At 33.5% G+C, this 60,948-nt stretch overlaps 8 protein-coding genes across 9 annotated transcripts; 4 read left to right on the top strand and 4 right to left on the bottom strand.

The window, feature by feature from the left end:
• Positions 1-435: 435 nt before the first annotated feature.
• On the bottom strand, positions 436-4,412 carry LOC25494199 (UBP1-associated proteins 1C). The gene is made up of 6 exons (XM_013602986.3): positions 4,153-4,412; positions 3,995-4,069; positions 2,648-2,778; positions 1,240-1,657; positions 906-1,016; positions 436-801 (listed from the first exon to the last, which is right to left on the bottom strand). The coding sequence occupies exons 1-6, from the start codon at positions 4,237-4,239 to the stop codon at positions 739-741; spliced, it is 885 nt and encodes a 294-aa protein (XP_013458440.1). The 5' UTR covers positions 4,240-4,412; the 3' UTR covers positions 436-738.
• A 902-nt stretch (positions 4,413-5,314) lies between these two features.
• On the top strand, positions 5,315-8,215 carry LOC25494198 (WD repeat-containing protein VIP3). Its single transcript, XM_013602984.3, has 2 exons — positions 5,315-5,762; positions 7,417-8,215. The coding sequence occupies exons 1-2, from the start codon at positions 5,424-5,426 to the stop codon at positions 8,041-8,043; spliced, it is 966 nt and encodes a 321-aa protein (XP_013458438.1). The 5' UTR covers positions 5,315-5,423; the 3' UTR covers positions 8,044-8,215.
• Positions 8,216-9,729: 1,514 nt separating this feature from the next.
• LOC25494197 (threonine synthase, chloroplastic) lies at positions 9,730-11,676 on the bottom strand. The gene has a single exon (XM_013602983.3). It carries the CDS (start codon positions 11,544-11,546, stop codon positions 10,020-10,022), a length of 1,527 nt encoding a protein of 508 aa, XP_013458437.1. The 5' UTR covers positions 11,547-11,676; the 3' UTR covers positions 9,730-10,019.
• A 6,303-nt stretch (positions 11,677-17,979) lies between these two features.
• On the top strand, positions 17,980-32,860 carry LOC25494196 (myosin-17). The gene is made up of 39 exons (XM_013602982.3): positions 17,980-18,214; positions 20,511-20,639; positions 20,933-21,076; positions 21,189-21,334; positions 21,421-21,577; positions 21,764-21,822; positions 22,102-22,261; positions 22,364-22,513; positions 22,592-22,728; positions 22,812-22,958; positions 23,164-23,265; positions 23,346-23,403; positions 23,494-23,595; positions 23,785-23,822; positions 24,029-24,155; positions 24,296-24,466; positions 24,587-24,718; positions 24,838-24,947; positions 25,136-25,196; positions 25,836-26,013; positions 26,252-26,457; positions 26,558-26,677; positions 26,774-26,872; positions 26,980-27,201; positions 27,901-28,040; positions 29,036-29,153; positions 29,239-29,289; positions 29,392-29,472; positions 29,602-29,772; positions 29,888-30,043; positions 30,146-30,352; positions 30,896-31,033; positions 31,107-31,177; positions 31,263-31,362; positions 31,437-31,493; positions 31,583-31,639; positions 31,728-31,808; positions 31,975-32,057; positions 32,151-32,860. Exons 1-39 carry the CDS (start codon positions 18,212-18,214, stop codon positions 32,272-32,274), a joined length of 4,593 nt encoding a protein of 1,530 aa, XP_013458436.1. The 5' UTR covers positions 17,980-18,211; the 3' UTR covers positions 32,275-32,860.
• Positions 32,861-32,964: 104 nt separating this feature from the next.
• Positions 32,965-35,378, bottom strand: LOC25494195 (glycerophosphocholine acyltransferase 1). Its single transcript, XM_013602981.3, has 6 exons — positions 35,236-35,378; positions 35,069-35,126; positions 34,883-34,983; positions 34,595-34,784; positions 33,885-34,122; positions 32,965-33,798 (listed from the first exon to the last, which is right to left on the bottom strand). The coding sequence occupies exons 1-6, from the start codon at positions 35,374-35,376 to the stop codon at positions 33,528-33,530; spliced, it is 999 nt and encodes a 332-aa protein (XP_013458435.2). The 5' UTR covers positions 35,377-35,378; the 3' UTR covers positions 32,965-33,527.
• A 5,084-nt stretch (positions 35,379-40,462) lies between these two features.
• On the top strand, positions 40,463-44,442 carry LOC25494194 (protein PLASTID MOVEMENT IMPAIRED 1-RELATED 1). The gene is made up of 3 exons (XM_013602980.3): positions 40,463-40,694; positions 40,828-42,905; positions 43,006-44,442. The coding sequence occupies exons 2-3, from the start codon at positions 40,831-40,833 to the stop codon at positions 44,162-44,164; spliced, it is 3,234 nt and encodes a 1,077-aa protein (XP_013458434.1). The 5' UTR covers positions 40,463-40,694; positions 40,828-40,830; the 3' UTR covers positions 44,165-44,442.
• A 529-nt stretch (positions 44,443-44,971) lies between these two features.
• On the bottom strand, positions 44,972-49,654 carry LOC25494193 (alpha/beta hydrolase domain-containing protein WAV2). Of its 2 annotated transcripts, none has more exons than XM_013602978.3 (8): positions 49,199-49,654; positions 48,525-48,560; positions 48,325-48,403; positions 48,158-48,212; positions 47,951-48,067; positions 46,083-46,247; positions 45,646-45,862; positions 44,972-45,330 (listed from the first exon to the last, which is right to left on the bottom strand). In XM_013602978.3, exons 1-8 carry the CDS (start codon positions 49,434-49,436, stop codon positions 45,314-45,316), a joined length of 924 nt encoding a protein of 307 aa, XP_013458432.1. In that variant the 5' UTR covers positions 49,437-49,654; the 3' UTR covers positions 44,972-45,313. The 2 variants fall into 2 exon arrangements, with proteins under 2 accessions (XP_013458432.1, XP_013458433.1); XM_013602979.3 differs by having other exon boundaries at positions 44,972-45,256.
• A 5,680-nt stretch (positions 49,655-55,334) lies between these two features.
• LOC25494190 (protein BIG GRAIN 1-like B) lies at positions 55,335-56,907 on the top strand. Its single transcript, XM_013602975.3, has one exon. It carries the CDS (start codon positions 55,704-55,706, stop codon positions 56,742-56,744), a length of 1,041 nt encoding a protein of 346 aa, XP_013458429.1. The 5' UTR covers positions 55,335-55,703; the 3' UTR covers positions 56,745-56,907.
• The last annotated feature ends 4,041 nt before the right edge of the window (positions 56,908-60,948 follow it).

Raw genomic sequence — 60,948 nt, 5'->3', positions numbered from 1 at the left:
TTTCCATATCTAATAAAGTATTACAAAATGGTTATAGATTATTATATTATTTTGCTTTTTGTTATCAGAAATATTGAATTGTAATAAAGGATTCAAATGTTAATTGTAATACTAGATTGTAATATTGTAGAGTTTAAATATTAGAGTTAATTGCCAATTGTTTGTCTTAAATATCTTTTGAGTCAAGGATAAGAAAAATTATATATATAAATTTTCAAATTCATAGGGCATTTTGCACATAAGTGGGGGCATTTGCAAAACGTAAATTTGACAGAGGGGATAAATTGATTAACGTCGTACAATTTCATGAATAATTGCCTATTTACTCAATAATTGATATAAGAATGTTCATCAGGTTCTACTTTTATTGTAAGATATGAATAACTGCACCTATAAAAGGACAAAATTAAACTAAGTAAATAGAATAAAACAAAATAAAAATCTGATCATGCTCTCTAATACGATTGGCCATAAAAGCACCCAAATCACTGTGTGGTACTTGTAATTGAGCATACAAACCAACGGAATCTTCATCTAAATATTCTCTTTTGTTTAAAAACAAGATATTAACTGAATTTTGCACCAACAAACCAATAAATTATCCACACTTTCAAAAAAAAAATAAAAATATCCGTTCACACATAAATTCTAGGAGATACTTTTGAGGGACAAATGTTTATCAAACAATTGCAGACAAAAATTAACGACTCTTGGTCATGACATCTCCAACAGGAATGTTCAATCTTTGACCACTAATCGCACATGCTTGTTCTCAACTGCAAAGTTGGAGCTGGAGTTTATCTGTAAGCAAAAGTTTAACGTAAGAAAATTGACATTATTTATTAAAATTATTACTAAAGGACAATTTAACAGAAGCACAACTCACTAGATGGACAATGACATACCTTCTGCTCAATCGCCTCGCTCAATTCATTTTCATTTACCACAATGCTAGATTCCTTCAGTGCTTTGAAGACAACTTTTCTCAGTTTCTTCATCTTCAATCCATCAGGATGCTGCCACAAGTAAAACAATAAGGACACTATCTACCGTAGGAAAATTATATGTACAAAAAATATAAAAAACTTACTAAATTTTATGGGGAAGTTCATTAAAAATGCAATTTTAGAAACTATACTTGAGTCCCCCTTAAAAGTCATTCACTATCTCTATATGACCATACCATGCTTAGAATAAACAGAAAACAAGAAAGGATGTTCCAAAATTCAACACACATACAGATTTCAAGGCTGCTTTGATAAACTTCTTCCACTTTATTTTCCTCTCTCTTGCTTTCTCGCCCTGAATTACTTCCCCATTTTCCGCGTCAACTGATGTGTCATTCTTGCTTTTTTTAATAACATCACCCTCTAATGCTTCACGTTTCCTCTTTTTCTTTTCAGAAGAAACTTCATTCCCCGGTTTCAGGTTATTTTGTTCAGACGACTCGTGCAACTTTGGCTGCTCTGCAATTTTGTCATCTTTTGACATACCATTAGAAGCTGTCTCCACTGCATCCTTTGCATCAGGGGCAGAATTATCTGTCTGGACTGGTGGTTGCTTCGAAGCATGGAACATTCGGGCTTTCGCCCCGTGTTTCTTTCCTTCAGCATGGAGAAGAAGTGCTTGCTTACTGGTAGCTTTTGTATTGCAAAGACTGCAAAGCAACAAATAAGTAGAGCATAATTAATAAGACCAAACTATAAGAGTGAGATAATATCTAGAAGAAAAATAACAATTGGTAAAGAGAATCATCTCTTGCTTTTTTATTACAAAATAGTCTCAGACCACTACAATATGCCTTTTTTGGTAGTTGACACTCATAACATTTACAATCGAAAATTTTAAAAAGGAAAAAAAGTAAATAACATGCGGTAGTGCAAATTATTCAAAGAATAAATGTAACCAATTAAACTAAGAAATGTATTTGGAACTCTACTAGCATGCACTTTCACAAACAGACCTTAATCCACAAGAGACTTGCAAGCTAATAACTGGTTTAGACTCTTAACTGATTAAGACTAATATCATGCACTTTCATAAATAAACCTTGATCCACAAGAGACTTGCAGGCTAATAACCAGTTTAGAATCTTAACTGATTAAGACTAACATCATGTACATTCACAAACAGACCTTGATCCACAACCACAAGAGACTTGCAGGCTAATAACCGGTTTAGACTCTTAACTGATTAAGACTATCATTTACAGCTGTAAGTATTGTAATAGAGAGAATCATACCTCAAAAACCCATTTGTTTAAAAAAATAAAGGTTCAATGCCGATGTATGATTCACATGATTTTACGTCAAACGTAAGCATGGTCACTAGATAATTCAACCATAAGTTAAAAAAAGCCCAGCTAACTTTCTACATCCTATGTTTACATTTACATAAAAGATTTAGATAGTTGTCCTGCCCCATTTATGATCGCATGAACCATCAGAAATAATAGGAGGACTCAAGAATGCAAGGACTTAAAAGCCCAACTCCCATCAGAACAGGATATGTAGACCATGATAATTATGTTTCTCTCTTATAAATTTTTAAAACATAATACAGCATCTCAAATAACATTTTCTCTGTAATTTGAATGTCACTAGTGACTATAGTGCTAGCTAGAAAGTGTATCGCATAGAGTATATACCTACAGAACCACGGAGGTCGTTCAGATAAACCCACATTAATATCAACTACTGGCCTTTGTTTGCCATCTTTGATAGGCTTGGAAGCTGCAGCATTCAAAGTTTTTCCTTGGCCTTTTGGACCATACTTTTCCTGAAAATCAAAGCAAAATGAGCCAGTAAAGTGGAGAAAATAAGATCGTTATATATTTCTCTCTCAACAAAAAAAAAAGATTGTGGTACATTTTAAAGTTTGAACTTAACATAAAAATTCAATATGCTGGCAAAATTAAATGTAGACCAGACTAATAAAGTGCAGTCAAATAGAATAAACCTTCAATTTGGTCCTTAAACTATCACTCTCTCTCTCTCTCCGATTTGGTCCCTGAACTATTGAAATATAACAAACAGCCTTAAAATAATATAAATCATCCAGTCAGTCCCCCAACTACTTACAAAATAGAAGAGAGTGATAATTTAGGGACTAATTTGATAGATTGATAATAGTTTAGGAAATTTTAATTTCATTTTCATAGTTCAGGGACCAAATTTGAGAGAAAGATAGTTTAGGGACCAAATTGATAGTTTCTTCGAGTCAAATACTAGAAGTGATATCTCAGAAATACATTTTACGCCTTTAGTAGAAACTAGAATGCCCTAAAGTAGTTAAAAGATGAGTTAACAATCTTAACTCCATGACTATAATGATATGAGGAAGAAATGATAATCCTAAGTTAAAGGAAACTTTGAACAAGATCCTAGCCACATTCAGGAAGAAATAGCGACGCCGACGAGTAAACCCTATCCCACAACAGATAGGTACCCTTTTCACAAAAGTCCAACCAATTGAGAAGCTGAATTAAGGGGGGAAACAACCCATAATTTATTTACATAGGAAAATAAATGACCAGACTCCTCTAGAGTGAGTAACTCACTATAGAGTTGAAGTAAGCATTATCAACCATTGATTAACAATGTTAAGGATGGATATTAGAGGTTCATTATGACATAATTGTGAGTTAGTTAAAATTAAAAAAAAATAAAAATAAAAACGTGATTTTCTCATTTTAGAGAGCTAAATTCAAAATAGGTTCAAATGTAACAACCTAGGGCATTTTAGGATTGGCTTATTTGAGCTTACATACTGGCATAAGTATTTGTGAGACTGTTGGGGAAAACTTATGAAAACAGCTTATGACATGTTCATATAGCTTATGAAAACAACTTATAATTAAATTCATCTTTGGTTATAGAAAGAGCTTATTGTGATAAGTGTTATGCTAAAAGGTGCAAATTAAGTTGTTTATCCAAACAGGGTCCTAGTCTATAATTATTAATTGACAAAGATAAGGCATAAAGGTGATTCTCACCGCTTCTGTAATACACTGTGTGTGGTTCTGAACAGTGTCTCGACCAAACATTTGTCCACAGTCAATGCACGAAAGCTGCATAGCATAAACAACGGAAAAATTAAGCATGGTATAATTAATTAATTAATGAAATGAACATGAATTGAATAAGAACGAACCTTGTTGGCGGGGCATGATCGGAAGTGATTGGGCAACTTAGGTTTTTTGAGGTTGTCTCCACAGTCTTCGCATTGAAACCAAACCATAGTCTTTGCTTTGATTTGAACAAAAAGGTAAAACGATGGCTTGGTTTGGTTTCAATGCGACTGGCGTTAACCTGATTGGGGGTGCCAAGCTATGCTGCTATGCTAGGGTTTTCCTTCCCCTTTATCGTTTACTCTACCAATTTACCACGGGGAGCTAACAAACGTTTGATTTTTGCCCACTTGCCCTTTAATTTTTACTTGAATAAATCATCTACAGTATATTGTTTTGGGCAATATTTACTCAAGTAAAAATTAATTGTGTCTAGTCCAAGCTCAATTGGCAAATGTCAAAATTGTAAGGCCAGACGTCGTGATTCGGGTTTGAACCTAGAACCTCACAATTGTGTGTGAGTTTAATTTCAGTGGATTACCACTTTATTTAAGACCAAAAAAAAATTAACACGTCTCGTGAACTTAGCTTAGTTATTAAAGATAATACATACTATATGTAGAGGTCAGGGTTCGAATGTGTGAGCTGACTGTATTAATTGACACAAAAATTAATTGAATACAAAAGCTCAAATGTCTCGAAACATTAATCATTAACCCAACTACTTTGGTCACTTTTTTTTTTTACAAGATTGGTCGTATATTCTTATTAGCTTCAAAAATTTATACAGCAAAATAATATTTTATCTTCATTTTTCCTCTCAAAAAATATTTTATCTTCATTTTTTGAAGCATAAATAAACATTAAAAAAATACAATTTAGCATAAGAAAAAGAAAATTGCTTTTCTGACATTGATAACATCACAATGACACATATAATTTACTAAAAAGCTCTTAACATAGTTAACTACCGTTCTGCAAACCAACAACAGCTGAAAAATTGCTTTTCAGTTTACAATTCACACACATGGCCACTTGTTCGACCACCAACTACAATTTTTTAATTAATTAATAATAATCAATGTTCTCTCTCTTATATTTTCTATTTTTCAATGGAAGATCGTTGTGCAAGGATTCAAAGGAATGCTTCCTTATATTTATAATAACAAAAAAGCAATTTTCTAAGAAAAAAAATGTAACAACTTTATATGACTAAAAAAACACAAGAAATATGTGAATGGGCTTGGCAACTAATAGAGAGAGGCCCAACGAAGTGAAGTAGAGTTGAAAAGCTGCATCACTTCACTCACTGTGTAGTAGAGAGCAAAAGAGCAAAGAATTTACAACAGTTGCAATGAAACTCGCCGGAATCAAATCGATAGACAACGCTCACGACGACTCCGTTTGGGCAGTCACATGGGCACCGGCAACCGCCACCCGACCACCTCTCCTTCTCACCGGCTCCCTCGACGAAACGGTACGCCTATGGAAATCCGATGACCTTGTTCTCGAACGCACCAACACCGGCCACTGTCTCGGCGTCGCTTCCGTCGCTGCTCACCCTCTCGGCTCAATTGCCGCTTCTTCTTCTCTTGATAGCTTTGTTCGTGTCTTTGATGTTGATTCTAATGCCACTATCGCTACTCTTGAAGCTCCTCCTTCTGAAGTCTGGCAAATGCGTTTCGATCCCAAGGTAATTCAATTCTCTCAATTTGCTTCAAATTTATACAATCAATAAACTACATGTCTTGCTTTTCAAATTTCTGAGAATTCTATCATTTTTGTTGCATTATCAAAATCTCTATTAGTTTTTTTTGGTGCTAAAACCTAGTTTACATCATGAAAACTATTCGTTCTAGTGTTGAAGATCCTTGAGAATTAGTAGCGTTGTTGCAAAAAAAAAAAAATTGTTAGATTGATGGTGCATTTTTTGTGAACTTAAGATAGTATTTGATTGACATGTTAGAAATTAGAATGGAACTGAACCATGTATTTTCTTTTAAGTGTTAGGTCTATTTTTAGAATTGAATTGAAAATGAGGTAAAAATGTAGTACAGTTTGATTCTACTAGAAAAGTAGAATGGAAAAGATAAATAAGAACAAAACTGTGTCTTTTATTATGTTTTGTCTAAGTTATCCAGGGAAAATATCTGTTGGCTAAATCAGGACTTAACTCTTCTAAGGGTATGTTTTGATGGTAAGTTTTGGAGGAGAGGGGAGGAGAGGATGTATCTTTCCTTTCTAAATTAAGGAAGGTATAAAATGTTCACAAAAATTAATCAGGTGTGATTTGAAATGTAATATGATCATCTTTCACTGTTATTCTTTCAATTCGTTTAAAATCTCAAATATATATCAAAATATTGACTTAGGCCTTGTTTGGGTAATTAGTTCAATTTGCAGCTTATGCCATGAGCACTTATATGCCTATGAATAAGCTATTTTTATTACTCATGATAAAATAAAGTTAAATTGTATTCATATAAGTTATAAGCTGTATCCATACAACTTATGAACATGTATAAGTTGTGTTCATAAATTCTCTTAAACAGTCCCACCACAAGTGCTTATGTAAATAGATAAACTCAAATAAGTCAATCCAAACAAGTCCTTAGCCCTCCAGAATCTTCAATCCAAACATACATAAATTCTTATGTTATGAATCAACAGCTAATACTTTCATTCTCATATAAATGCATCTGTTTTTTGGAGAAAGTATTTTGCTTTCAATCCTGCCACTTTTTAACATCATTGTTGGGATGGGCTTAACGACACAAAAACAAGTAGTAACCGGCTAACTGCCCTAAAGTAAAAGCATTTTTGCCAATATTTTCTTGTGACACTCACGATTTCACATTTGTAGCATGCATATTGAAATTTTCTTTTTTTTGGTCCTGCACTGGTGTGTTTGCAGTTGGCAATTTCACTTGTTTAAATTTCACGTGTTTTAAACCTATATCTTATGAAGTTGATTGGTTAATTCTCGGATTTCCTATACGTCAGTTATCTTGATTAAAACATATATTACCCACTTTATGTTAAGAATGTATCCAACTAATTTAAGCATGTAACAAGTCTCGGAATAGCCCATTATTGCTTACAGGGGCTTGTTCAATTCCTCAGTTCTTCTTATACTGAAAGCTGCTAGAACCATTTAATTCCTTGGACCATTGATTCACTGTTAATATGTGCCCTTTTATGTGAACCATACATGGTCCACTATCTATTCATAGGAGATGTCATTCAATGCCTTTTGACAGTTGTATATAACGAGAATTTCTTCCAGAATCGATAATATTTTTGGCTACACAGTAGTTGTTTAATCATTAAAAGTTCTCAACCTTCAGGGTGCCATTCTAGCAGTTGCTGGTGGAGGTAGTGCATCAGTCAATCTTTGGGACACTTCTACGTGGGAACTTGTTGTCACCCTATCAATTCCTCGTGTAGAAGGACCCAAACCCAGCGACAAAAGTGGCAGCAAGAAATTTGTCCTATCTGTTGCATGGAGCCCTGATGGAAAACGACTTGCTTGTGGCTCAATGGATGGCACCATTTCTGTTTTTGATGTGCAACGAGCCAAATTTTTGCATCACCTTGAAGGCCACTTCATGCCTGTGCGTTCTCTTGTTTATTCTCCTTATGATCCAAGGCTACTGTTTTCAGCTTCAGATGATGGTAATGTTCACATGTATGATGCTGAGGGAAAAGCCTTAGTTGGGACCATGTCAGGACATGCTAGTTGGGTTTTATGTGTGGATGTGAGCCCAGATGGGGCAGCTATTGCCACAGGTTCAAGTGATAGAACTGTTAGGCTATGGGATCTTAACATGAGGGCGTCTGTGCAGACGATGAGCAACCACACGGACCAAGTGTGGGGAGTGGCATTTAGACCACCTGGAGGAAATGATGTGCGAAGCGGTCGGCTTGCTAGTGTATCAGATGATAAGAGCATATCGCTGTATGATTATTCCTGATTTAGATATCTCTGTATCTGTACTTTTTTGTTGAGTGATATTAACTTGTTAATGCTTTCTCTACTAATTGATTTGAAGGAAATGTTTGGCTGGACTTTGACAGGCTGTATGGGTATTTTGATTCTGTTTTCTTGTTCATTAATGAATTCTTCCTAGTCATTGCATTTAAAAATCGAACTATTTATGGATCATGCTTCTGTTGGACAAAACTGTTAAAATGGACGTGATCCTTAATTGATATTTACCAAAGTTTATCTTGATTCTAGACATTGGGTAATCACACATTTTCGGTACATTTTCTGTACATTGCCAACAAATAACAACTGTTTATATGTATGATTTAGGAAGTAATCATAATCAAAATCAAATTGTTTTTATGATTGGATGTTTACGATTGACTGCAATGTAAAAAAGTGTAAAAAAAGAAAAATACACTGACATTGTATACAAATTAAATTGTAATAACCAAAATATAACTACACAAATGGGGCTGGATAGCTCACTTGATTGAGCTAAGGGATTAAAGGAGTTCAATGTTGTATAGTTTGAATTCTAACAAAGAAGAAAATACTAATGTAACATTTAACATGCTTACATTGTCATTCTGAAAATAAAAAGTCGAGTCTACACATTTGTCCAATGTTAAAAACGTTGAGAATATTTTATAGACGTGCAGACTGCAGACGGTGATTACCTCAAGAGCTTATCGGAAAAAGCATGAAATGAATATCTCAAACCATAGTATGTTCGTTTTTTTACTCAAGCTAGCATGTGTTAGGCATTAGATTTTAGAAAAGCATGATTAGATTCAGTAAAGTACTTTATACTTGACACAATTCAGCTATTGAGTGTTAACAAACTCTAAAAAAAAAAAAAAAAATTGGCGGAAAAAACTCAAAACTGAAACTAATCAATAACAACAGACTAAACATAGTAAACTGAAAGTGTTTAAATAAGATGACACGATTCTCTTTTAGGTAACGTGTAACTAAAAACTATTGTTTAGGTCTCTTATATTGCTTACAAGTTCCCCGATTTTTCTAAAATAACCCTTAGATGGAAGTTAGGTTCCGATGCTATTCGAAGTCTATTACTGTTGTAGTATCATTCATTTTCCACCTTCCAATTATTGTGAAACTTTACCGTCAACCACAGCAGCCAATCACGTGGTCTTAAAAATAATACTTATATTGAGTCCTGAGGCCTACCACGCTGAGTTTCATGATTCAACTCATCCAACTTTAACTGAGAAAAATGAAAATTATCAAAGGTTCATTTGACATGTAAATATTATTACTTGTGCAAACTAACCAGGCAACCCGCTACTGTTACGCATGATTATCTTACAAAATTCATGGTCAAACTAACAGCGTAATCATGTGACACAAAGAGATAACCTCAAAATCCATCCCACTTTCGTTTTTAATAAAAAACAATACATGATTCAATTTTTTTGAGGGGCCAGGGTGGCTGGGGTTCCTTTCATATATTTCTAAGCTACAGTAACTCAACGTTTATTTCATGAAATATAAGATCATTATTACACTAAAAAAAACAATAAAAAAAAACCAGCTCAAAGAGCTTGTTTATGTAAGTTTGGTATTTTCTTGATGTTTTAAACTCAATCAAAGTATAACGTACGAGTGTAACTAATTTTTCTAATTACACAAAATGGTTGACACTGGATTTGTCTCTTACTTCGTTCTTGTCCTTGAAGAACTCAATCAAAGTACAACTAACAAGTGCCCCAAATTTTTAACAGGAGTCAACTTAATGTGTAAGTAGTTCTCAAGAGAGCCAAATTTGACAAGTAAAATGTGTTCATTCATAAACTCAAACCCTCTAATACTTGAACAAAATTGTACATGAAAAGTCAACACAAACTTGTCAAGTCAAGAAAGTATAACTAGAGTGACATGTACTATAGGGACAACTGAAAAAGTGAAAACGACAACTCCAAATTAACCTACTACAAACTACTTTGGTGCTTTACTCAACAGAAAATCTTTCAACACATCCATAACGGAACCAAAATCAGCCTTAACAGAAACAGGTGGATTAGCAAAACGACCAATTCCAGCAATATTCCCAGAATGATAATCAATCTTACTATCTGCAAATTTCAAACCATGAGCAGTACTAACAACCACAACCCTTTCACTAGCTCCAATAACCCCATTATTCCTAAGCTTGATCAAAGCAGTTAAAGCCACACCAGTATGAGGACAAATAAACATTCCAGTTGAATCAGCAAGTGCCATTGCATCCATCAATTCCTCTTCACTAGCTTCCTCAACAATCCCATCAGAATTCTTCAATGCATAAACAGCTCTATCAATTGAAACAGGATCACCAATTTGAATAGCAGAAGCAAAAGTTGTTTCGGCTTTAATTGCTTTAAACTCTTTCCAACCATTCTTATAATACAAATACAAAGGATTTGCATTTGCAGCTTGTGCACAAACCAGCCTTGGAATCTTATCAACAAGCCCTAAATCTTTACACATTTTGAAACCTTTGTAAAATGCATAAATATTCCCCAAATTTCCACCAGGTACAATCACCCAGTCAGGTACCTGCCAATCAAACTGCTGCAAAATCTCAATAGCAGCAGTTTTCTGTCCTTCAATTCGCAAACTATTCAACGAATTCGCCAAATAAATCGGCAATTCAGAAGTAATTTCCCTAATCAGCTTCATGCAACCATCGAAATCAGTGTCAATACTAAGCACCAATGCACCATTTGAAACAGGCTGAATCAACTGGGCGGTTGAGATTTTATTCGCTGGTAGGAAAACAATCGAAGGAATTCCGGCTGAAGCACAATAAGCAGACAGTGCAGCCGAGGTATCACCGGTGGAAGCACAGCCAACTCCGACCAAAGGACGGTTCATTTTCCGGAGGCGATTGACCTGACTAACAAGCACAGTCATTCCAAGATCTTTGAAACTTCCGGTATGGCTATTACCACAGTGTTTAACCCAAAGATCGTTCATGCCTACAAACTGTTTGCCAAAACGTTCAGCCCAGAAAAGATTAGAGTTACCTTCAAAAGCGCTAACGATATCATCAGGGTGGATTTCTGGTAGGACCCATTCCTTTTTGCTCCATACACCTGAACCATAAGGCCAAGTGGTTTTACCCACGCGCGAATCGAATAGGTTGCGCCAGTACGCGCCGTCGAATTTTGCCAGTGCTTCGATGTCATGGTGGACGTCAAGGAGGCCGCCGGAGTTGCTGCGATAAACGATTTCATCGAGGGAGTAGGATTCAGGGGAGTCGAAGGTGGAGTTGAATGGGACGTATTTGGCAGTGAAGTTGTTGGAGGTGGCAGGGTGACGGCGGGCGATGTCTTTGATGTTGTCGGTGGCGAGATCCGGTGATGGAGAGTGGTTGTTGGTGGTGGCGGTGGCGACGGTGAGTGTGCGGTTATGTGTATTCGGTTTAGGAGCGTTAAAAACGAGGGTGGAGAATGAAGGATGAAACAGAGAAGACACAACCATTTTGAATTTTTATTTATTATTTTTGTTTTTGAGAAGATTGTTATGATGAGACTAAAGTAACGGGTGGTGGTGTGTTATTTATGCGTTTTGATGGAGAGGGTGAGTGAATATTCTCGTTAAGGGACCAAATTATGCACGTTGTTTTTAGACAACACGTTCAAATCACGAAACTAATGCAATTATGCAGTCAAATCTCCGTCAATTCATTACATTAATCCCTCCGGTCTAAATAAACCTCACATAATCCTTAAAAAAAAAAATAATAATAATTCACCTCGCTTAATCTTTTCTGGTTATGCTAACGCGTTGTTAAAAAATTAAAAGAACATGTTTTGACTTTTAAAAATTAAAATTTATCAACTCTTATTCCATCCGTTTTTAAATATAAGGAAAATTAAATTTTTAATTTCATTCATTTAATGATGTATGTGGTCCATAATCTTTAGGTTTATTTATTTAATAATATGGACCACATACATCATTAAATGAATGAACCTAAAAGGTCAATTTTGCTTATATTTAAAAACGGGATACTATTTTTCAATACAATATTTCTATTATTATCCTTCTATCTAATGCCCGAACTCTTTAATTTTTTTTTAAAAGAATAATATTTTCTTATTTTTCCCCAACTTATTCCTACTTTTGAATATTTTTCCCCGTAAGTTTTTTTGACAATAGAACCTGTGACCTTCCTTTAATCTATACTTTTTCCGTTATCAATTATAAGCAAATTTTAATTTTTTTTAGGTTCGTTCGATTAATGATGTATGTGGTCTGTAATAATATACATCATTAATTGAATGAGCCTACAAAATCAAAATTAGCTTATAATTGACAATGAATTGAGTACGTGTTTAATGTGAATCACTTCTACCATAATTTACAACTTTACAAGAGATGCAGTCGTTCTAATAGGAGCCTGAGCAAGTTTATTTATTGTTTTTTTAGTCGTATCCAACGTAATTTAGCCACTTGTTTATAGAGCGGTAAAAAATGATCTGGTTCATTAGCCCACATTTTAGACCGAATCGGGTCTCAAAAAGCTCACATAAAATATACCTGAGCTTTTTTGGCCCTAGCTCATTTAGCCCATGTACAAATTAGGTTGGGCTGGGTTAGCCTATCGGGCTTCAGATCGGTCCGCTATCAATACTTCAATTATTTTTTTTGACAAGATCAATACTTCAATTATATTTTTGTGAAAATAAATTATATTTAAAAAAAAATCAACTAATTTAAAATTTATTATTAAAAAAATTTAAATGAATAAACGTACTTAAAATAGATAAATCTAGCTAAAAGTTTTAAAATTCTGAAGTTTATAAAATATTAATTTGAAGTAATATATCAAGAGTTTAATTAATATTTAATGTTAATGTAAAAATTAATTACACATAAATGTCAATCCAATCACATTTTAGCAAAAAAATATTTTTTTTTACAAAAACAAAAGATAGATGTGAGTAACTAATATATCAAAATACATAAAAAAGAGTGAATAAATAAAATAATAAGAAAACTAAAGTGGGTCGGATTGAGTCATGGCCCACATGGTTTAGACCAGACTCTAGAATGAGTGGCTCAATTGTAAATGGGCTGAACTGACCCATTTGTGTTGTTGGTCCTCCCGGGTCTGATCGGACTGGATCAGACAGCCGATTTGACACATCTGCTTGCTGATGTATTGGATTCAATGTTTTAAAACCCGGACCGGTGATCGACACGGTCAAGGCACTGGGTTACTAGTTCATTGGTCAGATCACATGACTATTGATCTGGTCTATATACAAATATTTATGACCAAAATTTACATTATGAACGAAATTTTGATAAAAAAAATCTTGTCATATTTTTTTCTATTTAAAGTTCGTACATTAAAAAATTTATATTAACAGCTGCAAGTTAATTTCTTAACTACAACACAATTCAATTTCAAGCTAATTCCAATCCAAATTCAAATTAACTCATACATTAAACAATAGTACTGCATAAAAAATCTCACAAATAAGTTCTAATTCAGATTCCATCTTTAAAAGTTAAAACATAGTATGTTCTAAACATTGTTGGAAATCAAAATATAACAGACTTACAAACCCAAGTAAGTTATGAACATATTCAACAAAAAATAATAGAATTACAAACTGAAGTAAGTTCTAGACATAGTCGACTAATTAGAGCGGGTTAAACTGGGTCAACGGTCTGCCCACTGACCCGGCTGGGTCACACCGGATTTCAGCGGCTAATTGCATATCTGGTCCTGTAGCCTGCCCGAACCGCTGCACCCTCCGGTTCCCAGTCTGACCGATCCGACCAACCGAATCGATCTGGGCTTTAAAACATTGATTGGATTAGAGAGTTGCTCTTCTCCCATTTAGAATTGTTCATTTCCCTAAAAAAGACGAATGTGAGTTAACACGCATATGTGTATTTTTCAACATAAGTTCACTCAAGTAGCACGTAAATGAGTAAAAACAAAATGGAGAAAAGTAATTCTCATTAGATTGTCTAATCCTAATTAAATTTTCTAGTTTTTCTTTGAGGGACGTAAGCCCACTCTCTACAATTTATCACAAAAATATCTTGATTTATTAAAAAAAAGACGAAGTTGTCGTCAAAATTTATTTTATTGATCATTATTTGAAAAATCTATATTTTATCAATCATAATGATTAATAAAAATCTTTATAAAACTTTATAAAACTTGTTCTCTGAAAAGTATTCCCTCCGTTTTAAAATGAATGTCATTTTATGCTTTTACGCGTATATTAAGAAATGCATTAGTTAAAAGAACTAGAGATGTTATTTTACCAAATTATCTTAATCAAATATTGGTTTGTTTTTCATTAAAGAAAAAATAATACTTTGGAACTAGTGTATTTAGTATTAATTGAAGGGTATAATTCAAAAAAAAATTATTATTGCGTTGAAAATTGAAAGTGACATTCATTTTAAAATATATATATTTTTTTGGCTAAAACAACACTAATTTTAAAACAAAAAGAGTACGAAATGGATTCAAAACGAGCGTATCGCTAACAACTTCTTTTCTCATATATTTGACCAAAAGTTGATAATTCAGTTTATATTTTAGAATTAATTGGATAGTTTTTTTTTATGAAATAAAATTATTGTAATAGTTAATTAGGTAGAAATGAACCTGAAACGAGTATCAGTAACAACTTCTATTTTCCCCTAAAAACATTTTTATTTTAATATTTTAACCTTGATTAAATAAACTTTTAACTAACTTTTCTTTTCAAGGTATTTCTTTAATGAACGTTGACAGTAATATAGTGAGAGGGAGACACCCCCACAGTGCAATTTTAGTAGAACAAAATGTTTAGAATAACTAATTAGTTATCTTTAGAAAAAGATTATCATCCAAACATTTACATAGAATAATTTGAATTACCATGTCAAGTTATTTTACCTAAAAAAATCGTTATTCAAACGCGCAATGATATTTATTTTTTTGAAAGAGCACGCACAATGATATTGTTGTAATGTGAAAATAAAATAAAATCACAGCATATAAAACTCACGATACACGTTGGTGTTTGTCGTTATAAAATTACTTTTTCAGATAGAGTAAGTGAATGTTGGTTATCACCATGTATTTATTGAAATTGCACGCCGAGATTTAGGCAAATCAAATATTATTTTTTTTGTTGTAGGAATGGAAACAATATTCAGTCGATTTTCGGGTGAAAAATTCCAATATTAAGCTTACCATGGGCAAGGATAGTCACCTATCTCCGTCCGTTGGTATCGTTGGATTGATCAGTTTCAATTTATTTGGTTTGTCGGATGGGTGTGATGAGTTGAGTCAGATTAACATTCTCTAAAAAAATCAACAAATTAGCAAGATAGAACGTCGTAGTGAAGGATTGTATGGTTATACATAGAAATTTAATGGTCCAGTGATTCAATAACACAAAAAAAGCAAGATAATCATGGAAAATAATTAGATTGGATGGAGAATGGCGAATAGTATGATGAGATAAAAAAAAACACGAATCACTGATAAAATAAGTGATTGAGAAAGAGCTCCACACTACTATAGGAAGGGAAGAGAGGATAAAAAATATAACATATTGCAACTACGACCGTCAATTAAGAATTTGAGATAGAAGAGTAGCAAGTTAATGAAGGAAATTGATCTAGGTTGAGAATTGAGATTGTGAGTTGTGATGGCGGTTTAGGTTAAGCTATTAATGAAGGAAACAAATAAGGAGGGGGAGAATCAGAAACGATATACTAGAGAGAACCGAAAGAATCTAGGATTAGGTTGTTAACCCTTTTGTTTATCAGGGTTAGGCTTGGACTAAATTTGGTTTCTTTTAGTATGAGCTAAGCGAGGTTTGGGCTCTATATGTAAAATTAACACTAATATATATATAATTGTAAATATATGCACGTTTAGGGCGGTTAGTTTAGGGTACCGACGGGCCACTAAATTGGAACTAAACCAACCCATTCCTATCCACCTCAATCCAAAAAAATTAACTCATGAGACCCACCCACCCATTTGAATAATCCACCCGATTCGATTTTCAGTGGGCTGGATTGTCCGGCTTCAGTCGGACACAACATTTTTGTCCATCCCTTGTTCAAACTAGTACAGTGGATCATAAACAAACACACACCCAACATAACTAAAAATGAAAAAATAGCGAGTTTGTGAATAAGCTCACAGCATCAAAGTTAATAACATAAACAACAAGATGTCTATAAATATTGTAATATAAAATGATCAAAATACACATATCTTTGGATCTACAATGTTGGTGACCTAGTCATTGATTTAGTATACAATTGATCGAGGTTAATTTGTCAGTTTGAAACAAACAAATACCGTACTAAGATGGGAAATCAAATATCGTCACGCAAAGACGACAAATAAAACATGCTACATCGAAACCGAAAATCACAACAAAAATATGAAAGGAGAACCTGATATACGAAACCCAAAATCACCCTTTTTTCATGAATGATGAAAAGAAAGAAAAGATGGAGAGAAAGTATAACTTATATATCTAAAAACCAACCATAACACGAAGTATGCACTAGATAATTCACCAAACGTGCATTGAAAATATATTTTTCATTGACAAAATATGTTTCAACGTGGATTTCTTTTAAATTTGTCAACCATTAAAAATGAATTGAATTCACATACACCTGCTTAAAATGAATTCATTAACGTAAATTTAACCCGTGCATCTTCAATTTCCATGTATTTGTGCCTACATGAACTTAATTAACAAAATTGGACATGAGCTTCAATTCACGAAAGTGTACTTTGGTTTGTCGTGTAGAGTATGACTCTTGATCCATGCGAACTTGAGATATGTGGTCTGAAAGATGGAGATGTCTTTGAACCGCCGTCTTTCAATCAATAATTTTCATATTCTCTAGAGGAAGTGGTGTACTTGCAAACATTACAACGTTCAAGTCAAAGTTTTTCTTAATAAAAATGTATTTTATATTCTAAATCATTTATTTAATAATAAAATAATCAAATCGTTGTTCCTTTTTTGACAAAATCAAATTGTTGTTATCATCAACATTTAAATTAAAAATAAAATAAATTATTTTTTTAATGGTGAATCAAAATCTATAGATATCATTAAGATATTTATTTATCTAAAAATGAATTAAAATGTATTATACAAAGAATTGAGAGAATTATTATCCCAACATCTCTTAGAAGAAGAGAATATAATTTATTTTAAGTTTTTCCTTTTAACGAATGATAATGTATATTATATGACAAAAGAGATAAGAATTGTAATTCAAATTTATCTTAAGTGAGGAAAATATAATTTACTCTTAGAAAAAACTAAACTCTAAATCCAAAACCATTTAAGATCGGGTATGTAAGAGCCACCTCCAATGAGGAGAACTTCGCATTTTTGCAGGAGGTTAAATTCAAAAAGTTTGAGCAACAGCAAAAAAAAAAAAAAAAACCGAAGAATGGCGGTTTCGAAAATATGATAAAATGTGTGGCTTAAAGTGGGAGGAGAAATCTAAATTCATAATTTTGTCGTCCATTTCTCTTTTAATTATGCGTGCAAAATTGGATTTTGAGCCAAAAAAATAAAAAAGAAAAGAAAAGAAAAGAGCAAACAGCGTTATGTTTATGTTGTGCACACCACGAAAACGTTAAAACGCCAGCCAATCGCATTGATCTCCTTCTCTCCGACCCCACCCACCTCATCATCACTCAGCAGCAACACAAAGAAACCTCATTTTAAAAAAATAAATTTCAATTCATTAATTAACAATTAATTATTAAATAAATAATTATAAAAAGAAGAAAGAGAAAAATATTGCAAGGCTCTCCAGATAGAAAGAAAAAAAAAAGCAGCTGAAATGAAAATAAAACCTTTTTATTACCTCATTTTCTTTCTTTCTTCAAAAACAAAAAAGACTTTGAAAAGAAAGAGAAAAACCAGACACAACAACAAAACACAACACAACTATTTCGCTAGCTTCATACCTTTTGTTTTCTTCTTGTTTTCTTCATCTTCTAATTTTAGCTTCTTCTTTCTCTAACCTCTCTTTCAAATTTCAAAACTCTCTCCGATCTGACTCACCGAGTCCACTTTTCCGCTCCACTTGGATGAGTTAGTCTATACGATCGCTCCCCATTAATCGCCATGGTAATTTATTCCTTTATGTTACGTTTTTGATTCCTTCATTGATTTTCCTTTGACTTTCTCAGCTGCTGTTGTGTTGAATCTCTTGTACTTCGATTTTATTTATTTTATTTTTTATTTTTCTCTAGGCCTTACATAGCTTGGGGATGTTATTGTATTTACTCTTATGGTTTAGGAATTTTGATTATTTTTAATTTTTTAGAAATTATATTTATAATTGTCGATCTATGTATTACTGAAAAATGATTGTGTGAAATTAAGTTTGGTGAATATGAGAGGTTGATTGATAAGATTGGGGTTAATTTTGAATTCGAAATTATAAAAAATTTGTTTTTTTGATGGTTTAGATTAGAAGCTGGAGAATACTACTTTATGAATTTAATTATTGACTCTCATGACTAAGTCATTGGAGGGAAGTTGAACATTAAGAAGTAGTATAGTACTTCACCCGTCTCATTTTAATTGCCGTTTTAAGTTGTGAGCGGTTCTCAAGGAAATGATTGGTTGATTTCAATGGTAAAACAAGAACTAAAACTTCCTTATTACTTTTAGTTAGTGGAGGGAAATTAAATAAATAAGATCATATTAATGGGAAAAAATAATAGGAGTAGATGTAACATTGTTCTTCACCGGAGCATAATGACGTACGGACCAAGATACTCCAACGCTCAAGTAGTATTGAGGTTTTTCTCGGAATTAGAATGTGTACTTTTTAGCACTAGGTTGCTCCTTTTATAGATTGCTGAAAGTGCCACGTAAGCATAACGGTTAGGTGGTTACACCCTTTTTCCAGCGCATAGGCTGGGCAACCAGTCGACTATAGTTGGAGGGTCTAGATTGATTCTGGCATCCTGTTCTCTGTTCTGCAGCCCGTCACCTGGTGAAGGTGGTCCATAGCTGGACTTATGCACCTCATTGGGTCTTTGACTCCAGGATTGTGCCTTGACTGAGTCCGAAACGATATTGATTCAAAGAGTTGTGCTATTTATTCAAAAAAAGAGTTGTGCTATTTATTCAAAAAAAGAGCTGTGCTGTTTTTTCCCATGAGATGAATCTCATGAATGTGTAAGAAGAGAGAGTTATTAACGGGAACAGAAAAAGTACAAGAGGAAGAAGTGAGAGAGAGTTATTTATGTTTTTTTACTTCAGTATTTAGCCTGGTACTCCCTCCGTATTTTATTATAGGCCACTTTTGAAAAAATATTTGTGTTTTATTATATGTCACTTCACAATATCAATGCATCATTAATGATTCTTTTCCTATCATACCATTTACTACGCTCTCTACTTTATATTCTTTTAATATCTTTTTCTCACGTCTTAATAAGGGATAATTTTGTAAAATCACTCATAATTTCTCTTTCCAATACAAAATGACATTTCTTAATGTGTGAAAATGTCAAAACGACTTATAATAAAATACGGAGGGAGTAAACAAATAGTGCCAAAGTTACAAATTGCTTTTTGTATCGGCGAGTATTATCCTTGATTTAAATATTAACGATCATAGCATTTGCACTAGAAAAGGAAGGGCTGGTATGTTCTTGTCGCAGACATTCTGAACTATGTAATAAAGGGAAGATTTTATTCTTGCAAATGCCATGGAATACTTTTTTTCTAATAAATAAACTTAGCATTGGTGATTTGATATCAAGAGAAGAATGACGGTAGTCAAATTAAAACGAATATTGATATACAGTTGTGCATTCTGCATAGATTTGCATGAAATTGTTCATTCATGGAATCATGGTGGTGTTTCATACTCTAGAAGTTGTAAATATATTGGTAAAATTTAGTTAGGCCAGATTTTATTTATTTTACGCTTGACAGTCAATGCTAGTTCAAAGCTGCACGGTGCCCAGCTCCATGACATTGCTTTGATTGTCTATGGCTTTAACATTTTTTTGGTTTTGTTCTTTCTTCTTTATCATCAATTATTATTCTTTCTGTTAAATGAAAATAAAGGGTTGATAATGCCATTTTGCGGCCAGGAGCTCCCATTCATTTCCTATTTTTCTCATTAACAAGTCGATTGCATTGCATATATGGCTTTAGTAGCTATAGCACTAACTGCAGAAACCTACTTTATCTTCCATTTTACGTTTCTCTCTTGGGAACATTAGCTTCAATGAGAAACTGTATAAGTTTTAGCAGATGATATGTCTTATTAAATACCTACATATAAAATGTTCATTTTTAAAATTAATCTATTGCCTGTGAATGATTCTGTGGAATATCAGTAGCATTTATCTGAACTAACATGTTTCCTTTGAATCTTCAATATGTTTGTTTTTTGCAGTCTGCACCAGTGAACATAATTGTTGGTTCTCATGTCTGGGTTGAAGATCCAGCACTAGCATGGATTGGTGGAGAAGTCACTAAAATCAATGGCGGAGAAGTCCATGTTCGCACCGGAGATGGGAAAACAGTAAGTCAAACTGTCTGTACTGTGTGAGAAATCGTTTGCATAGATTCTCTATTCTGTATATTGTTTTTGGGTTTTTGCAACTGTTTATCTAGTACTTCTCTGAGATTCTAGCAGAGTGGGTTGCATCGCTTTTGGGGATTATAAAATAATTTTCTTATACAATGCAATCTTGTTAAATTGGGCCTTTGATGCGTATTTAATATCCTTAGTTACAGAATTTCCAGCTTTGACCTGTAATTAGATGAGTGACCAGAACTTATTGTAATTTTAACACTTTGGAAATCTGGTTGCAGGTTGTCAAAAGTATCTCAAAGGTTTTTCCCAAGGATAATGAAGCCCCACCTGGAGGTGTAGATGACATGACAAAATTGTCATACTTGCATGAACCAGGAGTTCTAAACAACTTGGCAACTAGATACGAGCTTAATGAAATCTATGTAAGATTCTTAGATATCTATTTTTCATTTAATAACAACATTGTTTAAGTTGTGTAAGAGTAAAACTTGTGAGTACTACTACAATCACGCCACTCCTTCATCATCATTGCAGACATATACTGGAAATATCCTGATTGCGATAAACCCTTTTCAAAGGTTGCCTCATCTATATGATACCCACATGATGCAACAATACAAAGGAGCTGCATTTGGAGAGTTAAGTCCCCATGTTTTTGCAGTTGCAGATGTTGCATACAGGTGATAGATGTCAATATAATTTTATTTTCGTATGTTCTGTATGTATGGTTTGTTTATGACCATGTTTATGTTTTTATTTGTGTTAGGGCAATGATCAACGAGGGAAAAAGCAACTCAATCCTGGTTAGTGGTGAGAGTGGGGCTGGTAAGACAGAGACAACAAAAATGCTCATGCGGTATCTTGCATACCTTGGAGGCCGATCCGGAGTAGAAGGGCGGACAGTTGAACAACAAGTTTTAGAAGTATGATGTAGCAGCGTTTTTTTGTTTTGTTTTGTATGCTCTGTAATTTTTATTATGCGCACTACTTTATTACTTTTAGTTCATTTATATTATTTCATTTTATTTCCGGTTTTGTTAGATATGTAGGATTTTAAAAGAATTGGAAGCTGTTTTCTCATTTTTGCTCCTGTATTAATTACTTTGCAGTCTAATCCAGTTCTTGAAGCATTTGGCAATGCCAAAACAGTGAGAAACAATAATTCAAGGTGAGTGCTGACAAATGCATGAAATATAAAGTAAAATGAAAATTGACATAAGTGTAGTTGGGCCAAGTGATTGTGGCAATGTTATTTCATAGAAGAATTGAGATATACCAGTTCAGTTAGTCATTGGCTAAAATCTATTAACTCTTAGAATTGTGGGTTCTATTTGCCAGCAATATGTTATTCTAATCACACTACACAATAGAAAAACATTGTTTTCTTGTTGAAATTTGATTTGATATAAGATGTATATTTCATGTTCCTCATTATTTTGGGATGCAGTCGTTTTGGTAAATTTGTTGAGATACAATTTGACAACAAGGGAAGGATTTCTGGGGCAGCTATACGGACTTATCTACTCGAGAGGTCCCGTGTTTGTCAAGTTTCAGATCCTGAGAGAAATTACCACTGTTTTTACCTTCTCTGTGCAGCACCAGCTGAGGTAAAAATATTCTATATAGTTATAGTCTCCTCTACCTTTGTAACAAGATCAGGTTCTATATTAATATTTCATGTGTGTTGATGATAACTCCTTATTCTGCAGGAAAGAGAGAAGTTTAAGCTGGGTAATCCTAGCTCCTTCCATTACCTAAACCAATCCAAGTGTTATTTGCTCGATGGAGTAGATGATGCTGAAGAATATCTTGCAACTCGAAGAGCAATGGATGTTGTTGGAATCAGTGAGGAGGAGCAGGTTACTCTTCCGGAATCCTTCTTTAACAAAATGGGATTTCTTTCGATGTTGTTTTAATGATATATCCCTATATTTCAGGATGCAATTTTTAGGGTCGTAGCAGCAGTCTTGCACCTTGGAAATATTGAATTTGCAAAAGGAGAGGAAATTGATTCTTCTGTCGTTAAGGATGAGAACTCTAGGTTCCATCTTAATACGACCGCTGAGCTTCTCAAGTATGGCCGACATAATCCTTCTATGCATTACTGTATAATGGTTTTGTTGATATTCTGTATATTTTACCATGGAATTATTGTAGGTGTGATGCTAAGAGCTTGGAAGATGCACTGATCCAGCGTGTCATGGTAACGCCTGAGGAGGTTATTACAAGAACACTTGATCCTGTTGCAGCTCTCAGCAGCAGGGATGCATTAGCTAAAACTATGTATTCTCGTTTGTTTGACTGGTAATGAACCTTAAGCACTACTTTTATGTATATTATTGCAAGTCATGTTATAGATTCTCTTTCTTGCAATATGTTCAAAGAAAGAAAAAACTAATGAAAATATATATAGGACAATGAGTTATGTGATTGGATCGTAAATTTTCTAAATAAAAATTTCCTTTCTTCAAGGTTTCATATTCTGACAAATTCTCATTATTGCTTTCAGGCTTGTGGAGAAGATTAATAATTCAATTGGGCAAGATCCAACTTCAAAATCTATCATTGGAGTTCTTGATATCTATGGGTTTGAAAGTTTTAAGTTTAACAGGTAAGTAAATGACTTCACCTAGATTTATGGTCTAGTACTTCAGTATTTAGCCTTGTATCTGATAAATATCGCTTTCATAGTTTTGAGCAGTTCTGTATTAATTTTACAAATGAGAAGCTACAGCAACATTTTAATCAGGTATGTTAGTTTCTTGTAAAATTTATGATTTTATATTCTATAATATTTTCTCCCACATAATTGAGTTTATTTTTTACTGAATGGTTGCAGCATGTCTTCAAAATGGAACAAGAAGAATACACCAAAGAAGAAATCGATTGGAGTTACATAGAGTTTGTTGACAACCAAGATGTTTTGGATCTAATTGAGAAGGTATTTCAGTGTTTCTTGCTGATTGCCTCATGACCAACTACAAGTATAGAATGTGTTTTCTCAAAATGTATAGCCTATCAAATCAAATGTTATTGTCGGGAAATACTTGCTTTCGTTATTTAAACACTTTCTCTATTTCATAAACAATAAATTCAGGTAATGATGATTTTAATATTAATTCTTTTGCAGAAACCTGGAGGAATAATTTCACTTCTTGATGAAGCCTGGTATGCATTTGCCAGCCATTTCATTGTTAATCTATATCGCTTTTAAGTTTGATAGAAACAAGATGCATTGTCTTTTCTGATGCTACTTTCTTTACTATCTTAGATTTATGATTGTATGCTATTGCCAGTTTTTTTAAAGTAGGAGAGATGCAAGACTTAATATCTGGCATTACTTGAACTCATGTTAGCCTTGTTGTGTGAAACAGCATGTTTCCTAAGTCTACGCATGAAACGTTTGCTCAGAAGTTGTACCAGACATTCAAAAACAACAAGCGCTTTATCAAACCAAAACTTTCTCGAACTAATTTCACAATATCTCATTATGCTGGAGAGGTATTTTTGCTCTTTTTATTTATTTTATTGCATGTTTCCTTTCATGACCTTATATTTATGCATTTATTTAATTATTATCTATTGAACTGTTGCTTTAATATTTTGTTTGCCTTGTTTTTGACTATTTCTCCTTTGTCCAGGTGACATATCAGGCTGATATGTTTCTGGACAAAAACAAGGATTATGTGGTGGCAGAACATCAGGATCTGTTGATAGCCTCAAAATGCTCCTTTGTGGCAGGTCTATTCCCCCCCTCTCCAGAAGAGTCTTCAAAATCATCAAAGTTCTCTTCAATAGGATCTCGCTTTAAGGTATTAATTTATACCATTCCTTTTCTGAGCTCTATTGTGTTTCATTATTATACAGTCTTTGTGACATTCCTAGTTCCTACCTCAAGTTCCTAGTAAATGACACATTTCTGAAAAATGCAGTCACAACTTCAGTCGTTGATGGAGACCCTAAGTTCAACAGAACCTCACTATATTAGATGCGTGAAGCCGAATAATGTTCTCAAGCCTGCTATTTTTGAAAATGTCAATATTATCCAACAATTGCGCTGTGGTGTGAGTATATATCTACTCTTCTTGTCTTCATTAACTTTACATAATTGAGCATGAAATGAAAATATCTTTGGCATGTGTTTACATTTGATAACTGTCTGTCTCATTGTTATTTGCTTTAGGGTGTTCTAGAGGCAATTAGAATCAGCTGTGCTGGATATCCTACAAGACGGACCTTTTATGAATTTCTCAACCGATTTGGTGTTCTTGCCCCTGAAGTTCTGGATGGAAAGTAAAGCTCATCTCCTTGTTTGGCTGTTTTTATATTTGAATAAAAAAATGACGTTTTAGTTTTCATGCAAACTTATGTCTCGTATTTATATGTTATCTAGAGCAGTTATTATTTTATCAATGGGTTATTGGCTTCTTTTGCTTTCTTGTTGTGCTTGTTTATTTGTTAATTGTTTTGTTCCTTTTCAGCTATGATGACAAGGTTGCATGCCAAATGATCCTGGGTAAAATGGGTATGAAAGGCTATCAGGTGATTCAGTTCTCCTTATAACTTTGATATGCTGGTGATTGTGTATGGGAGGGTCAATTTTATAGAAGAGGATCAGCATACGTATGCCAATCTTTGAATTGTTCGTTACAGAAATGCTAGTAACACACTGTTTCTCACATACTATTATTGGAGGAATGTTGCGTGGTTCCCAATATATAACTTGGGTCCAGTATCTATTTGGTGTGTGGCCCATATAAAATTCACCTTAAAAATAAAGAGTACATTTGAAAGAGTGTGGTCCCATTAGTCTTTATCTTAAAACACACATACATGATAGTCGCCGCTTCCAAGCACATCTGCAGCCATACTTTTTTATCTAATTAGCAAGTACCATGTCATTATGTTGATTTAAAGCATTAAGCATACTCATGACTGATGAGGCTTGTGGAGCTTTTGGAGGGACCTATGCTATTTAATACAGACTATCCCAGTGAAAAATTTTACGAATACACCAACTAGACATATTAGCTTTCTGCAGTCTCTCTATAATTTCTGTAGGACTTACAGTGACTCCTGAAGAGAAAATTTGCTTTATTTTTTATTTCATGACTATTACCATTTTCATCTAGTATTTTGGTGACCAATGAAGTCATACAAGATTTTTGATGGTTTACCCAGATAGGAAAGACAAAGGTTTTCCTAAGAGCGGGCCAGATGGCTGAGTTGGATGCAAGAAGATCTGAAGTCCTTGGAAATGCTGCTAGAATCATCCAGAGGCAAACACGTACCCATATTGCACGAAAGGAATTCATTGAATTGCGTCGAGCTGCAATTAGTTTGCAATCTAATTTGCGAGGTATCCCTAATCTTCTCTTTTCATGCTTGCTTTTTGTTGCAACCTTCTTTAGTGGTTTGTGATATTATGAAGCCTATGGCATATTTATCCCCAGTTGCTTTGGTGTTTTAATTTGTAGTATTCTAGAACCCATTCAGCACTTAATTAGTTGGGATTTTCTCACAACATAGGTTTCCTTCTCATGATTTGGTCTGTATAAACTAGTTTCCTTAATGTGATGCCTTTCAATGACAACTAGGAATATTGGCCCGGAAGCTTTATGAGAAGTTGCGACGTGAAGCTGCAGCTCTGAAAATAGAAAAGAACTTCAAAGGATACATTGCGAGGAAATCTTACTTAAAAGCACGATCATCTGCAACCATATTGCAGACAGGTTTAAGGGCTATGAAGGCTCGTGATGAGTTTAGATTTAGAAAGCAAACAAAGGCTGCAATTCGAATTCAGGTGCTCTTGTTGATCTTCTTAGTTCGACTGTTAATTTGAGAAGAGGAAATCTTGCAATCTTTTTACCTGCTTTAACAATTTTTCCTGTTTGTCTTTTCAGGCTCATTTTCGTCGCAAAATTGCATATTCATATTATAAAAGATTGCAAAAGGCTGCGGTTGTTACTCAGTGTGGTTGGAGGAGCAGGGTTGCTAGAAAGGAACTTAGAATGCTTAAAATGGTTCGGATGATGCTCTCTTTCACGATGCTTGTGTAAAAAGTGCACTACATCTTGCTTTATTTGCTAATGGAGTGATATTTTGTTCATTGCATCCAGGCTGCAAGAGATACAGGGGCTCTTAAAGAAGCAAAAGACAAACTAGAAAAGCGTGTTGAAGAACTTACATGGCGTTTGCAAATCGAGAAGCGTTTGAGAGTAACTTCATTATCAAATATTCAAATACATCTATTGCCCTTTTAATGACCGACATAATTTTGCAAATTTTAGTAGCATAAACTTATATGACTTTGAACTGATTACAGACTGATTTGGAAGAGGAAAAGGCTCAAGAGGTTGCCAAGTTACGTGATGCTTTACATGCAATGCAAATACAAGTTGAAGAAGCAAATGCCAAGGTCATCAAAGAGCGTGAGGCAGCACAGAAAGCTATTCAAGATGCACCCCCAGTTATTAAAGAGACTCCTGTTATAATTGAAGATACCGAAAAGATTAATTCTTTACTGGCTGAAGTCAATTGTTTGAAGGTAGGTAATCTTTGATTATATAATTAATGATACACCACGATTTTAATAATTTATAGAATTTTCCGAGAAGTAATTTGTAGGTTGCTTGTAGGAAATAATGTTTAAAAGGGCAAATGTATGCCTTCTTCAACTATATCATTCAATATGTGCTAGTGCCTTTTTTTTCTTTAAACTTTAACTTTGACTCTGATTGATTCTCTTAAATTAATGTTCAAGGGATCCTTGGATTTCATTACATCTTTTCAAAGATACTGATTGATTAATTAATTATATATCTTGGAGAAATTGCACTTACATCCCTTCAGGCCTGCTTGAAAGACACACATGTCCCCTTTATATTTAATAAACACTCACCACCCTTTTTTGTTCAACTCCAGATTCGGTGAGTTTTTGTTCAAAAAATAGGAGGGTGTGTTTGTATCATATAAGCAGACTTTGAGGGGTAAAGAGTGCAATTTTCGCTTATTTATACATGATTTAATGCTGAAAGCCCATCCTGAAAGAAAGTGGGATATCTACCTTTTCTGTTAAGTACAATCATTGATAGTTGGATTGGATAGTATTAATATTGTTACCATTCAATCGCTTTCTGTACGTAGAAAGGACAGTCTAAGAAAAAAAAATTACCATTAATTGTTGTGTGCGGTACGATTAGCAACATAGTACTTATTGAGTCCCATTGTTTAATACCTGATACAGGAATCATTGTTATTGGAAAGAGAGGCTAAAGAAGAAGCCAAAAGAGCTCAGGCTGAGACTGAAGCAAGAAGTAAGGAGCTGTTTAAAAAGGTCGAGGATTCTGACCGTAAAGCGGATCAACTCCAAGAATTGGTTCAGAGGTTAGTAATGTTTGAGGAGTAAAAAGCGCTCTTTAGTTATGAGTAATAGTTTGACTGTGCTTATATACAAATCTATTGCTTATAAGAAAATACAAATCCATCAAATTTCTAAATGAAAGAACTGACCACTAAAGTACTAGATTAGATATAACACATTTATCTGCTTTCACCTAATAGCTTAAACTTTTGAGATGTTTGATTCATTACATGGTATTTGTGTCTCTATGACCAAGTTCTTTTGAGATTAAGTACAAGCTTTGTGAGCCTCTGCACTTTCTGTGTCAAGTTCAAAGGTCTCTTGCTTGAGAATGTGTGTTTGATATAAAACCATGATTCACGTGCTTTCATCTAACCGTGTTAGATTTTGGGATATGTCAAGAGTTCCACATTGAACGAGATATGACCTGAAAATGTGTATATAAGTGAGGGCAGTACTCACCACGAGCCGGATCCAAGCCCATTTAACAGGATATATACATATTGTTCAAATCCTAAATGCATCAACTTTTATTTTAACTTATATTGTTTGATTTTTCTATCCTTCAAATATACAATGCACGCAACAATTACTTCTAGTCTACTACTCCCTCTATTCCAAAATAAGTGTCATTTTAGAAACAAAGTGTTAACATTTATTACTTTGTTTCAATTCTACTCCAAATTTATAGTGTTGTGTGCACAATTTCCATGTCATTACACTCCACTGTGCATTTATGACAATGACTAATACTCAATAGTTTGTAATGACCACTTTTAAAATTGTTACACTCATTTTTTATTTTTCTTAATCTCTGTCAACAAACCTTAATCCACATATATTTTTGGGACAACGGATGTCCCATATTTTCCTTTCAACCATTTGTTCACTCATGTAATTTTTTGTACCTTTGGATGAGCAATCTAGTTTTTATGTTTCTCCTCTCCCCGTTAATAACCATATATACCTTTGTTAATATAAAGCAATTAAAATTTAAAAATAACTCCATACAATGCAGATTGGAGGAAAAAATTTCCAATTCAGAGTCAGAAAATCAAGTTCTTCGCCAGCAAGCATTGGCTGTATCACCAACTGCAAAATCTCTTGCTGCAAGACCTAGATCAGTCATTATTCAGGTAAGAAAACATTCATGCGGTCATTGCAAAACTATGGTATATGAAGAGGAGGGACTCACAATGAGATTTTGTGCATGAAATGCAGAGGACCCCAGAAAACGGAAATGCTCTGAATGGTGAAGCAAAAACTCCATCAGTAAGAGGACACTTATCTTTTTATGAATATATATCAACAACTCATTTCGGTAATGAGACATTTTGTTTAATTTGTTAAACTCTTACCTTCCGTATATCTTAGGATATGACTCTTGCTCTATCCAATGTACGTGAGCCTGAATCTGAAGGAAAACCACAGAAATCTCTCAATGACAAACAACAAGTGAGTTGCTACATAGATGTACTTAACAATATTAATATGTGATACATGCTTTAAATTGAATTTTCAATCTAGCCATATTGCCCTTCGTTTTCTTGTTCATTCCTATTTAAATTTCACTTTTTGGTTCAGGAAAACCAGGACGTGTTGATCAAATGCATATCGCAAGATTTGGGATTTTCTGAGGGCAAACCTATTGCTGCATGCGTCATATATAAATGCCTTCTACACTGGAGGTCATTTGAAGTTGAAAGAACAACCGTCTTTGACCGTATCATTCAAACAATAGCTTCAGCTGTTGAGGTAACACAGCACTTTTGGAATACTTGTATTGATATTCACGATGTAGTGCTTTTGCAATTCATCAATTTTTGAAATGCCCAAAATATTTTACTAACACTGTTCTGCATCATTGAAGGCCCAGGATAATACCGATGTATTAGCCTATTGGTTGTCTAATACATCTACTTTATTAATGCTGCTCCAACGCACCCTCAAAGCAAGTGGAGCTGCTAGCTTAACACCACAACGCCGAAGAACAGCATCATCTTCTCTGTTTGGAAGAATGTCTCAAGTAAGAAGCAACTGCGCATCCTTTCTGAATAAATTGCATCACTTTATGTAGGGATCATTTATATTCTTACAGTCTGATATTGATTGCCTTTTGTGATTTTAGGGGCTAAGGGGATCTCCTCAGAGTGCTGGGTTGCCATTTATAAATGGTCGAGGTCTTAGTAGACTCGATGGTTTACGACAAGTAGAGGCAAAATATCCGGCACTTTTGTTTAAGCAACAGCTTACTGCCTTCCTTGAGAAATTATATGGAATGATACGAGACAACCTGAAAAAAGAGATATCTCCATTACTTGGACTGTGTATACAGGTAAAAAATTACCAGACATTTTTTGGGGGGAAATGAAAATCCAAATTTTGAGAAATTCCCATTGGTTAAGGGGCTTTTGCAATGAATTTATCATACTTGGATTTTAATTGAATGTCATACATATATGAGGGCAATCCTCACCTCACAAGCCGGTTTTGTGGGGTTGTGTACTTGTGTTAGAGCCCAACCACAAATTCTAAGATACTTGTACAATAATCATAACCTATATTTATTCAAATTAAACAAAATATAAGTTATTCATAGAAAATAAACTTTTCCCTTTTTGCATGCTAAATCAGGAAACAATTCATAGAAAGGAAAAGTTTTCATCTGTTAATTGCACCTGGACAATCTTCTTCTGTTATGTTAAGTTTTATTTTATGTTACAAGTAATCCCTAAATCACTAGTAGGTACTTGTGCATATTCTTTCACTTCTTTTCTATATGCAGCAGTGACGAGTGTTGAGCTACCCAGTAATCGACGAGCTTAATTCTCTGGTTGTATACATTTGTTCATTTTATTTTATGATAAAACAACTGCAGGCTCCAAGGACCTCCCGTCAAGGTTTAGTAAAAGGGCGCTCACATGCTAACGCGGTTGCTCAGCAAGCTTTAATAGCGCACTGGCAAAGTATTGTGAAAAGCTTGAACAACTCTCTAAAGATAATGAAAGCAAACTACGTGAGTTTCCCTTTCAGTTTCTGCATTTCTGTTATCTGAGTTTGATCTTAACCTGTTTGAAATGGTTTAACAGGCACCTCCTTTCTTGGTCCGCAAAGTTTTCACTCAAATATTTTCATTCATCGATGTTCAATTATTCAACAGGTAATCTCTTCCTCCCACTTTGCATTTCATGTCCTATTGCAGAATGCATGCTTTTTGATGGACTTAATCTGATCATTACTTGCAGTCTTCTGCTGCGTCGCGAGTGTTGTTCATTCAGCAATGGGGAGTATGTGAAGACAGGTTTGGCTGAATTAGAACAATGGTGCATCGAGGCAACAGAGGAGGTTAGCACCAAACAACTAATTCAGATTGTTTACTTTTCAATTTTACGATTTTTACCCCAATATATGGTGTACAGTACACTGGCTCGGCGTGGGAGGAACTGAAACATATCAGGCAGGCAGTTGGATTCCTGGTAACGTTCACAGTTTTCATACAAATTCAAATTCAACTCAGTATCGGTATCTATTGCATAAATGACCGGCTCTCATTTGTCTGTTTCAGGTGATACATCAAAAACCTAAGAAGTCCCTGAATGAAATAACTAAGGAACTTTGTCCAGTGAGTGCTTTCTCTCTTTCTATTAACTATTCATGAGCTTAAAATTTGCTCCGATTCTATTACTAAGTATAACATTTTTGCGTTGCAGGGTCTCAGCATACAACAGTTATACAGAATAAGTACAATGTACTGGGATGACAAATACGGAACTCACAGTGTGTCTACGGAGGTAAGTTAACATTGCTAACTTTTATGTTTATGACTATGTGTCATTAATTTCTTTGTAATATTTCTACGGTTGAATTGCACATCTTTTGTACAATTCCCAAGCTTGGAACACCTGCAATGTGATAAATCTCAAAACAAAGTAGCTGATAATTCTATGGACCACACAGGTTACAACAACCATGAGAGCTATGGTTGCCGAGGACTCTACTAATGCTGTCAGCACTTCTTTCCTATTAGATGATGACTCGAGGTATAGTATCAGTTCAGGAAACAGTCTAATATTTCTTTGATCGTCTTTGACTTCTCCGTATCATTTTTCTTTAACCTTTGGATATGGGTGCAGCATTCCATTTTCGGTTGATGACATCTCCAAATCCATGCAAGAAGTAGAAGTTGCTGATGTGGATCCTCCTCCGTTGATACGTGAGAACTCAGGGTTTGGGTTCTTACTAGCTCGCTCGGAGTAATACACAAATAATCGTTGATTATGCCTCTATCGCTCCATCTTACGGGTATCCCCGGGTCACTGCACAAAGATGCAGGTGCCAAGTTGTGCATATAATTTTATTGTCCTCACGTGTATAGTATATTTTTGCTAACTCAGGCTTCTATTATTGGTGAGTTGCCTGGGTTAATTCATTATTACCCGTCAAGTTTCATCAACACGAGGGGTTTTGTTAAGAAGCCATGTCGCAAGGCACGTGACAAATGGCGATCATAGGTACAGCCATACAGGTTGTTGTCCAGTCATTGTTGTTGTCACACCTGCTCAAGGTTTTGTTTTTTCTTTTCATTTTAGGTTTGCGAGTCTTATACGTGGGTGCAATTAGTTACTCCATGTATCTAATAGTGCATATTTATTTGATGTGGTTGCTATTTGTATTTGCTTGTGCAATTTTTTTATTAAACCTAAGTTAGTTTTTTTGAACAGCTGAGTTATAATGAGATGACTCAGTGCACCTGTACAGACGTGTGATCATTTATTTGAATTTCATTTATATTTTTTTTAACTGTATCTCTTAATATTATCATCTTGAAAGCCACTTGGTACGATATTATTTGGATTACTAAAATAATTGCATGTTACTACTGGATGTTGCCGATTTATTGTAGTCACTGTACTTTTCTTTGACACAATGTACTCGAGGTAAATATAAGTAATTGATGCTAGCAGTTTGTAGCGATAAGGTATGCACAATTAAATGAATATAAGCATTATCATTACAGTTAAATTTAGTTACAGCTGAAAGCGGAGGCTTGTTTTCTAATTACCAAGTATTTAGTTCAGTGACTTCATTGCAATGCATAATATTTGAAAGGTTGTGCTTTCATATAGTGATGATGAGTAGATAGATTATGATAATTTTTCTACATGTTCATCAACTTTTAAAATATATAAACTCATGGTCTCTAAAACTTGATTTGGACCCCTATTGAATAACTGCCACAAACGTTCAAAGCCTAAAGGATAACCAGATTAAAAACAACTGTAGCAAACATGTAAAATATTTTCAAAGTATCAACAATTGTATTAAAAGTATCCATTTTAAGGAGTGCTTACATGAAAAAAAGAAAAGAAAAAAAGAAATATCCATTTACAACTCCACCTGCCAAATTTGAACTCTTAGCACCATGGATTAGTTCAAGCAAATACAACATTAAGTATTTCTGCTGAGTAAGTCAATTAGATCTCCCAAGAACAGCATTGTTGAGCTCTCCGTTACTTGACCTTGCAAAACTGTATACTTCCTGCTGTATATTTTTGTTCCAACAGGAAACTTCCACCGTTCCATACTGAAGCAGAAACCTTAAGTATTTGGAAGATTACATGCAATTCATATGACAGGAATATGGGGACAGCCAGTGCCATGGTTGCAATGGTAAATATGCCTTGTAGAAAAATGTACATTAGCATGCGATTTTGATCCCCAAATAGCCCACTTAGGCGCCACCATATATTGTTTGCTTTCTTAGCTTTTTTTGAGAGTTCCCTGTGAAAGATTGAAGTCAACAGTGAGCAGGAAAATGAAGTGTGTAATTTGAAATTTTAAACCTCTTCAGTAACATCTTTAATTACCTGTAGGATGTCATGACTTCAGGATCTCTTAAAAGCCTTTGTCGGCGTAAGACATTGACAATGAGGAAGTATAGAACCTGCCACAGAATGTAAGCTACTAAGGGAACCAGAAACAGCCATGTCCAAAGATAGGATTTATCTTCAACATAAGGCCATGTAACTCTTTGAAGAGATCCCTCTGGATGCATAGCTTCAAAAGTAGCAGGATTCCACCATCTAATGGTAAAGATAACAATTCCTGGAAAGAACAATAGCATTAAAGCCATAATAAAAACCAAAACGGAACCAATAATGAACAGAAGGTTGGCATATCTATAACAAGTCCATTCAAATTGTTGCATAATCTTTGACAATGTGATATTTATGTAGAATTTCAAAAGAACTATTCGGTTTTAAGGTATAAAAAAGCAGAAATTGGAAAAATCATCTACATAATAAAGTTTGTACACAAAACTAGAATAATATTTTTTTACCAGGATTTTGTACATTACAACGTACCATTTCATGGAAACCAACACATCATATGCACATTAAAACATATATACTACTCTGCATAAAAAGCTGATATACCTAATATCCAAACTTTGATCATTGAAGTTAAAAACTGACAGTTATCACAGCAGAAGTATACAGTTTTGCAAAATTCATTTTCTTGCTTGCTGGAACAAAAATAGAAACTGTAAAAAGGAAGGTTCAATCAGTTTATTTACCAGGCAAGAGATGGAGAAGAACACCGACAATTTTATCAAAAGAACTAAAAACCAAGCTACATCGCCATACAATCAACGCCCAAGCTAATGGCCCCTCGGCAAAAGAAAAGCAAACCATGAAAAGCTTTTCGTTCCTCGGATAGAAAAGAAGATCAACCAAGAAAATTGTATTTGCATAGTAGCAAAAATCCTGAAACAATTGGAAGCATTTAATCAACAATAACATAGTACATTATTAAAAAGTAGAAATATGAGATATGTTGCTGTGCTTGCATTGGGAATTATTACCAGTAAGTAGTAATGCCATTTCTTGAACTTATAGTAAATCCAACGAAGAGGAACAAAGAAGACGTAGAACAAACAATACACATAGGGAATGTCTTGGGGTCCTGAACATTCAAAGAGAGTGAAAAAAGAAACTATATATGAATTAATCGATTCCAAAGAAAAACATTGAAAGAGATTAACACTTACTTGCTCCCAAGAGAAAGCAGAAGCTACCATAACCAAGAACCCCCACAAGATGAGTGACCTGAAAAAGATTTGTTATAAAATCAACAAATCAGCATAAGAATGTTGTTTATTCTGAAAAGAAAAAAAAAAAGAATGATATTAATTGTAAGCAAGAACTGAAAAGAAACCTTGGCGATGAGCTTTTCGTGTTCTTCTGCTCGTTTCACGATTTTAACGGCTTGTTTGGAAATCATTTGCTTGGTTTGCACAACTTGTTTGGAAATCAATTCCTTCATTGCTGAACTAGGCTTCTGCATTATCATATTCATGCATGAGTTACTTGATATCATTCAAATGAAAATGAATGTTAAATACAGTTTTTAGTTACCTACTTACCTTGGATTCTGTGTTATCATCACTGTTTGATTTCATTGTTACTACACAGTTAGTTGAGTGTGTTACCGCAAAAATACAAATGCATGTGTTATACATATATCAGTGTTATGGAAGCATCAAAGGTACTTTTTGCATGGAAACTTTTTGGATGGTTCATAATTATTAGTAGGAGTATCTTTTATACTTATTATCACGTCCCATCTATTTTCTTTCTTAATTACTTTTCTAGTTAGTTATTTTTTTCCTTAATTTGTCATTCCAGTTAGTTATTTCTCCCCTTAATTCGAGACGTTTATTTTGAGCAATTTCTTTTTCCATAAATGTGTCACTTATATAGAAAAGTGCGACTAATAAGTTTAAGATATTGTTATGTAAGGAACGAAGTTTGAACCTCATATTATTCACTTATAAAAATAATAATAATATGTAGGTACCGAAATCCGTATCTCATATTCTTCAATTACTTCTCCATATTTAGAGTTCGGTCACTAAATTACTTAACAAAAAAAAGACAATTATAAAAAAAATGTTAATACAATTATAATTTTTTAATTTAGAGACCCATTCGAAATGCTTAAAAAGTATAATAAAAAATAATTTTATCAAATTATCTTTATTATTATTTTTGGATAGAACCAAATTAACTTTATTAAACATGCAGCAATGTTGTCACTATAATCATAAATGAAAAGTGAATTATGATGAATTTATAAATTATGCATATAATTTTAACAAACTCTAGTGTCGAGTATATTAGAAGATAAATAAATAAGGTCGTTCATGCTTTAGCGTGGGTAGCCACATATTGAGTTAGCTTCAAAAATTATATTGAGATTCTACGTTGTATTACCAATTTAATGTCTAATGAAATGTTACAAGCACCTTTTCATAAAAAAATATGTACATAATATTAATTTGATCGTATAATTTAAAAAACTAATTGATATTATATTGAAAATTTAAAGTCACCTTGATAAGCATATCAACTATTGTAATAGGCCCCGTTTGGATAAACAACTTATATAGATGCTTATAGCATTAGGTCTTATAACATTAGAGCTTACATCATAAGCTCTTATACTTGATAAGCTATTTATGTTTGGATATGTACACTAGAAAATACTTACATAAATTGAAGTGTTTGGATGTGACATTATATAAGCAATTATCGAAATTTTAAATATTTTTAATTTAACAAAAAAATCAAAGAATCGAACCACAATTATCAAGATTTTTTTTATAAAATTAATCAAGATGTAAAAAACAATATTATAATATATTAATTATAATTATATATATAGTATAATCAATATTCGTCCTTAAAAAAATATCAATATTCATATAAGACAAAATTAACATTCGAGGTGTAAATAAATAGTCTAAACATCATTATACATAAGTATAATAATATATGATAAGCTTTCTTTTAAAAAAAAGTATAATAATATAAATATATACTTGAGAAATTATGATTGTAAACTTACCATATATATAGATATTAATGTACAGTTTGTTACAAAAAAAAAAAGACAAGTTAAGTTTGTTTTTTTTATTCAGTTTCATTTTGTTACGTAACAAAAAAATAATAAAAATCATCCTTAAAAAAAAATCTTAGTTACGTGTGTTACTTTAGTAAGATAAGTATATAACAATTTTGTTACTCATGCACAACCAAATATAACTAACATTATAATTAAAATATATGTTTTTTTCTAAAAACAAAAATAAAAAATAAAAATATGTTTTGAAAAAGTGTATCCAGAGAATCGAAGGAGGTTACATAAATTCATAAGCTTCTTGTTAAGCCGGATGGTAAGCTGAAAATTTAGGCTTATTAAAATATGGCATAAGCAGCTTATGAAACTATGATAAGCTATTTTTATTTATTTACCCAAACACCTTTAAAAAGACTTATAGAAATAGATAAACCCACATAAGTTCAAAATAAGCCAATCCAAACGGGACCATAGTATTGCTAAAAAAACTATAATGTAGTAATGATTTTATTAATAAAAGCTTTATTGCTTACTGAATTATGATAAAATTTAAACATGTATATACTGTATAAATAAATAAGTATCTCATCGACTTTAACCATTTGAATTCACTATAGGATTAACCATTGAGTCATCATCAACAAACATCTAATTTATTTTAACTAAGGTTAGACTTCTTCGGAATAGATGACGACAACAACAAGACTTATTTCATTAAATGGAGTCAATTATATGAATTAAACTATATTATAATATTGGCTTAATTCGACATTTGATCCTCTAAATAATTATGCGTTTATATTTTGATCACATAAATTGTAAGACCCCATTTTGGTCCTCTTGGTTTTGCTCCGTTGGTCAAAAAAGTCCTGACTGTTAACTTTAACCCCTAAATGTCTCTATGGTAGACCAACTTTAAGAATGGTCCACCATAGATCCTATTAATTATTCTAATTTAAACCGTTTGATTTTTTTTTTTAAAAGGAGGGTTATTGGATTACGCATGTGTATTTTATCTTACGGTGAGTCAATAACAACTAATTAATTCTTCTTTTCTTCATCTTCTTCTTCACTCTTCTTCATCTTCATACCATTTTCACTAACATTTATAGAATAAAATAAAAAATCAATTCTACACCAATTCAACACCATTTTCAAAATCAAAACAACAACAATTCTGCAACAATTCCACAACATTCAACATCAACAAACATCATCAACGGAACAAAAATCCAGCTTTTTCTATGATTTTTCACTTCAATTTAATTTCCCTTACTCCCGCAGATCTAACATCTCCCTGTGTTCGTACATCAACAACAAACACAAAGTCACAAAATATAAAAACACTTAATTCAAATCACATTCCAAAAACTGAAAAATCAATCAAAACCAAGTTCCAATTTCAACCAAAAAACATGTAACCTCCCATTCTTACTACTGTACCATAAAAACTCCAACAAACAACAAACCAAATGGGTATGAGTTTGAAGAAAACAAACATATGGGTATGCTTCAACATTACTTTAAATTAACAGAAAATTAAATGATGAAAATGGATATGACACTTAATGATGTACATTAAACCAGCCTTGACATATGGGTCATGTTCAACCATCGACGCCGCCGCGTATCCAGTCGCGTTCATCTCTTTATTTGCAGACGTTTAAGGTTTTTTTTTTTTTTTTTTTTTTTTCATTATGTTTTCTGGGCGCTGGCTCTCTTCATCAACATTTCATGCTTTGTTAAAGAAATGTTGTTTTTGTGATGAATTTTATTTTCTTGTTGTTTGTTTCAGTTTGATTTTGAAAAAGTTTCCTTTTGATTTTGTTGGAGTTAGTGATGAGATGATGTTGGTGATGAAGGTTGTTGTTTATGTGCAGTGATGAGATGATGGTGGTGAATTTTTCTTGAAGGTTGTTGTAATTTGTGTGTTATGTTGTGTTTCTTTGAATTTGTATTTTGGAAGAAAAATAATTATGGAAAAATGTTTATAGATTGAGGAAGAAGAAGAGAGAAGATGATGAAAAATGAAAAAAAATTAGCTGCTGACGGTTCACTATAAGTATAATGGACATGCAATCAAACGGTTAAAATCATATCAAAAAATTTAGACATTGAAAAACTAACGGAGATGATGAATTTGACCGACGGAGTAAAACCAAGAGGACCAAAATGTTGGTTTTACAATTTATGGGACCAAAATGTAAACACATAATTATTTAGAGGACCAAATATCCAATTAAGCCTATAATATTCTATTAAAAACATGTATTTCTTCAACTCATTAATTTTATAATTTTTTCTTTCCTTACTTCTAGTGATTTGAGTTCCCTTCCTTTTGATTTACTCACTTATTACAAATCCTCTCTTTAGATGTTCAAACCACCCAAATCTAATTTTTACTTTCTAGTATTATCTCCTAAATAGACATTTTCAAAAATCAAATTCGATTTTATTTTTACAAGGAAAGGTCTTATTGTCAACTCTTCCAACATTTGTATTGTAAAAAACTCTCACAACATCGTATTGATAAATTTTATACTCTTTATTTTGGATTGTAGTTGTATTTGATCACCGGCACCGGTTGTAGTTGTACCTAATGATCGATTATTGTTCATTAATTAATAATACATTTTTCTTCAAGAAAAAATTCAACATTTTCGTATATAAAAAGGAAGTTTTTACGAGCTTATCTGATAATCAAAATGACTTAAAAGTATTACAAAGGCCAATGAAGTTTAAAATCTGAAATTCTTAATTAATGCTAAGAGGCACGAAAAGAATATGGAATTTTCACGGAAGATAAACCTTGAGTCTTAAGTATTCCCTCATGTCCTTATTATAAGAAACAATTGATTTTTTTAGTTCATAGAATAATTAATGTATCTTGTTATAAATATAGACTAAATACATCACTTACACAATGAACCTAAAAAGTTAATTTTTTCTTATAATAAGGACCGGAGGGAGTAATATTTTTATGATAATAAAATAATTATAAGTCACGTGAGCATAGCTCAGTTGATTAGACAATGCATTATTATATGCTGGGGTTGGGATTCGAACCCCGGATACCTCACTCATTCACCTTATAATGAATTCTAGCAACTAGGCTACCCGATCATAAATAAATAAATTATAATAATGTTTGTAAAGTTTTTTTTTTGGTAGTGGTCCGGGTTTAAACCTTGCACCTTGCATATTTTATACATTATGTTCAACTTATAATATTGAAATTTTATTTGAAGGAAAATATTGAAATTGTTGGGTTGCATACTTTTATTCAAATTTGTATGTATGATTTGGTATAACATACGTAACTTTAAGCTTTAAAAATACAATAATATTAAATTTTTTTAAAAATCATTCATTGTAATCTTACCGACTCAAAAGATTAATAAAAATCTGATTAAAAAAATTAATTAAAGCGGTAGATAAGGGTTTCCACCTCCCTGTAATAAAATAAAAAACTAAAAATGGTAATAAATAAAATTGAAACAAAAATGTTGCCCGTTAGAAAGAAATTCAAATGAGAGAGAGAGAGATTGGGGGAACAGACAACAACAACAACAACAACAACAAACTTTTTTATTTTTTTTTTATTTTTTTATTCCTTAATTAATAACAACAATTAACGAACTATAATCTCATAACTCCTTATTACGGTTTCGTTGTTTATCATTTATCATCATTTCGGTTTCAGAGTTTCAATTTTGAATCTTCTTCATTCTTCTCATGTTTTCCAACTCTACACGGTAATTCATCCTCTCCTTCTTCCTTAATACAATTTTATTCATATATATATATATATAACATGCTATATTTTATTGTTTAATGATGTTTTGTTTTTTCTGTTCTGTTTTGTTTGATTTGAATCCTTCGAAATAGATAATGTTGCGCAAAGTTAAAGGTGATGGTGAAGAATATTTGTTAAAAGATGTTGAAATTATAAGAAAAAATCTATACCTGGAAAAAAGCTTTTCTGTGAATTCAACATCATCATCAAAATCCAAGAACTATGATCCAAAACCTGAAAAAGAAGGTAATAATTTGAAAAAGGATAAAAAATCCAAATGGAATTGGAAGAAGCCATTGAGGGCACTTTCCCTTTCAAAGAATAAGAAATTCAAATTTTGTTTTTCTCTTCAAGTTCATCTCATTGAAGGGTTACCTTTGAGTTTCAATGATTCTACCCTTTGTGTACATTGGAAACTGCGTGATGAACATTTGGTTACCCCTCCGGCCAAAGTGATTCAAGGGGTTGCTAAGTTTCAAGATATTTTGAATTGTACTTGTTCAATTGTTGGAACTAAAAGTGGATCACATAATTCTGCAAAGTATGAGGCTAAGCATTTTTCGCTTTATGCTTCTGTGCTTGGTGTTCCTGAACTTGATTTAGGGAATCACCGTTTGGATATTACACGGTTGCTTCCGCTTTCGTTGGATGATCTTGAAGAGGAGAAGAATTCGGGGAAATGGAGTACGATTTTTAGATTATCAGGAAAGGCTAAAGGGGCTGTAATGAATGTGAGTTTTGGGTATATGGTGGTTGGTGATAACAATACTTTTGCGCCTAATGTGTTGACTTCAAGGCAAAATTGTTTGGCATTGAGTGAAACGGATGTAAATCCGTGTCAGTATTCATCTCGGGTTATAGATGAGGTGAAGGATCTTCATGAGGTACTGACATCAACAAAATCTGCAGTGCCTAGTTCAACAGATGTGTTGAATAAGAAATCTGATGATGAAAACACATGTAGTCCCCCACACAAGAAAGATGAACTTGTGCTAAAAGAGAGTCTGGAGCCGATCAAATTTGATGTATTTCAAGAAAACTTGGAGACAGTTGAGCCAAATGTTTTTTTTACACCCGTGTCTGTAAAAGAGAATTATGATGAATGTGAATGTGTTGAATTTGCTGCTGTTGATCAGGGTGTTGAATTTTCATCAAATGAACATGTTAAACTGGAGGAATCCATTGTAGAAGCTAATGTTGACAGTTCTAAGGAAAGCATTGCGGTACATGAAGTTTCTAACAATAAGGATGATTTATATACCAAAGAGCTTCTCCTGCAAGAAATAGAATCAGTTTTAAATAGTGTCTCAGAGTTGGAGATACTGGCAATGGAATCTCCTATAATTATGGAAGTCGCATCTGAAAGTATGTTTAGAAAGTCACAAAGCATGGATGATTTCACCGAATCAGTTACCAGTGAATTCTTGAGTGTGCTAGGTTTAGACGATAGTCCAATAGGCTTTAGTTCTGAAAGTGAGCCTGAGTCTCCGAGAGAGCGCCTTTTAAGACAATTTGAGAAGGAAATGGATTCTGAGGGCTTCTCTTTATTTGATACTGACACATGTTATGTTGGTGAAGAAGAAGAAGATTGTGATTATGGTGCTTCTTTTGGACCTGAGCAGTGGAAGTTCTCTACAGGTATTAAGCCACCATCGTTGTCGCATGATCTGCAGGAAGGGCTTGAATTTGAGGATGAGGATGTGAAGAGCAAACCAAAGGGTCATATACTAGAAGACTCGGAAACAGAAGCCTTAATGCACGAATGGGGTTTGAATGAGGAGGCTTTTCAGTATTCTCCAACAAAAGGCTTTGTTGGTTTTGGAAGTCCAATACATGAACTACCTGAAGAGCCTCCTAGATTACCTCCTCTGGCAGAAGGGTTTGGTCCTTTCATCCAAACAAAAGATGGGGGATTTCTAAGGTCTATGAATCCCTCACTTTTTATGAATGCTAAAAGTGGTGGAAACTTAATCATGCAGGTTTCCAACCCCGTTGTTATGCCTGCAGATATGGGTTCAGGGTTAATGGAGACTTTGCAATATTTGGCATCAGTCGGAGTTGAAAAGCTTACAATGCAGGCAAACAAGTTTATGCCTCTGGAAGATATCACAGGGAAGACAATGCATCAAATATTATGGGAAGCTATGCCAAGCTTAGAGGGAAAAAACAGGTTTGTCTATGCTTTTTTATCAGTAAACTTTGTTGGATTTTGAATAGTTATTCCTTTAATTTTTTTCCCTGACTGATCAAATATACATGGCGTTATATAGGCAATGCCATTTGCAGCATGATTTGGTGACACGGAAAGGCTCTACTTGCGTGCAAAGGGGCTTGAAAGGATCATCATCCGAACTGAAGTCTGATGAATTTACTTCAAGTTCAATTGGCAACCAGGGAGGTTCGAGTTTTTGTTCATTGGAAGATCTTGCTCCTTTGGCTATGGATAAAATTGAAGCACTTTCAGTGGAGGGTTTAAAAATTCAATCTGGGATGTCGGAGGAAGATGTGCCGTCAGACATCATTGGACAATCCTTCAGAGATCTTTCTGGTCTCCAAGCCAAGGGGGTTAACATTGGAGGTTCTCTTGGCCTAGATGGAGCTGCTGCTCTGCCGTTGTTGGATATCAAAGATAGTAGCGATGAAGTTGATGAGATAATGGGATTATCATTAACTCTTGATGATTGGATGAGACTGGATTCAGGTGAAATTGATGATATAGATGATATCAGTGAGCATACTTGCAAACTTCTTGCTGCCCATCATGCCAACTCTTTCGACGTAATCCGTGAGAGTTCAAAGGGAAGGAAGAAACAAGGTAAAAGTCATGGCAGGAAATGTGGTTTGCTGGGAAATAATTTCACAGTGGCGTTAATGGTGCAACTTCGTGATCCTCTGAGAAATTATGAGCCTGTTGGAACACGAATGCTATCTCTTATACAAGTCGAGAGAGTGTTAGTCCCGCCAAAGCAAAAGATTTGCTCGAATGTATCTCAGGTAGGGAACAATAGTGATGAGGATGATGAGTGTGAAATACAAGAAAAGGTAGAGATGAAAGACAACAAAGAGGAGAGAAGTGGTAAAGAAAGTGACATTGCTCAATTCAGAATTACAGAAGTTCATGTTGCAGGTCTTAAGATTAAGTCACACAAAAAGAAGCTTTGGGGTGCATCAAGTAAGCAACAGTCTGGTTCTCGTTGGTTGATTGCTAATGGAATGAGCAAGAGCAATACGAATCCATTGATGAAGTCTAAGGTTGCTTCTAAATTTGGTGAAGTCACCACCACAAAGGTACAACCTAGAGATACATTGTGGAGCATGTCATCTCGTATTTATGGCACTGTTACAAAATGGAAGGAATTGGGAGCACTAAATCCTCATATAAGAAATCCCGATATCATTATACCAAATGAAACTATAAGAATACGTTGACTAGTGAATGTAGGTTCTTTTTCTTTTCTTTTTTATCAAGAAAAGGGTCTATCCTTATGAGATGTAGTGTTTGAAATCCTCGTGAGCATAGCTCAGTTGGTTTGGACAATGCATAATATATGCAAGGTCTGTGGTTCGAACCCCGGCTACTAGCAAAAAAGATTTAGTGTTTGAAGAAGCTGCTTGGTTGGATTCAACTGTGATATGTAGCCATATTTTCTGAAGTTCTAGACTTGGTTCATGAGTTGATACATATATTCACAATTTTTTTTGTTTTATTTTTGGTCTCTAATGGATATAATTTTTACATTTTTTTAATATAATATGAATATATAAATATTGAACATAATAAATGGACATAACAGATACAATTTGAACATAAAAAAGTTATAATTTTGACATTCACATGAACATAAAGTGACTATTAAGGACCAAAAACAAAATAAATTTTTGTGAGGATGAAAACATTCATTTTAATTTTTTATGGACTAAAATCAAAATTCGTTATATTTGTAGGGACGGATAACTTATTTAACCCTATATTAATTAATTTCTCACCAATCTTCAGCGATTTTTTTATTAAAGGCCAATACTTTCCAGAAAACTTAAACTTGTCTACAGCACAAGTTAACACGATGCTAACTCAGATATGTCAATGACATTGACATAGCAGTTCAAGTCCTCACCACAAAATATAATGCATCAAGTCTGGCATTCAAATTTTCTATATAGAGAATTGAAGAAAAAAAAAGTAACAAGAAATTTGAAATCAACAGACAGAAATCGATATCACTGTCTCGGCTTGAATTAGTAGGAAAGAAAAGAACCCATTCTTTAATAACAGCATAAATAACAGTACATACACATGTATATATGGCATTAATGAATTATTATTCTACAAGACACTTGTCAAATTTGATTAGGCATCCAGAATGTAGATGTACAGTATAGCAAAAGGAATCACAAATTGTCTAGGCATCTTTCAAGTTCTGAAAACCAATCCAACCAAAATTGTCCAATGAAATAGCCTGCAGTGGCGCGGCATGTCCCAGCAGGAAGCATCTTTTCACAGAGGGCTCTTACGGGCTGCAACTGTTTGAATCCTTAGTTAGCCAATTAGTATCATTGCAATAATCTAATGTCAGCCAATCACCTTGCACCAGCATCTGGCAGCATTATTAAAACATCAATTAAGAAATGAGCAAGAGCATCAAAGGAGATTGTCAGCAGATAGAACTAAAAAGGGGACAAGAAACTATCACAACAATGGCTAGATGAAGTTTGTGAGAATTAATGATGCAATGGACAAATCACAAAGGCAGAGTCCTATAAGAAAATGAACGGACTAAAAAGAAAGAAAACCACACCGAAAAATACAAAAGTTGTATAAAATGTATGCAATTAATTAAGCAGAAGCTACTCCACTTTCTTAACCCATCCATTTCAGTTTTGAAATGCAGCTTGAATAAATTATAAATTACCATTTCTCTCTGGAGCATGTTGTTCAAGAAACTGTTGAATTGTTCTCCAGTACTGATCACCACCAGCTAGCCAAGTATCCATATGCATGCCAGTGGGAAACTCAACAAAGAGACACCGATTATTACGAGCAGCTGCCTTAGCATATAGCATTTGCATATGTGATGCGGGGACCATCTCATCTTGCAATCCAGAAAGAAAAAGGATAGGCTGCTTAATCTGCAATTAAACCAGTAATAAAAAGCTAATGGTCAGACACTGCATACTTCCTTTCTAGAGACAAAATATATTAAAAGATTAAAATTAATATACTTAAAAGTCAATTATCTATCCATTGAATATATAAAATCGAATTCATTATGCCCAAGTGACGTAATCCTAATCAGAGGAGCAGAAAAATAAAGGGCAGAATTTGGTAAGAGTATCCATCATCCCTCACCTCTCCAACAACATCAATAGTACTCCATGGAGAACGTACAACACAATTGAGTAGCTTAGGACCTTTTGTACCGCTACCTCCAATAAACCACTTCAAAAAGGGTAACAAAACTCCAGCCATATCCAATATAGACGTAAAAGTGTTTTCAAGTATCAGTCCAGCAACCTAAAATGCAGAAAGGTTATGTAAAAAAGTTGTCAAAATAAGAAAGCTTGGAACACCTTACAGGTAAAAGCCTCTGCTTGAAGTCTCACTTCATTAAATACACATCAAGGCGATCAATGAGAACATTCCATACCAAAGCAAGGAAAATAATCTGGAATTATTTTGAAAACAAAATATTGGAGTCTATTTTCAGGTGGCTTCTAAGGTGAGGCTTCTAAAGTGAGCAGGAAAAATATACCGTCAAATTTAATCGGTGATCCAGATTAATTAAAAACAAAAATAGAACATCAATGCACTCTCGCACACAAACTTGTCCTTATGAGAGAATCCAAGGAAAAGATTTTGATTCACGGAATCAATTCGTTGCAGTTTCGGCTATTGTCCAAGACAAGAAAGCAAGATACACAAAAATTAAATCATACGTTGTTGAAAGAGGTGATTCATAACATGAGAAAATTAGTATTGACAATAATTTTTTATTTTTTTTTTTACAAAAATTAACAGTAATGTCAATAACAATCTTCATGTTCTGTTCTGCAAAAGAAAATCCATGTGTCTTCAGAGAAATTTCTTCATGTAAAGCACTTGGTGGGAATTGGGCATTAAAGAGCATAAGTTATTGGAACAACAACAATAACGACAGTTACCACAAACTCTCGAGTTCAATGTTCTGAAATTTGAATATAATTTGCTAGATCAAAAAATTTTCCAACACTTACGATGATGACAATGTCCGTCAAATTGAATGCTCTGCATTTTTTTATGCAGAAATTGCACTTGTGTTTTTCGTGATGATGGTAGCGGTAAGATTGAGTGTGAGAATGTGTAAATGTTCTATTTTTTTTTTTTTAATAAAATTAGACCGTTGATTAAATCTAGAGGTGCATATTTTCAGCTCCACCAGTGAGGGACTTAATTGAACCCTCACCTTAGAATCCACCCTATTTACATAGCTCTTTGATTTTACGTAACACACACACACACACACACACACACACAAACTGTATAGAAAACCATGCTGATACTTCTCCAAAACCAGCATACAAAATTGGCCCTTTAGAACCTGTGCAAAGAATCTTATTTATGCTATATGGAAGCCCAAGAGAATAATGCTAGTAAGTAAAATGCTTCACGATATAAGTATAACATAACAAAGAAAATTTGCTCAAGGAAGGGATTCCTATATAATTTTCCAACACTTAAGAGCAATGAACAAAAGCTTGTAAATTTCTTTCCATGCTATTATTCAAGGAATTGATTGATAGCGTGGATTTGCTTTAAAATCAAAGCTACACAAACAAATCTACAATCCTAATAGGAACATATTTTTTAAGGCATGTGTACCAGGGGGAGAGCCATAAAATTGGCACACTCAATAATCTAAAATAAGATTGATTCAACAAGTCCAAAATTCTTTTCTCTCATCATGTTTAGAATCATTAATTGAGTTATCTATTTACGACAAGAGAAACCTTAGAAAACTAGAAATTTGGAGCTACATTATACAGCCTTGCTATATGCCTTCACTTAAGAACCTAGCTACCTATAATGCATGCGGTATTAATTCATATAGTATTGACATTCTGAAGGAATATATATCTTCATACTATAAACCAGGGAGACAACTTAAATTCAAAAAACTATCAATTTAATTTTCTCCAAGCACAGCATGAAAACCAATATACATAGTATACCAGAGGTACCTTTTCAGGGTTATTTCTTGTTAGTACAGCTCCAACTGCACCCCCAAGTGACCGTCCAAATACAACTATTCTAGATGTATCAATATCAGACCTCTGCGAAAGATGATCCAATGCAGCCTGGGCACAATGAGGTAATAAAATTGAAGAAATTTCAATAAAGAGGTCTAAAGACCAATAACACACAAGGATATGAATCAAACAGCATACCTGAGCATCCTTAGTAATTCCCTTCTGAGAAGGAGAGCCCTCACTTGCTCCGTAACTGTAAAATCAAATGAGGATGCCTTAAAGCCAACTCAGTCATAAGGTGACATGTGGATTTCATTCAAATGCATGAAAAATCAAAAGCTTAAGGTGTCAAGGAAGATACATACCCTCTGTAAGAAAGCATGAAAACATTGCATTGTAACTGCTGCAACATTATACGAACCATTTCTAGGCGATGGGCAATATCTAAAAGTTAGTAGTCAAGGCCTTCAAAAGAAATTGAACCTGATCAAGTAAAGATAGATAAAATGAAATAACAATCACAACCTAACCCCTAACGTTGTAATATCTACAACAACCAGGATACTTCCAGCATTTTCTTGGAAAAACAAAATGGTTGGACCTGCAAATACAAAATAAGAAAGAAGAACTGCATTAGAACAGCACACGTATACATACATGAATTACATTATAGAGTTCAAAGAGTATGTGCATATTCATAGCAAATCAGCAACACCAACTAATATTTACTCGAGTAAACAACCATTTTCGTCCTTAAATGTGTGAGGCTGGTGTTGTCACTGTAGTCTCTAAATCTATCAAAATTGCAAAAACATCTATGAATGTCTATCATGTTTACTAGTTTAGTCCTCAAATGTGCGTTAATTTAATTTAATTACTCAGTTTAGTCCACAAAATTATTAACAGAAGCCTAGGGAAACCCTTGAGGAGAGTTTTTTCAATAAAATTGTTGATTCTTTTCAATTCAATTATTGGGTTCCTAAAAAAGACATTTTTTTTGGAATTTCAAATTTCAATTTTTTTTTGACTCAATTCAAATTTCAATTTAGGTACTATAGAAAGAACCCCTCACACATACTATTTCACACTCTTGAATGAACAAACCTCAATTCAACCATGATAGTGCTTAAATTATTGAATCCACAAAATATAATACCCTATTCACTTTCGATCTAAACAATTCATAGAAATGAAAACTCAAATAACCAAAATTGACGAAAATTGAAAACGAAAATAAACCTCTGGTATCAGGAAAAAGCTTGATGAACCAAGCATGAAGACGAACACCATCAGAAGAAGAAAGCCAGATATCTTCATAGGTGAGTCTGAGACGAGAAGGAGTGATAGCGTAGGATTTGGTGAGACCTGGTAAGACCGGAACGTAAACAAGCTTCTCCTGAAACGCGACGAGCAATGCCATGCCGGCGACGACTAAGCCTCCGACGCCGTAGAGTAGAATGTTCATGTACGAAACCATTTGTTTGTGCAGAGATTCGAAGAAGAATTAAGCGCGTTTGGATTAAGCGGAAATTGAAATGAATTGGAGGGTTTCTTGGGAAACACCGAAATAATGAGATTGTTTCATGAATACGAATCGGGTGAGATTATAGTACCAAAAGTCAAGATGTGGGACTGGCTGTGTTGTGTTGCTTCCTTCCTTTCACTCATTTTCTTTTCTTTCTTGCAGAAATAACCGACTCAAAGGATTAATCTTTTAATTGCACATAAATACAGAAATAATTAATTCACATAAAAAATTATTTTAACAAAATCAATAAATGACTCTTGAAATTGGTAGAGGATTTTATGTTTAGAGACAGTTTATAAAAAAGTCTTATACCTAAGGACGGATGGAGTGATTAATTTTTAGAAATTCGAAGTTTTCTTTAGTCAGAACGTCACCAACTGAAAAATGGTGTTGCTAGTGTCTTGGATGTCAACATTACTTTTGGCATCGGAAAGTATTTGGGGTTGTCATCCATGATTGGAAGGAACAAAAAATCGGTCTTCGATTTCATCAAGGATAAGGTTTGGCAAAAAATAACTTCTTGGAAGAGTAAAGCTTTGTCTCGCGCTAGTAGAGAAGATCTCATAAATTTTATGGTTCAATCAATTTCAACTTATATGATGAGCATTTTTCCAATCCCTCAATCTCTTGTTGATGACACTCAAAAGATGATGAACTCCTTTTAGTGGGGTTCAAATTGAGGCAACAACCATGGTATTCATTAGTTATCATTGGGCAAACTCTTTATATTGAAGCAATATGGAGGTATGAGATTTAGAAATTTATATGTTTTTAATCTATCTATGTTAGTCAAGCAAGCTTGAAAAGTTATTGTCAATCCTCACTCTTTGGTGACTTAAGTTCTCAAAGCCATATATTTTCTGCGCAGGCGAGAATTGGTGATAATATGAATTTTAGTTAGAGAAACATATGCACTTCGTCGTAATAAGACTAATAGTTTATTTTTAATCCATCTATGTTAGTCAAGCAAGCTTGAAAAGTTATTGTCAATCCTCACTCTTTGGTGACTTAAGTTCTCAAAGCCATATATTTTCTGCGCAGGCGAGAATTCGTAATAATATGAATTTTAGTTAGAGAAACATATGCACTTCGTCGTAATAAGACTGATAGTTTATTTTTAATCTATCTATGTTAGTCAAGCAAGCTTGAAAAGTTACTGCCAATCCTCACTCTTTGGTGACTTAAGTTCTCAAAGCCAAATATTTTCTGCGCACGCGAGAATTGGTAATAATATGAATTTTAGTTAGAGAAACATATGCACTTCGTCGTAATATGACTGATAGTTTATTTTTAATCTATCTATGTTAGTCAAGCAAGCTTGAAAAGTTTTTGCCAATCCTCGCTCTTTGGTGACTTAAGTTCTCAAAGCCAAATATTTTCTGCGCAGGCGAGAATTGGTGATAATATGAATTTTAGTTAGAGAAACGTATGCACTTGGTCGTAATATGACTGATAGTTTATTTTTAATCTATCTATGTTAGTTAAGCAAGCTTGAAAAGTTATTACCAATCCTCACTCTTTGGTGACTTAGTTCTCAAAATCAAATATTTTATGCGGAGGTGAGAATTGGTAATAATATGAATTTTACTTAGAGAAATATATGCACTTCGTCGTAATATGAATGATAGTTTAGTAATATTACTCCTCTCACTTTCCTAGTATATACACATCTCATGGTACATGATCTAATTTGGGAAGGCACCAAAAGTTGGGATGAGGCTGCAATATGTTTCACGAGAATGCTGAAAAAGTTTTGCCAACTCCTTTGTTAGACTCAATAAAAGAAGATAATCTACATTGGTGGTCAGATGCAAGAGGTATGTTCACTGTCAAATCTGCTAACAAATAAGTCGTAAATAACTTGTTTGATAGATCTAGCTTACATGCATTTGGTGATTGGTCTTTAGTCCGGAATTTGGAGGCACCATTGGTGGTAAATAATTTCATTCGGAGATTGCTTGCTAACTAGAGCTAAGCTAGCTTGTCACAAAAAAAGGCACTTTGTCCTTAAAATTGCATTTGTTGTGGTTCTTATGGTGAAAATTCTTGGCATCTTTTTGTTACTTGTCGTATTGCTATAGATACTTGAAAATAACTCAAAATATGGGATTTGATAGAACCGCATATTTTTCATGCCCATGGAATTATACTATGAGGAGATATCCTAACATGAACATGTCATATTCATTGATGAAACAATTTCCAAATGCACGAAAAGTAAGAAGTTAGGAATTTTAGAGTTATAAAATCACGACAATATTACCTTGGGACGTGAGGGAAAAAAGGAAGAAACGTGTATCCAAACAAACACTTAACCACAGTTTAACATTAGTTCAACCACAAAGTTAAAAATTTGATCCAATTGAACCTTGACCAAATCAATCTTAATACTTTGGTTGAAACCTTATGGACAATTAAAATGGAACACAAAATTTGTGTATGAAATATTAGATGCGGCAATACAAGAATAAAGTTATTTTATACAAAGACTGATGCAAAATTAATGTCATGAGTTTAAAGAGTTAGGTTTACTGTGTGAATCTAGAGCTTTAATTTGATGTTTTCATAAAATTTGAAAATATCAGAGTGCACTCTATCCCCTACCTTTAGAAGATTATCACCTCTAATGTATGCACAAATTCCTGAAGGATTGAAGCGTCTTCTTCCACGCCAAGCTTTTGCACACATGAAACCAACGCTTAAAACGGGAACGATTACATCACCATCAGAACTATAAACACCACCCCTTCGATTGAGTGGTAAACTTATATACATAAGCTCTTTCTGTAGGAATCCCAACCCCCCATATCTATATCTGGAGCATTTGGTAATCTGCAATATCATGATCATTAAATTAAAAATAATACATAGTCTAAAAGCAAAAATAATAGAAACAATTAATGTATTTCAAATATAGCATGATAGGAAATTGTAGATAATATCAATAAAATAAGAAACTATACATTAGTTATACCAGTCCAAAAAGTATTTTAATCATATCATATCAAATCATCATATATTATTCGTTAAATCATCCTAGACAAAGAATATGATTCTTTTCCTTTCCCACCACTTACTCAAATTAGATTGATGTCAATATTTTCATAAAACAATAAATAGTAAGAAAGGCTTATTTGAAGGAAATATAAATAACAGACCCCGAGAATTGAACCAAAATATATACATAAAAAAATTGAAATAAATGAATTAGACCAATATTTGTATTTTGGATCGTTCAAATTATCAGCAATCCCATAAGAAAAATGACCACCTCCATGTTTCATCATCTTGGAGGCAATAAAAGTAAGCAAAATCTAAAATTGAATCAGTTGCGTAAGCTTTGTAATCTACTACCCTCGACACCCATGTCATGATACTCTGTCAAGATATCACAATTAGACGTGTTCGCAAGGTTTCTACCTTTGATAGAATTCCGTCAATTATAGCAACAAACAAAACATGAAACTCATAACCTTACTTACCAATAGAAGGTGGCATTATCCTTCAAAAAAAAAAAAAAAAAGTCAATTAGAAATGCAAAAACATGAAAATCATAATCTTAACAATTAAAGATACAAAATATGGATACTTTTAGTCCTCCAAAATAGTCTCTATAAAATACAAATAGATATTAAAAGTGAATCAATTTTCTCTAGAGACTAAACTTAAAAGCTTATAACTTTGTAGGAATTTATTTAAAACATATTTCACCCAAAAAATAATTTAGTTTAATTTGAAGGAATATAACTAGAGTTTAAATTGTTAACGTAGGAGGTGGTTTGTTGAAGTTGGATGTGTATAATGCCATATATGATGCTTGAAAGTGCTATTAGGTCATTAACGAGAGTGGAAGAGCGGAGAAAATGTGGTTTCTTGGTTACAAACTTAACATGTGAAAGATTAATTTTGGTGTACAATAAATATATTTTTAAGGGTTTTGCTAACTTATGTCTTTAGAGCACATGTTATAGATTCTAAAAATAGTAAGTATTTATTGAAAATAATTAATTCACATGAAATATTCAACTTTTGAGAAATAAATTAATGCAATTTTCAATATAAAATGTTCACATGGGAGTGGATATACCATTCATGTTTGGGTTTGGCTCAATTTAACATGGTTATTACTCTTCTCACTTTCATTTATGTTTGCTCTAAAACACCTAAAAAAATATCAAATTACCTTAAGCGTAAATTAGTCAACTGCCGTTGAGGAGTAATTTGGTAAATTTGGGATGTTTTAGAACAAAAATGAATGAAAGTGAGAAGAGTAATAGAGTCATATGATATTAATTAGCTCCAATCTGTGAAGCCCCGATACTTCAAAATGGATGACGTACTGTATCCCCTGCGTATCCTGCACCGATACCTGCCCGATACTTCCCGATACGTATCCGGAGAGTATCCAAATATTAAATTTTATTTTTTTAAAAAATAATTATCTGATACTTTCCGATACGTCTCGATACGCACGGATACTTGTGTTCTTTATATTATTTTGATTTCTGTTTTTTTTTTTTTTGTAAAAAATCAGAATAAAAACATTATATTACTATAATATATATACATTTCCTTTATCTTTTTTTGGTGCTAGTACGACCCACACCACACCACACTTTGGCCACCGTCGAGAAATTAGGGTTTAAAGCTTCTTGTGCAACCTTGTTCTTCCTCATGTTGTGAGAGAAATTGGGGTACTTTCTCTTTTATCCATTCTTTGAAAAGAAACAAAATGGATCCAAAAAGGGTAGAAGATTTGGTTTATGTGCATATTAATCTTCGACTCTTGTCAAGGAAAGAAGATGGATATAAGAAAGGACAATCGAGAATGTGGGACATTGGTGGAGATGCGCATGAACCGCTTGATGGTGTTGGAATTGAGTTAGCATAGTTGTCTTTGAATGAACCGGATTAGGAAGCTGATTTGTATCTTGTTAATATATTTGCATATTAAAAAAATGGTTATAATTATATTGTACATTTAATTGTATAATTTTTTTTATTAACGTATCTCAGCCGTATCGTATCTTGATTTTTGAAATTTTTCCGTATCGGCGTATCGGTGCAGTATCGTATCCGTATCGTATCTCGTATCCGGGCTTCACAGGCTCCAATCCAATACACTTATATGTGCTGGCTTACTGAGTCATTCCATTTAACAACTTCAATGTTTATATTGAAGGCAAAAGGGAGTGAATTCACGTGATAGTATAAAGCTAGTGAATGTAATAATTGATGTATAAATGTGTGGTGTGGTGTGGGGTGAGTGTGATCTGAAATCTGCATTCTGAAAAGAACACCCGCACGCGCGGTAGTTACACATCCAGTGACAGTGAGTGCGTCGTCTTTTATAAATTTTTAATACTCGCATGCATTATACTTCAAATTCAAGCATGTCATACTCTTCTTATACTCATTTACATTACATCAATATCCTTTACCTTATTCTTAATCTCATTTACCTTTTTAATTTCACATTATTAATTTTGTGCAAATGCTAACTTGTGTCGCAAGAATACTTGATAATAAACTCAGCATAAAAATATACGTCTTAAAGCTGTACATTTAATTTATTTTAAAGTTAAGACATGGTTTTATCAATGTAAAATTGTTACTTTCGGATTCTTTAACATGTACGTTTAGAACACAGAAAAGTATTTAAGGTCTCGTTATTTTAGAAGTGAGTTCTAAGTAAAACTGTAGGATGGACATAATTTTTACGGTCAAATAAAAGAGTGAGTGTTATATATGTTAGATTGTGTGTGTTTTTTTTTTAAAACAAATTAGAGTGCGTTTTGATCACACACTTGTTAATTACTATGTTTTAAAATGTTGACCGAAAGCTGTTCATTAATACTAGAAACAACTATACATGTTGATGCAAATACAAACACATGAAGACATAATCCCAACCAACTCTGTCACTCACCTCTTATTAAAATTCTCCTTTCTCTATTTCTTCTCTCACACACTCAAATCTCACGCATCTTCCTCTGTTTCTCACACGATCAACTTGCATTCTTTTTTAATTAAACTTGATACTCTCATAGCAGACATTACCACAGCTTTTTAATTTACCACCTTAAACTAAATTTCATTGTTCTCATCTTTCATTACACACTCACACGCACACACACTTTCTCAATTATTCTTCTTTTTTATTTCCCTTATTATATAAATTTGCATTTCTCACATAAACATTGCAAACACCCTAAAATGCATACTAGAGAGAGATCTTATCCACAAAGGAGAAGAACTCCTTCTTTCTCCTCCATTCTTCTTGACACCATTGATCATTCTATCGACCAATCCAAAACCGATTTTGTTGATGATGTAAACAACCAACCATGTCTCTACAATCAACCCATAAAACATGTCAAATTCAATGAAAAATGTGTCAATTCCAAGCAGAGGATGAATCTTCGTCAAGCTGTGATGATAGAAGATTGGATGGAGAAAAACTCGAGTTCAAGCTCCTCAGAATGTAGCTCTGGTGGAATATTTTCATCCTCAGACACAGATTCATCTTACAACAGACAAAGATCAAGAACCAAATACAATCCACCCCAGAAACATATGAATCCAATTCATCATAGCAATTCAGAGAAACAACAGAAGAAGAAGCAACAAGTTTGGGAAGATGGTTTTACAAGAACAAAGTTGAGAGCTTTGAAAATCTATGGTGAATTGAATCAAAAAGTGAAACAACCCATTTCACCTGGTAGTAGAATAGCTACATTTCTTAGCTCCATTTTCAATTCTCACAATGTGAAGAAAGCTAAAATGTGTTACGTTGGTGCTGTTGAAGATGTTAGTTTTGATCACAAATCAAAATCACCTTGTTTTTCTTCCTCAGTTTCTTCATATTCTAGAAGGTCTTGCATGAGTAAAACAACTTCAAAGTCCAACAATGGTGTTAAAAGATCGGTTAGATTCTATCCTGTTAGCGTAATCCTAGGTGAGGATTCTGAACAACAACATCAACCTAGTACTATTCGAAAGATTACGAGAAATTCTTCGGTTAATGAGCTGAAGAATATTAACAAGGTTGTTATGGCTAAAGAAAGATTTTATGATAACGGTGAAGATGACGATGAAGATGAAGATGATGATGCTTTGAGTTGTTCGAGTTCGGATTTGTTTGAGCTTGATCATCTTGTTGGAGGTGGAAGGTATCAAGAAGAGCTTCCAGTTTATGAAACTACCAATTTAGAAATCAATAAGGCCATTGCTAATGGTTTGTGTGTTAATTTGTAGTTTTGTTACAATAAATCAATTGTAATTATTTTCATTAAGTTTTCGGGGATTCAATTCATTGTTCTATTTTTCAAGTTACCTTAATCCTTCATTTTCATTATTTAGATTAGATTGTGTCATAGGCTTTTATGCATGCTAGTAGAAGTGTTCATTTTTTGTTTCACAAATTTTGTGTTGAATTGAATGCAACTAACATGAGTTTGCCTCATATCAATTTTTTTTTTATTTTTTTTGAGAGAATGAGTTTGCCTCATATCAATTGAGTTAACAGTAAAATAAGAAGAAAAAAAAATTAAAGGTTGATATTTTAATTATTTATGATTTATTATGTGCATATAATTTCAACTATTATTTTGTTTATTTACAGTTCAATTTACTCACAAAATGAATCACTCACTTTTTCTCCTTACAACATACGTGTACTTAAGTAATTGAATTTTGAGTATATATAGTTAATAAACATACAAATTTTACATTCTTTAATATGATTTAATTGCCGTTGATGTAATGAAAGTGCAAACATGAGACGATGACTTCAAAAATTTGTCTAATTAGAAAGAGAGAGAGAGAGAGAGTATGTGATTGGATTTAGGTTAGGATTTTCATACTCGCGATCAAAGTTTGTTCCACCACAACTTTATAGAAGCTCCAAATTCAAGTTTCTACTTCAACATGGTATTTCACCGCGATTTTGATGAAGCTGCCGCAGTTTTAAAAAAAAGCATAAAATAGATCCAAGTTTAAAGAGAGAGATGGATAGGGTAGAAGCAATGAAGTGGGAAGCCTCTCACATTTACTTGCACAATTTTTCAAAGACAAACTGAAAAGAGAAAAGAAAAAGTAGATTCTAATTTTCATTTTCTACCCGATAAAAATTGAAAAGTTAAAAAAGCTCATACTTTTTCACTGGCTTAGCACATGGCCTCGTGCGACATAGTAAAAATCTCCCCCACTTTAGGTCATAGAAGATTTAAATAAATGATTACAACTCACGACTTTTTTGCTCGTTTGAACTTTGCAATTACAGTGTGATTTTGAACTGATATTATTGTTGGTTGTAAAGCCAAAATTGAAGCTAAATGATCAAAATAGACATATATTGTACATATATATAGCAGACATAGTAGGGCCTTTGATGTGGAATTGGAGAAGTCAACATATATATGGTAGTACAAGATATGATACGACATGATCAAGTATAATAGCTTAAATCCAAACAAACTTACTTTTTCACACCATAGGAGAAAAATATGAGACACCATGGTTGACCAAAACACCGATCTTTTTAAGGAAATTTAAGTCATATATGCGGGATCATTGGTCTTTGTTAAGAAGTTTACATACTTTCACAGAAATACCTACAAATTTTCAAAATATGTTAGGTTAATTAATGATAAGTTAAATTAAAGAAACCATTCAATTATATATGTACACAACACATACTAGCAGTGGCAGCATAGGGATGTTTCTCACCAACCAAGCACAACCTGTGACATGTACTATACGATTATAAATGCATTGCAAGTTCATGTGGAAACAGCATCACATTATAGCTTAAGCCAAGGACCACAACACCAGCTAATTATGCATGCATTAACATACATGTATATGTGTATGGTTCCTTTGGTATTTTGTACATCAAAGACAGGTCCACACTTAAACAACTTGACATACGCATGCTCTACGAATTTATATATAATAATTATTAGTTTGGAATGTGGAAATTATTGAAATAATAATGGATCAAGTATGCAAGAATTCCATGCAATTCGAATTTAGCCATAAATAATTAACTTGATAATTGGTTGGTACGTACAGCGGGTACCTTAGCTGTGTAGTCTAACTAAGTCTTAGGCTGTGTTTATTGAAGTTTATAATATTATTAAATATAATTAGTTTTAAAATATAAAAATATAAATAAAATAAAAAGTTACTAAGATCTTTCTGAAATTATATAATTTTTTTTATTCAATTTTAACCTTTTATTTTTGTGAGTTAATCTATTTCATTTCTCACATTCCTTTTTTCTTTAGTGAGTGAGTTAGTTTTCTGTTTCTTTCTTAAATCTTGTGTGTTTGTTTGACAATTGGAAAATTAATTTTTTTACTTGTGTGATTAGAAATTGATTTCTTTGAAGAATTAGAGAGTACCTGAGTAGTAAAAAACAAGATTGCTAAAAAAAACAATCTGAGAGAAACCAAAGTGAAAAAAATATTAATCCACTCATGTGTTTCCCTCAATAATTTTTTTTTCTTCATTCTTTCTTCTTTCATATTGGTTTTATTTTAAGCATTGAACAAAAATTATTGTTTCTCTCAATAGTTTTTTTTTCTTCACTCTTGTTTCTCTCGTATTGACTTTTTTTAAGTAGCACTCTTGCATTTTATCACTCAAATGCTACAAACCATCTCACAAAAATAAAAATAAATACACTAACTCACTGAAAATAAAAGTAAATATGAAAAATGAAAAATAAATTAAGTCGCAAAAATAAAAGGAAACAAACTAACTCACACAATTAATCAAATTACTCAACCAAGATAAATCTTTGAGGAGAACTGAAGTTCAATTTTTGGATGAAACACATTTTGTTCAAACTTTACATACCCAATTGCACTCCGAATTATCAAGACATTGACTTCTAGTTATCGATTTCGTCAATTATTAGAAGTCTATCTTTTTCAATTCTTTTTTACCGGATCTTTCCAAAAGTAAAACTTTTGGCATGAATATTCATATCAGATATTTTGTTTTTAGAAAGACCAGGAAATTTGATAGAAGAAATCACTTTTTATGATCTTTGATATTTAAAGGAGTAAAATGGTGGGTGTTTTCGATAGTTCATGTGTTTTGGGTGGTATAGGTATAAATGCAGAGGTATAAAGAAAAAATCTCTGAAATACTGTGGGTTATTTTCTAGCCCAAATCAATGGATTGCGATAACAGCTGCCCAGGCCCATGTGATATGATTCTATGAATATGTCATCTGTCGATTAATGCTTGCAGCGTAAGAAAGCAAAGGAAATCGATTTTAGTTTATTTGATTCTGACACTATGAGTATCATCTTTTCAAAAAAAGCATCTCCTTTTCTAAAAAACAATTAAAAAAATTAAATTATACATGAGAAATGTGTCATTCTGAGAACATTAATCAATTAATCATGGCACATAAACATCATGGTGCAAAACATTCTAACTATATTCTTTGTGACGATCGACATATCACTATATTCTTGGGAGAGAAATCTTATCGATAACTTACTAGCTCTCATTGGAGGAGTCAATTTGGGTAGAGAATAGGATAGTTGGGTTTGGTTGCCGGAGGAGGGTGATAAGTATACGGTGCGTTCCTCTTATAAGGTTTTGGAGGAGGGTGTTCTCCACCAAGAAGGGTTGAGCGTCCTAGAGGAGGAGGTGTTAGTCAATCTTTGATGGACCGTATTCCGACAAGGGCTAACCTTGGGCACTAGAGTGTTTTGGCCCCCGGGGAACCTTGTGTTTGTATTCTTTGTGGTGATATGGAGGAGACAACGTCTCATCTCTTTTTGCATTGTGAGGTGACGTTGTTAATTTGGCGTAAGGTGCTCAATTGGTTAGATATTAATTTTATCACTCCCCAAAATTTGCTTTTACATTTTACTTGTTGGAATGGTGAGGTGAACTCTCGGAAGCTTCAGAAAACGTTTTTGTTAATTTGGCTTGCCTCTATTTGGATGATTTGGAAGGAAAGAAACGCAAGGATTTTCAAGAATTTTGATGACGTGGTTGAAGACATTAAGGTGGTGTCTTGGTGTGGGTCCTTGAGTAGATTGATGATAGCTTCTTGTCTCTTCTATGAATGGTGTTGGAATCCGAGAGAATGCATTAGACGGAAGTGACGGCGTTTGGCCACTGTTGATTGGCTTTGGTTTGGCTATAATAAGTGCCACGGCTTCTTTGGTTTCTGTTTCTGTCATTTGGTTTTTAGGCAGCATAGGCTTTTATGTTAAGCTTCCTGTCATTGTTTTTTCCTTCTTATGATGGTAAGCTTGCGCCTATTGGTAAGTTGGGCTGCATGTACACTTACTCTTTTAATGAACCTGGATTTTGTGCTTGGCTTATTAATTGAATATGTTATTTCAAAAAAAAAAAAAGAACAAATTCCAGGTTCATTAAAAAAGAATGAAAAGAAGCAATATCTATAGGAGAAAGAAGGATTTGACTG

This window comes from Medicago truncatula, chromosome 4 (genome assembly GCF_003473485.1).
Source record: "Medicago truncatula cultivar Jemalong A17 chromosome 4, MtrunA17r5.0-ANR, whole genome shotgun sequence".
NCBI classification, from domain to species: Eukaryota; Viridiplantae; Streptophyta; class Magnoliopsida; order Fabales; family Fabaceae; genus Medicago; species Medicago truncatula.
Note: the sequence above shows the minus strand (reverse complement) of the source record. Positions and strands in the feature narration are given on the sequence as shown.

Bases quoted from the DNA above. Each gene is read 5' to 3' on its own strand.
- LOC25494199 (XM_013602986.3), bottom strand. From the start codon at position 4,239: ATGGTTTGGTTTCAATGCGAAGACTGTGGAGACAACCTCAAAAAACCT. The intron at 2,779-3,994 runs GTGAGAATCACC...TTTGATTTTCAG, and splicing joins CACAGTGTATTACAGAAGCG to GAAAAGTATGGTCCAAAAGG. The intron at 1,658-2,647 runs GTATATACTCTA...GTTGCTTTGCAG, and splicing joins CGACCTCCGTGGTTCTGTAG to TCTTTGCAATACAAAAGCTA.
- LOC25494198 (XM_013602984.3), top strand. From the start codon at position 5,424: ATGAAACTCGCCGGAATCAAATCGATAGACAACGCTCACGACGACTCC. The intron at 5,763-7,416 runs GTAATTCAATTC...CTCAACCTTCAG, and splicing joins AAATGCGTTTCGATCCCAAG to GGTGCCATTCTAGCAGTTGC.
- LOC25494197 (XM_013602983.3), bottom strand. From the start codon at position 11,546: ATGGTTGTGTCTTCTCTGTTTCATCCTTCATTCTCCACCCTCGTTTTT.
- LOC25494196 (XM_013602982.3), top strand. The intron at 22,262-22,363 runs GTAAAAATATTC...CTTATTCTGCAG, and splicing joins TCTGTGCAGCACCAGCTGAG to GAAAGAGAGAAGTTTAAGCT. The intron at 30,353-30,895 runs GTAAAAAATTAC...AAACAACTGCAG, and splicing joins TACTTGGACTGTGTATACAG to GCTCCAAGGACCTCCCGTCA.
- LOC25494195 (XM_013602981.3), bottom strand. From the start codon at position 35,376: ATGAATATGATAATGCAGAAGCCTAGTTCAGCAATGAAGGAATTGATT. The intron at 35,127-35,235 runs GTTTCTTTTCAG...AATCTTTTTCAG, and splicing joins ACGAAAAGCTCATCGCCAAG to GTCACTCATCTTGTGGGGGT. The intron at 34,123-34,594 runs GTAAATAAACTG...TGTTCTTTCCAG, and splicing joins TCTTCTCCATCTCTTGCCTG to GAATTGTTATCTTTACCATT.
- LOC25494194 (XM_013602980.3), top strand. From the start codon at position 40,831: ATGTTGCGCAAAGTTAAAGGTGATGGTGAAGAATATTTGTTAAAAGAT. The intron at 42,906-43,005 runs GTTTGTCTATGC...GGCGTTATATAG, and splicing joins AGCTTAGAGGGAAAAAACAG to GCAATGCCATTTGCAGCATG.
- LOC25494193 (XM_013602979.3), bottom strand. From the start codon at position 49,436: ATGGTTTCGTACATGAACATTCTACTCTACGGCGTCGGAGGCTTAGTC. The intron at 48,561-49,198 runs GTTTATTTTCGT...TTGTATTTGCAG, and splicing joins GCTTTTTCCTGATACCAGAG to GTCCAACCATTTTGTTTTTC. The intron at 45,863-46,082 runs GTGAGGGATGAT...GTTTAATTGCAG, and splicing joins CTATTGATGTTGTTGGAGAG to ATTAAGCAGCCTATCCTTTT.
- LOC25494190 (XM_013602975.3), top strand. From the start codon at position 55,704: ATGCATACTAGAGAGAGATCTTATCCACAAAGGAGAAGAACTCCTTCT.